At 36.0% G+C, this 60948-nt stretch overlaps 3 protein-coding genes, 4 long non-coding RNA genes and 1 pseudogene across 11 annotated transcripts; 3 read left to right on the top strand and 5 right to left on the bottom strand.

The window, feature by feature from the left end:
- Positions 1–12426: 12426 nt before the first annotated feature.
- Positions 12427–13524, bottom strand: LOC147502058 (uncharacterized). Its single transcript, XR_015219927.1, has 2 exons — positions 13251–13524; positions 12427–12549 (listed from the first exon to the last, which is right to left on the bottom strand). It is a non-coding gene; the product is annotated as an uncharacterized LOC147502058 (long non-coding RNA).
- A 1190-nt stretch (positions 13525–14714) lies between these two features.
- LOC147502057 (putative mannitol dehydrogenase) lies at positions 14715–18464 on the top strand. The gene is made up of 5 exons (XM_086607024.1): positions 14715–15610; positions 16418–16531; positions 16735–17248; positions 17331–17484; positions 18047–18464. Exons 1-5 carry the CDS (start codon positions 15513–15515, stop codon positions 18247–18249), a joined length of 1083 nt encoding a protein of 360 aa, XP_086463150.1. The 5' UTR covers positions 14715–15512; the 3' UTR covers positions 18250–18464.
- Positions 18465–23001: 4537 nt separating this feature from the next.
- On the bottom strand, positions 23002–37046 carry LOC147502054 (uncharacterized). 4 transcript variants are annotated; one of them, XM_086607020.1, is made up of 8 exons: positions 36778–37040; positions 36179–36302; positions 31228–32577; positions 30710–31028; positions 30540–30613; positions 24035–24050; positions 23713–23889; positions 23002–23435 (listed from the first exon to the last, which is right to left on the bottom strand). In XM_086607020.1, the coding sequence occupies exons 4-8, from the start codon at positions 30726–30728 to the stop codon at positions 23419–23421; spliced, it is 303 nt and encodes a 100-aa protein (XP_086463146.1). In that variant the 5' UTR covers positions 30729–31028; positions 31228–32577; positions 36179–36302; positions 36778–37040; the 3' UTR covers positions 23002–23418. The 4 variants fall into 4 exon arrangements, 3 of the variants coding, with proteins under 3 accessions (XP_086463146.1, XP_086463149.1, XP_086463147.1); XM_086607023.1 differs by having other exon boundaries at positions 30540–30625; positions 30767–31028; XM_086607021.1 differs by having other exon boundaries at positions 30767–31028.
- Positions 29464–30091, top strand: LOC147502056 (uncharacterized). Of its 2 annotated transcripts, none has more exons than XR_015219925.1 (3): positions 29464–29561; positions 29638–29736; positions 29831–30091. It is a non-coding gene; the product is annotated as an uncharacterized LOC147502056 (long non-coding RNA). The 2 variants fall into 2 exon arrangements; XR_015219926.1 differs by having other exon boundaries at positions 29510–29561; positions 29654–29736.
- Positions 32701–35832, bottom strand: LOC147502055 (uncharacterized). The gene is made up of 2 exons (XR_015219924.1): positions 35734–35832; positions 32701–32915 (listed from the first exon to the last, which is right to left on the bottom strand). It is a non-coding gene; the product is annotated as an uncharacterized LOC147502055 (long non-coding RNA).
- Positions 37047–37078: 32 nt separating the features above from the next.
- On the bottom strand, positions 37079–44379 carry LOC147502053 (uncharacterized). Its single transcript, XR_015219923.1, has 11 exons — positions 44239–44379; positions 43538–43825; positions 43377–43451; positions 41794–41898; positions 41578–41710; positions 40908–41000; positions 40326–40474; positions 39154–39211; positions 38530–38680; positions 38384–38415; positions 37079–37174 (listed from the first exon to the last, which is right to left on the bottom strand). It is a non-coding gene; the product is annotated as an uncharacterized LOC147502053 (long non-coding RNA).
- Positions 44380–44981: 602 nt separating this feature from the next.
- On the bottom strand, positions 44982–46717 carry LOC147502052 (uncharacterized; annotated as a pseudogene).
- Positions 46718–50066: 3349 nt separating this feature from the next.
- On the top strand, positions 50067–55457 carry LOC147502051 (transcription initiation factor IIA gamma chain / TFIIA-gamma (TFIIA-S)). The gene is made up of 4 exons (XM_086607019.1): positions 50067–50224; positions 50322–50475; positions 50560–50610; positions 55113–55457. The coding sequence occupies exons 2-4, from the start codon at positions 50347–50349 to the stop codon at positions 55251–55253; spliced, it is 321 nt and encodes a 106-aa protein (XP_086463145.1). The 5' UTR covers positions 50067–50224; positions 50322–50346; the 3' UTR covers positions 55254–55457.
- Positions 55458–60948: the final 5491 nt, after the last annotated feature.

Raw genomic sequence — 60948 nt, 5'->3', positions numbered from 1 at the left:
TGTTTTTGTATGGTGGGTTGGTCTATGGATGGGTGTGGATGTTGGAGTTGTGGGGGGTCAGTTTGAGGTGGTTGACGCCATCAATGGCGACGCCTTGACGCTCTCCAATGCATCGATTTTTAATGTTTTTGATTGTTTTGTTGATTGTTTTGGTTGGTTGAGTGATGATGGATTGAAGGGGGTGTGTTTGAGTGCGTGGGGGCTGTCGAGTGGAGGTGGAAGAACCATTAATGGTGGCCGAAATGATATTTAGATCTAGAATTGATGAAGTTAGGATTGTATGAATTAGAGTTTTTGGTTTTATTAAAGTGGTGGGGGTTTGTACCCTCTCCATTTTCGGTTTGTTGGAATTGGTGGTTGTGTGGAGGTGTGTGGTGGCTGGTTTTGGTGGAGGAGAGAAGGGAAGAAGATGAACAGTGATTTCGGTTTGGGCCTTGGGCCAAAACCTGTTGGTTTTGTTTGGGCCTATCTTGTTTAGTTGGTTGGGATGGGCCGGAATTTCATTTGTTTCTATGGGCCGATTTTTATTAGTTGATGGGGCCAGCTCACTTTAGTTTTGATTGGGCCGGTTTCAGTTTAATTTTCGGGCGAACTTCGGTTAATGTTTTAGGCCAGATTCGGTTTCGCTTTTGGGGCCCGTTTCTAGTCTTTGGGGCGGTCCATGGGACTTAAAATAGATCCAATTGGGTCAGGTAAAATAAATAAGTGGACTTTTAGACTTTCGGGTTCTAAGGTTTGGGCTTGGCCAGTTGGGTCCGGACTATGACCTTGGTCATGAGCCCATGAGCCATGCACCTTTGACCTTAGCCATGAACCATGGTTATGACCCCGAACCCGTCGACACCTTTGAACATTTTGACTTTGACAATGATGAATTGACTTTGACCATCGACCGTTGACTTTGACTTTGACCAGGACATGTTGACTTTGACTTTGACCATGACATGTTGAGTTTGACCTTGACCATGATGGGTTGACCTTTGACCGTTGACTTTGACTGTTGACCGTTGACTGGGAATGTTGACTTTTCCAGTTTTTCACATATTTGATTATATGGATAAATATAGTAATAAAATATTGTTGAGATTGTATAACTTGGTTGGTCATTATCTAATTTAGATTTGATGTGAGTAGTGTGTAAAGCATGTATATATTGGGCTTTGATTGTAGACTGTGGACTGTTTATTTGTACTACGTTTTATGTGTATATTATATGGACACATATAGTAATAAAATGCTGTGGAAGCTTGTATAATTTGGTGGTCATTATCTAAGAAAGATTTGACCTTGATGTTGTGTATTTTTGACACGTGACGATATTGAGATGTTAGGAGACATTATATTCCTAATATGCTATCAAAATGTATGTGATACGTTGAAGCATTGTGACATGATATAATATGTTGGGATATATATATATTAATGCAATATCTTGGAGAAATGTATATACGCTCCATTATTATATATGTAAGATGCTACTATGATGTAGCATAGTATTGGTGAATGTTTGCCCACGGGAGTGTGGTATAGTGCAATAATATATTGGCACGTGAAAGAATGAATTTTGGTTATGAGATATAATTGAGATGTTTCTAAATATTATGGCTTAAATTTAATAAGGTAATTGACCGCATCGATATAGTGGAATGTTTATGAGTCATTAACGATGACACCAATAATAAATTACGAATCGAAAATCCTAGAACCCGACTACCACAACTCATGTGATTGGCCCTCTGGCGTTTCGGGGCTAATCTGAATGGCCTTCGGCGTATATATATTTCAATGAAGTGAATGGTTTTGGCATTAATTTAATAGTGGGCTGGATTATTCCGTTAGCAAAATAGAACGATGATGCGCAATATTTTTATGCCGAATAGTGGCGATTACTACATAATTGCTTCCGTGTGAGGATTTACGGTGTCATGCATCCCGCGAGGTGGTTACGCATGAGTGGTTCATTATGTAAGGGGAGGCATGGATGTACATGTTCATGTTGTTGGGTAGCGATTGTGGTAGCCGCGAAAACTAGGTAAGACATAGATACGACGTGATTTTAGGGACACACAAAGAAAGTCTAAACTAATATAATTATAGTAATATGTTGGTAAATAATATATCTCTAGATAGATGATTGTATATGTTTGGTTTAGTAGTTTAGTTATAACCTAAAGCCTCCGGTGGAGGAACTAAATGCCTTATTTATGATCATTATAGTTTGTTGTGTGGATAATGGGAAGTTAAAAGGCTGATTGGAGGAACTACCCGCCTAGATTATTGTACTTAAGGATGTTGTATTAGTCGTTGAAAGTTAAAGCAGCTCGGTGGAGGAACTAACCTGCCATTATGGATTATGGATATATTTGTATAAGTATATGTTGTTTTAGAGCTACTCACACCAAAGATTTTTATAATCTCAATTCGATTTGCATGTTTTGTTTATCGGTGTGTTCATTCAATGAACATAGTTGATAAGTTTTGGCAGTTTAGTGTTGAAGAAGGTGGGTCAGCTTTGCTTGTGGTTTTATGTTAGCATTGCATTTCGTGATGTATTTTGTTTTCCTTAAGGTGATATAGATTTTCGGTCTAGACAATGTGTATTTGTACTTTCATTTGTAATGTTAAATAAGGAGTTATTGAAAAGAGATTTGTAACCTAATCTTATTTGTAAATTTTTGTAATGAAGAGGACATTTGTTCAAGTTAAAATTTTTATTGGTTTTAATTATCCGCATATTTAAAACCGCTGTTTATGGGTTTTGGAAGTTGAGAGTCGTCACACCTCTGAGATCGAAGAGTCGGAACAAATAATGTTTTCAGTGCCAGAAATTAAATTGAGGTGTGACAGTTTGGTATCAGAGCATTTGGTTAGCTTAGACTTAGGTGAGTCTAGGTGATTCTCGGATCGTGGTTTATGGGTAGTGTTTAGGAAGTATTATTTTTAAAACTATTTCCGCTAGTTGTTTTATTTTTACAAATAAAATAAAAGAGATATAGAAATAAAGAGAGTCAATATTTTTCTTGATTGGTTTGTACGTGTGATGTGTATATTTATATTAGTTACTTGTGGAGTGCATATGAAATGCTTTTAATTTTCCTTATCATATGATGAGTGGTTATATGTGTAATATGTTAATGATTAATGGATTTGATCAAAATGATGTGTGCTGTTATAATATTGTTTTATTGTTGATGTTCGTTTTCACCCTGTCTGTGAACTTTGTATTTGAGTGTTAGGTTATTATTCAAGAAACAATGAGATATTTTAATCTGATTGAATGAGTTGTATTATCTGATGGCTTTGTGACGTACTGAGTAAGGAACTAATTGCCTCGGTGTTGGAGGAACTATCTCGCCTCACTTTCATTACATTGTAATGGATGGATAGTATTTTTAAAGTATAAGAGATTAATCTGTTAGAGGTGATTAGTTAGAAATAGATTGAATATAATAATAAAATATACGTGTATTCTTTTTGAGATGTATATACTTGCGTATACACGTCTATTCTTTTTGAGAGGTGTATACTTGCGTATACACATTTTTATATTATTGTATATAAGTGAACTATTACCGTGCGTATATAATTGATTAATATCGTTAAATTAGTTTCACATGATTTTTGCATATTCGAGTATTTATTCTGAATTGTTTTGTTTCAGTCTATATGATTTTGATAGATGAATATGAAATTATTATTTTTTTGATAATGCTATATTTGATCCAAAAAGCATGAATTAGGATTCAAGGGTTGTTTTAAATTTAATATTTAGAGAGCATGACTAAAGTAATATAAAGTTTATTGTAGTATCAATGACATGAGTGATTTTTATTTTAAGTGTATCATGACACAAATTTTTCTTTGGTGCATGATAATGAAAGACTCCCTAATATTTTATACCGGGATGAACTTTCTCCATATTATTGATTAGTTACGTAGAATATTATTTTTTTTCGTAGAGTCTGCTACGTGTCAAGAAATTGCATGCTTATGAGTAATGATATATTTATCTTGTATTTAAGGGACAATAATAATTTGTTTTAATATAGACAGTTAAACTGTAATAGGTTTTGTAATGGCATGAGGATATATATTCGGGTATTATTTAAAATAATTAATATCAATGTTATCTTGCTTAAGTTTAATCAACGTGCATTCTTGTATAGGTTCTAAGTTAATAACCAACGTTTTTGTTCGTATAGCTTTACTTCTGAATCTCGGGACGAGATTCTTTTGAGATGTGTATAGCTGTAACGCCTGTATTTCAAAAATACGTTTTTATCTATTTAATTAATTAATTTAATTATTTTATTTTCAAAATTCGTCGGATCGGACTCGGGATACGTGGGCCTGGTTTTGGGACCGAAGTCGGTGTTGGGCTTGGGTTTTAGGACCCAAGTATATAAACACATTTTCTAGAAAATAGGGTTGAGGAGAAATAATAGAATATTAAAATGGAGGCGAGCTTAAAGTTTGGATTTCTGGGGTGGGTGGAACGGCTAAACTTCGGACTCGAGAAATTCAAGTAGCCGCTCATTCATCTGAGTAGCTATTTTGCTATTTCACCTGAATACCGAAACCGTTTTATTGTCCTATGATTTCACTAATTTTACTGTTCATTATACTGTTGTGTTGGACTTCGTGTCTTTTTGTTTTATTAAACCTTGTTATAGTTCGGATTGTAATTAAACTGTTGGAAGCTTTGAACAATGTGTTAATGGCGGCCAATACTGTTTATGTTAACTGTTGTGCGTGAGTAGTTTATTTTCCTGTTTTTCCCGTATACAAACACACAGTTAACTGTACTTCCCAAAACTAAGTTCTGTTCATCGTCCATTTTCTGTTTGTTTTCTCTTCAAATACTATCATTACTTGTGAATGTTTAAAACCTTAGTAGATTGTTAGTAATGCTTGTCTACACCGGTAGGTGGTGGTGAAGGGAGGCGCGAGCCCCTAACCTCCTCCCTTCATCAAAAATTTCGGCCATTCTTGCATTAAATTTTTGGTTATGAATGTATTTGTCTTGGGTTTGAGCTGTTTTTGTATGGTGGGTTGGTCTATGGATGGGTGTGGATGTTGGAGTTGTGGGAGGGTCAGCCGAGGTGGTTGACGCCATCAATGGCGCACACCTTGAAAAGAATCGATTTTTAATGTTTTGATTGTTTTGTTGATTGTTTTGGTTGGTTGAGTGATGATGGATTGAAGGGGTGTGTTTGAAGTGCTTGGGGGCTGTCGAGTGGAGGTGGAAGAACCATTAATGGTGGCGAAATGATATTTAGATCTAGAATTGATGAAGTTAGGATTGTATGAATTAGAGTTTTTTGTTTTATTAAAGTGGTGGGGGTTTGTACCCTCTCCATTTTCGGTTTGTTAAATTGGTGGTTGTGTGGAGGTGTGTGGTGGCTGGTTTTGGTGGAGAGGGAAGAAGATGAACACGCTGATTTCGGTTTGGGCCTTGGGCAAAACCCGCTGGTTTTGGTTTTGGGGCCTATCTTGTTTTAGTTGGTTGGGCTTTCATTTGTTTCTATGGGCGATTTTTATTAGTTGATGGGGCCAGCTACCACTTTAGTTTTGATTGGGCGGTTTAATTTTTAGGGCGAACTTCGGTTGTGTTTTGGGCGATTCGCTTTTTTTTGGGGCCGTTTCTAGTCTTGTTTGGGCGATCCATGGACTTAAAATAGATCCAATAGGTCGAATTAGAATAAATAAGTGGACTTTTAGACTTTGGGTTCTAAGGTTTGGGCTTGGCGGTTAGGTCCGGACTATGACCTTGGTCATGAGCCCACGAGCCCATGCACTGACCTAGCCATGAACCATGGCTATGACCACCTAACCCGTCGACACCTCTGAAACGAGCTTTGACTTTGACAATGATGAATTGACTTTGACCATCGACCGTTGACCTTGACGGTTGACTTTGACTTTGACCAGGACATGTTGACTTTGACTTTGACCATGACATGTTGAGTTTGACCTTGACCATGATGGGTTGACCTTTGACCGTTGACCGTTGACTTTGACTGTTGACCGTTGACTGGGAATGTTGACTTTTCCATTTTTTCACATATTTGATTATATGGATAAATATAGTAATAAAATATTGTTGAGATTGTATAACTTGGTTGGTCATTATCTAATTTAGATTTGATGTGTGTAGTGTAAAGCATGTATATATTGGGCTTTGATTGTAGATCGTGGACCTACGTTTTATGTGTATATTATATGGACACATATAGTAATAAAATCTTTGTGGAAGCTTGTATAATTTGGTGGTCATTATCTAAGAAAGATTTGACCTTGATGTTGTGTATTTTTGACACGTGACGATATTGAGATGTTAGGAGACATTATATTCCTAATATGCTATCAAAATGTATGTGATAACGTTGAAGCATTGTGACATGATATAATATGTTGGGATATATATATATTAATGCAATATCTTGGAGAAATGTATATCAAACCCATTATTATATATGTAAGATGCTACTATGATGTAGCATAGTATTGGTGAATGTTTGCCACGGGGTGTGGGTGTAGTGCAATAATATATTGGCACGTGAAAGAATGAATTTTGGTTATGAGATATAATTGAGATGTTTCTAAATATTATGGCTTAGTGCAATAAGGTAATTGACACCGCGCGTGATATAGTGGAATGTTTATGAGTCATTAACGATGACACACTGAATAAATTACGTAACGAAAATCCTAGAACCCCGACTACCACAACTCATGTGATTGGCCCTCCCGGCGTTTAGTTAATCAATGGCCTGGCGCCCGCCCTTCTTCCTCGCTTCAAGAAAATTTGAATGGCCCTCCGGGCGAAAACCCGAATAGTTGGTCGGATTATTCCGCTCGCAAAAATAGAACGATGATGCCGCTAATATTTTTATGCCGAATAGTGGCGATTACTTACATAATTGCTTCCGCGGTGAGGATTTACCCGGTCGCGGCATCCCGCCGAGTGGTGGTTACGACGGAGTGGTTCATTATGTAAGGGGGCGGATGTGGATGTACATGTTAAATAGGTTGTTGTGGTAGCCGGAAAACTAGGTAAGACATAGATCTGACGTGATTTTAGGGACACAAAAGAAAGTCTAAACTAATATAATTATGGTAATATGTTGGTAAATAATATATCTTAGATGATTGTATATGTTTGGTGGTCATAGTTTAGTTATAACCTAAAAACTCGTGGAGGAACTAAATGCCTTATTTATGATGCGATAGTTTGTTGTGTGGTTAGTGGGAAGTTAAAGCCTCGAGGGAGGAACTACCCTTTAGATTATTGTACTTAAGGATGTTGTATTAGTCGCTTAAAGTTAAAACCTCGGTGGAGGAACTAACCTACGATGGATTATGGATATATTTGTATAAGTATATTTTGTTTTAGAGCTACTCACACCAAATTTTTATAATCTTGACCGATTTGCATGTTTGCTTATCGGGTGTGTTCATTCAATGAACATAGTTGATAAGTTTTGACAGGTTTAGTGTTGAAGAAGGTGGGGGTTTCATAAGTAGCATTTGTATTTTGTTTTCCCTTAAGGTGATATAGATTTTCACCTGAGACAATGTATTTGTACTTTCATTTGTAATGTTAAATAAGGAGTTATTGAAAAGAGATTTGTAACCTAATCTTATTTGTAAATTTTGTAATGAAGAGGACATTTGTTTAAGTTAAAATTTTTATTGGTTTTAATTATCCGCATATTTAAAACTTTTTATGGGTTTTGGAAGTTGAGAGTCGTCACACCTCCTGAGATCGAAGAATCGGGGAACAAATAATGTTTTTCCCGATGCAGCCGAAATTGAGGTGACAAACAAACTACCTTAAGGATTGTGTATGTATATGTATAATTATATATTGTATTTTAGAGCTACTCACACCAGCATTTTTATAATGCTGACCCGATTTGCATGTTTGTTTATCGGGTGTGTTCATTAAATGAACATATATAGTTGATAAGTATTGACAGGTTTAGTGTTGAAGAAGATTGGTTGCTGCTCGTGGTTTGCGTTAGCGTCACATTTCAAGATATGCTTTGTTTTCCTTTGAGGTGATATAGATTTTCAGTTGAGATAAAGTTATTTGCATTTTCATTTGTAAATTTTTATAATGAAGATGACTTTTGTTTAAGTTTGAAATTTTTATTGGTTTTTAAATTATCCGCATATTTAAACTATTTATGGGTTTTTAGGAGTTGAGAGTGCGTCACACCTCGAAGATCGAAGAGTCGGGAACAAATATTGTTTTTTCCGAATTCTGTCGAAATTCGGGGTGTGACACCATTGGTACTTGATGTTCCCCATTCATCTCTTCTGAAATTCCTGACTCATTTGCTGTTGTATCCATCGTCTCCTCCGATACAGTTAGGGTAGGATTTGTAGTAGAAACAATATCAATATACTTCTCTGAGGAGTTAGATATGGCTGAATCACTCGATACTTGCATTATATGATCATTTTCGGGAATCAGAAGGTGCCCTTTCCCCTGATTTCTCATCTCAGCTGCCTCTTGCTTAGCTTTCTTTGACCTTTGTTCTACTACCCTTTTGCTTCTCCTAACCCATCCAACTCCCCCATTCATCACCATATCCCATTCCTTGAGACAACTCAGATCTAATTTTCTCTTTTCTTTTCTTTTAAAAATCTCTCCTTGCTCCCTTTCGTCTCTTTCCAGCCTTGCTTTAAGCTCAGCTCTGGAGCCCTTTTCTCTTCCACCTCGGGAAACCATGAGTTTAAAGCCTCTACCACATGTTGGTCTATTGTGGTTGGTTGCTTGCTTGCCAGCTTGGTCCTCTTGCATATGCAGCTTCTGGCTTGGTTGGCCTGATACAGAACTTTTGAGGCTCGAGGAACCATTTTTGAAAATAAGCGTAGGTTTTTTGGGAGATGGATAATCACTTTGTTCACCTAATATATCTTCCTCTGTCCTACTCCTATTGCACTTATCAACCATTCCTTCCACCTAATCTTCTTTATTAGAGGTATCCAAATCCCAAACCACTTCTACGTGAGAGGCCTCCATCTTATCATCCCAAATCTTTCCAGAGTGGACTAAGCCCAAAGTCGCTCGAGCATCCATCATCACAAGATCTAGACCCAGCTGGTTAACCTGTGGGCTTAGGTGTTTCCCCCTTTCAGTTAGGTCTTTTAGCCCACTCCCCTGTTTCTTTACTCCTAACCTTTGGGCATGAGGCCCATGTCCTTGTTCCCCATTTGAATTGGTCTCAGCTCCCATGGCGACCATTGGCTTACTAGGGGTATCCGTTGGGGTATCCGTTGGGGTAGCCGTTGAGACTGTAGTTCTGAATCCTGTTCCTGACTCCACTGCTCCTTCCTTGTTTTTGTCTTTTTCTTCCCCTGTGTCAGCTGCCATAGGCCCTACCCAGCTGTCCTGTTTATTCCTTACCATATTTTTCCGGCCACCATATTCCCAGAACATTCTTTCCGATGTCGGAGTTTCTTCAAAACGTAGCTTAGATGGGATCCCAACTATAATGAGAGATTGTTTCCCTGTAAAAGCAACCCCATTATAAAACTTAATAGCTTTAATTTGGCTGTTAAAATTTTGTTTGACATCCTTCAGAGACCTTCCACATTTCATCAGATCATATCGGTGTTGATTGCACAGTCTACATGCTAGCTGGTCGTGCCCAATAACGCCGCAGAAATAGCAAAACATCTCCAACTTCTCATACTTAAATCTAACCACTATCTCTTCTCCTATTTCCAACTTGATCTATTGGTCCTTCTGCAGTCTTTCTTTAACATCCATCTCTATTCGGATCCGAGCCACCTGTTGGTTGAACTCAAGTGGACAAGATATGTCCACTTCCAAGACCTTCCCCAGCCCAGCCCCAATCTTCCAGACATTAACCTTGTTTATTCTTTCCTTTGGAAGATCCCAAACTTGTACCCAGAAATTGACTAGATCAAACTGGTAGTCATCTAAACTCCATCCTCTTCACCATGCCTTTACAGAGAATACCTGACCTTCCAGCATCCACGGGCCATTGTGTAGCACATGTTGCCATTCCTTATCAGATTCAAAAACCATCTTTACATGTTCCCTATCCAGGCGCTCAAGAGTTATTCTGCCTTTTGTTTGCCAGATTCTATAGATATCTTTTCCGACCTCCTCCAGCTTTATTGGGTATCTACCAAGAAACTTTCCAATCAGAGTAAGCTCCTCAATGACGATTTCCTCTATATTAATGCAGTTAATCTCTATAACTTTAGTCCTTTTCTTTCCAAAGAATAGGTTTTTCATGTTCTGTTGAAGGGCCTCAATCTGATTGGTGTTGCAATTGTCTTCTTTCTGGACTATTTCTATCTCAGTTAAGATGCTCATGGTTCCCCTATTCAGCTGCCAGCCCAAAACACCTAACAACCAGAGATAGATACCCCACTATCCTCAGGCCAGGCCTTGGCTCCAAGCCATAAAAGGAATCAGCGTTGTGGAAGAACCAAAAGAAGACAAGAAACGCGGGGTGGGGGGGGGGGGGGGGGGGGGGGGGGTTGGGTTAGGGGGAGGGATGGGGGAAAAGGAGAAGGGGTTTGGGGGGAAGAGAGAGGGAGGAGGAGGGTTAGTTGAAGTTATGGCCAGCGAGGTAGCCCCAAAGGAAGAGGAAAAGCGCTGTTATCTCCCACATGTTGCCACTTGTTTCACATGTTACACCTACTACACAAGTGGTAACATACTATTTGCATAAGTCAACACTTGTTCGCTCCATCAATCACAGCTACATAAATGACATATCTCCACACTCTCAAAGGGCGGGGGCTTCCTCTGTATCTTTTCATTCACTTTTTAATGGTTTCCAATGCCTTAACACATGTACATAGAATGGGGTAAATTATGAACTCATTCTATACACACTCAAATCATTGTAATCACCGCAACTGTAACCTCCATTAATAAACTATCCAAACTTTGTGGACGTAAACGACTATGCCGAACTAATTAAATTATTGTGTCTATTTATCTTTATTATGTGTAATCTTTACTGATCAAATACGTTTCCAATGGATCTCTACCAAGCTAAGATCATATATGGTGTAATGCCCAAATTACGGATTGGTTAAATTTGTGCATTAACAGCTCCCATATCATTTTTAAAATAGTGATAATTTCTTCCAATTTACAAAAGAAGAAAAACCTAGACCTACCATTTGTCGTTGGTAACAACAAAACTACCAAATGCTCATGATCGAGTGCACAACTAACCTACAGTTACAAACTTTTGTCAGCTAGTGTGAAAAACTAATTGTGACTAAAAAAAATTGGAAAGAAATCATTAAGGTAGCTTTTCATTATGAAAAAAATTCCTTTTAAGAGTCCTAATGGAGCTCACATACATATTACTTCTAGAATTTTTCATTATACGGTCAATAAGTTTTCTATTATAGGTTTTGTGAGACATCTAACCATCTGAAGTTTGTTTACTATAATCTATTCAAGTTCTTCTTTATATCTCGATCTTTTCAATATATTATATTCCATTACCGCCTTATGAAGCCCTCGTGGATGTCACCTTTCTGTGTGTTAGATCCAAGGACGTAGAGAGGCTGGGAGGGGAATCCCTTTTCAGTTGTTCGGAGGGAGGGATCAGACCCCTTTTGGGTTGTTGGAAGCGATGGAGGGATGTGTTTCCTTTTGAGTTGTTGGAAGGGAGGGGATCCTTTTGAGTTATTCACTTCTCTTGGGATTTTGTGTTATCCGCAATGCTGTCCAAGGGGCTGCCGAGGCGCCAATTCTGTTGAGGCACTCAAGGCGTCAATTTTAGTTAAAATTGTTGTGGGCATGGCGTCAAAGGCTTAGTCCGGCGCCGCCAAGGCGTTTGTAGGAAATATAGTGCCTTGCCTCGTCACTGACAACAGAGGTTATCTAAGGCTGAATTTTATTGAACTTTGTTGCTTCTTTCCTGTGTTGTTTTTTGTTGGTTATCTATATCTTATGCTAGTATACTAGTGATCTTTTATACCTTCAAGAAAAGGAAAAAAGTAAATCAGTTCCCCTAAAAACAAGTGCCACCTGTGTCCGGATTGACGTCGTAATAGATTTTGAGTTCCTCGGCTAATTAACTCCCAACTTTTCTTTTTTGAAGGGCTAGCTTCATGTCCATCTCTAAGGCTGAGTCCAATGGCTCTCTATCCCTTTAAAAGTAGTGTTAAAGTCAATAAAGTAGAGCTAAAGTCAACAAAATAGAGCTAAAATCAACATATTTTACTCTCTATCATTATTTTTCTATGTATATATACAAATGATTTTACTTCTATCTATTTTATAGTATAGAGAGTAAAATAGAGATAGAGAGTAAAATCATTTGTATATATAAAGAGGAAATTAATGATAGAGAGTAAAATCTATTGACTTTAGCTCTACTTTTAAAGGGATAGGGAGTCATTGGACTCAGCCTAAAGGAACTATATCTTGCTGGTAACAAATTTAGTGAGGTGGAAGGGCTTCATCGACTCTTAAAACTTAACATCGTAGATTTGCTCTTCAACAAAATCTCAACAAAGAAAATGTTCGGGCGGCTAAGCTTGCAAAAAACTTAGGGTCTCTTTTTCCTTTTTTCCTAACCCCAATTTTTTCCGAATTTGGTAATGATATTTGTGTTCCGATATCCGATTTTTCTGAAAAATAATTGGATCGAAATTGGATGTGTTTTCAAAATTCGATCCGATCCGATTTCCGATTAATTTCTGAATTTTTAACATATAGTGGTCTATTTCATATAGTTACTAAATTAAAACTATATATAGTTTACAAACTAAATAAAAACCTTAGAGAAATAGAACATTGTCTCTCTCACAACTTCAAGAAATCAATATTGTCATTGTAATACATGTCTCAATTTGTCCCATATTCCTATTTACTGAATTAATACATTAACCCGAAGAATTTTTTTGCTAAATGAACGTATTAAAAGGTCTAAGTTGTTTACTGAATTAATACATTTCAAAATGATTGATAAATGAATGTATTAACCGGATAAAAAATGGTTATTCTAAAAAAGAATCTGATTATATAATTCAAATTTCCGATTTACTTTCATATTTTGCGGATTTCGAAATTTTCAAAAAAATTCCGATTTTCCGAACTTTCCGAATTCGAAAAAAAAATTGTCATCCGAAAAAAATTGGATCAGATTTGGAAAAGATATTGTCATCCGAAAAAATTGGAAATTTTTCCGAAAGCCCTTTATCCAATCCGATCCGATCCGATCCGAAATCACCCCTAAGCAAACTACAATTCCTTGTAAGCAATCAACTTGGAAGGCAACCCAGCTCAGCGGAATGTTGGAGACGAACAACTGAAAAAATATCTACAAAGTAGATGTACTTCAACAGGCAAACCATCAGAGCTAGCTCCTCAAAGGAGGTTACAGATCGCTCAGCTAGATCAACCATTGTTTCCCATCAGTTAGATCGTGGCGCACGTGAGGTCAGAAAATAAGCTCATTCGGAAAGGAAGTCATACTCTATCCACTGGCAAGGCGTCATCTTCTTTTACAAGTGAATCACGTAGGATACTAGGTTAAACACGTCATCTTCGTCTACATATTCAATAAATATCTTGGATACGTCTAATAAAAAAAAGGGTAATTTAGGAAGCTAAATGTGTCTAAAATCATTTTATTTATTTATTTTAAAATTGGGGTTTGAGAATGTTTTTATGGATGTGTCCAAAATTACCCGGATACAAATCCAAATTCAATGGTCTTAAAAAACGTATTACTAAATTTGTACATTTTGGTTTTGGAAGTTTCCATTTTCCATTTATATTAATTAGTGAACTTGTGGTTTTATCAAAAAAAATAAGTGAAAAATAATTTGGGCCGGGGCAATTTTCTTTTTTTTCTTGTGTGGGGGGACTGGGGGTGGGGGAGGGGAGGAACAACTACTTTCCTTCCATAATAATTTTTTACATCAAAACAATTAAACAATTGTTTTATGGTGGCCCTAGTGGTATGTAGTTGACCTGACTACTGTACAGACTACAGACTAACAAAGTTATTATTGGGTCACTATCGTGAGGAACAGAGTAAAACTCTTAGTTTCGTTATCAATGACCACAATCACCACATGACAATTTTTATTTGGCCAGAAACAAACTAAGCATTAGATAATTGCAGCAAAAATGAGCTCGTCTTTATACCTGCTCATTAGATCATGGAAGTCTTGATGACTGATTGCAAATGCAGCAAAAATGGGCTCGTCTTTAAAAAAATTATTTGGCCAGAAACAAACTAAGCATTAGACAATTGTAGCAAAAATGGGCTCATTTTTATACCTGCTCATTAGATTATGAAAGTCCTGATGACTGATTGCAACTGTACACACCAAAGTTGAAATTTTCACCGCGCTCTGTCCCTTCCATTTTACTTAAATATGTCAAGTGCCAATTGTTTTCATTAATATGTGGGTCATCCTTTTATACTTTTATAGAGCTAAAGTCATAACATTTGATATTACAATTGGGTCAATGGAGCTCACATCAGTCCATTTTCATTATAGCAGTTGCAATCAGTCATCAAGACTTTCATGATCTAATGAGCAGGTATAAAGACGAGCCCATTTTTTCTGAATGTCAATATTAAGTCCTAATGGAGCTCACATACATAATACTTCTATAATTTTTCATTATACGTGATCATATTCTACATTCTATGTATTGTTGTATTTCTATTCAAAATTTTGCCTCAATAAGTTTTCTATTGTAGGTTTTGTGTAAGGGTGGAATTCGAGGCGAGCGGTTCGGAGTTCGGCTCGAGCTCGCTCGTTTAACTATATGAGCAGAGCTCGAGCTCAAATTAAAACTCGTGTAATAAATGAGCTTGACAAAGCTCAGCGTGTTTATATCAAATAGTATATTTGTAGTGTAAAATAACCGAGCCACTCGGGCTCAGCTCGTTTAAACTCGGCTTGAGTTCGCTCGTTTAACGATATGAGCCGAGCTCGAGCTCAATTTAAATCTCATATAATTAATGAGCCAAACTTAAATGTAGTAAAGCTCGGCTCGTTTAGCTTGAATTCCGACCTTAGTTTTGTGAGACACCTACCTAATTTTTTTGTATTAGAAATTTAGAATAAAAAATCAAGAAAATTTTGTAACCCGAGGACCGACTAGAAGCTCGAGTCAATCGCTCGCATGGGTACTTTTAAAGGGTCAAGAGTTCACATAGGTAATCAAAAGGCAGAGATTTTATCTAGAAAAGCATGTGGAATCTGGATCCAAAAATTTCGTGACCATCAAGCCAAAAAGTGTCCAACTTCAGAGTTCAGAGTTCAGACCACCTCAAATTTTATTGGAACATCATCACTGATCACGTCACTATTATTTATCAAAGCCTTCCAGAAACTCCTTCTCTAGCTCTATTTAAACGTAAACAAACCCTAGTTCACATACACTTCCGCGTTCTCAATCTTGCTCTGTAACTCTCTAGCTTCTCTCTAATTCTTGTAAAATAAAACAGGAAGAAACAAAAAGAAGAATAATGTCGAAATCTCCAGAAACACAACACCCAAAAGCAGCTTTTGGATGGGCAGCAAGAGATAACACTGGTGTTCTCTCTCCCTTCCACTTCTCCAGAAGGTATATCTAAACTACTTTAAAATCCGCGACCCTCCTCTACAGTCCCGCAACAGTGATAATTTTTTTTTTTTTTTTTTTTTTATCTTGGTTTTACTTTGACTATTTTACCCCTATATTTTTTTAGTAGAGATTGATGATATTATATCCTTTTATGTCATCAATCCAGTTTTTATTTATTTATCTCTTTGCTTTTTGAATTTCTGTCCTCTTTTTTGTTTGTTATTGATAACTTTATCTTCACTAAAAAAAATTTACAAAAGAAAACAAAATTTTAGTAACGGAAAAGATTTTTTTTTTTGGTTATCTGTTCGTTCGTGACGATATTTTGTACTATGATTCTAACCGAATACTTGCTTGGGATACATAATGTTGAAACATACTTGAATCTGAATATGGGCGATGTGATTATAAATTATGTAAATTGTTTTTACTCGAGCACCCTGAAATCGACTCCCTATTTGGACTCATTAGATACAAAACATTGACTTGCGTTGAGATACAAGTGATTGTGTATCTCAGTACGAATTAATAGTCGTCAATTAGGAGTTTTTTTCTTTTTTTTCTTCGTAGTCAGCATATCATAGCCTTCAGGATTGTGTTTTAACATTTCTGCTATAATTATATTGTGGTTTAGAGCGGCAGTAATTGACCATGTTGTTCATTTAAGCACAATCCCGGCAATGGCTTTTATGCTATAGGGCTGCCAACAGTCATGTTATGTGATAATGTGATTATCTTTTTTATTAATCAAACTGAAGTAAAATGATAGCCACTGTTCATTTGATGGTCGAATTGTTTGTTATATAGGAATACTGGAGAAGATGATGTAGCCTTCAAAGTGTTGTTCTGTGGGATCTGTCATTCCGATCTTCACAGCATTAAGAACGAATGGGGCATGTCTCGGTACCCTATGGTCCCTGGGTAAGTTATTTTCCTTTCTTTCATGCTTTTGTCATTCTCAGCTCTCACTCTTATTAAGAACACATATGGCACAATATATTTTTAGCGTTGTCTGTTAAACAAACACTATATGACATCAACTAAATATGATATTTACTTGTCAAAGTAATTAAGTAGTGAAAATAGTAAGATGGTGTTTGAATCCTTTATGGTCTATTGTGCAGGCATGAGATTGTAGGCATTGTGACAGAGGTGGGGAACAAGGTAACCAAATTCAAAGTTGGAGACAAGGTTGGTGTAGGATGCTTGGTTGGGGCTTGCCATTCCTGTGATAACTGCAATAAAAGTCTTGAAAATTACTGTCCCAAGATGATTTTCACCTATGGTGGGAAATACTATGATGGAACCATGACATATGGTGGATATTCTGATTCCATGGTTGCCAATGAGCACTATGTGGTGCGGATCCCAGACAACCTGCCACTTGATGCAAGTGCTCCTCTATTATGCGCTGGAATTACAGTATACAGCCCACTGAAATATTACGGACTTAGTGAACCTGGGATGCATGTGGGTGTTGTCGGACTAGGTGGTCTCGGGCATGTGGCTGTGAAGTTTGCAAAGGCTTTTGGTGCTAAGGTTACTGTAATCAGCACCTCCCCTGCTAAGAAGAAGGAAGCAACTGAGCATCTTGGTGCAGACTCATTTTTGGTCAGTCGAGATCAGGAGCAAATGCAGGTAACGAATATTTGTCTTGTTCACAGCAGAAGTGTGTTTTGTGGTGGTAGTCATGCCTCATGTTAATGTTTGTATCTTTTAGGCATTCATGGGAACAATGGATGGTATCATTGACACCGTCTCAGCACAACATTCTCTACTGCCATTGATTGGTCTATTGAAGTCTCATGGAAAGATTATAATGGTCGGTGCACCAGACAAACCGCTCGAGCTACCTGTTTTCCCGTTGCTCATGGGTAAGGTTTACTGTACCATTACTTTATTATTAATATAGGGATGATATAAAAGCATTCCAAATGTGTTTACAATTATCTATTCTACACTGTAATGAGGCGTGGCCGTGGCAAATTCCGTTCGCACCAATTCAGACGATTTTACCCTCAATTTCTATTTTAAAATATAAAAAAGTCAGCTAAATATAAATGTAATAGTTGTTTTATTTAGGGGCTAAAAGGTAAAAAATGAAACTTACTTTATTGATGGCGTGGCCAACTTTTTGATTGAGATGTCTCTATCAATACAAACTATTGGACGATTCTGTCCCTATTTTACATCTTCAATTACAAAATATAATTGTTTTTATATTATTTTAATATTTGTTATGTTTTAGGGGCAAAAATGTATTGAGAATTTTTTTGAAAAATTGGTCAATGCAAATTGTGGCAGAGTGGCGTAGCCACGTGCTCAAAACTAGTGAGCATAATGATTCTGCAATATTAGGACATGGACTAAAAGTCAGTGCAATCATTTATTCTGTTAAACTTACTTGGGTCGTTGTACTATGTTTTGAACATGCAGGGAGAAAGCTAATTGCTGGAAGTTGCATTGGAGGAATGAAAGAGACACAAGAGATGATTGATTTTGCAGGAAAGCACAATATAAGAGCAGATGTGGAGGTCATTCCGATGGGCTATGTGAACACCGCCATGGAGCGTCTTGCCAAGGCTGACGTGAGATATCGCTTTGTCATTGATGTCGAGAACACTTTAAAGAAAGAGTAGTTAATCGGTTCAAATTTTTTTTTGGCCCAACGTTATATTAGTGTTGAGTGTTTTGATAGGCTATATATAGTATTTGGTAGTGATATTCCACATTATTGGATTTAATGTGGTTGCTGTAGTGTTATTGTTGTTTGTTTACTAATAGCAAATATCACTGTTTTGTTAAACTGGATTGTAAACAATTTTTTCTATTAAGCTCTGTTTAAGCACACAAATCCTTTGGTATTTCCTATGTCATATTAATCAAACTTTGTGTTCAAGCATTTGAGACTGTTTTTCAAAAGCTGCTAAGTGAGCCACTCTTCTTGCAGAAGGTAAAATGTTATTCTTTTAGGGTATGGCCAATGCAGGTGGATTATGGGTTTGTGAAAATAGTCATCTCTTTTTTGTTCAAAACCTTCCGAGATAGTGGTTGACTTGTGAATTTCGGACGGGATGTTGGATTTCGTCTTGTGTGTTTTTTTTTTAAAATGGAATGTTCCAATGTTCCATTCCGGCGGACCGTTTTTTTTTTTTATTTTGTTTCATTCGTCAATTTTTTACGTCAACATCCCGTCCGAAATTAATATTCACCTTTGCATTCGGCGGCTTCACCTTGTTTTTCATGCCTACGTATAGATGAAAAGAGGGAAAAAATATCCACCTGCATTGGAAATGCTCTAAGGGGATATCACCCGTTTGAAAGGATGTTTGCTTCCAGATAGTGGCAGAGTCAAGAATTAGTTCCAGGGTGAGCAGGTGACCACTACAAGTTTTCATCTGAATGAACTTAACTAGAGTGCACACAACTACACAAGCTTAAGTAGTTTGTTTTCTTTTTAATTAAACATTTGTTATCTTATATATAAAAGGGAGGGGTTCTAGAGACATATTTTATCTGTAAACAAACTCAAAATCATTAGGACATTTATAAGTTTTGGATTAGGCTAATTTTTTGTAGATATAATTTCCTAACTATTTTCAACATTGTCACAAATAATCAAAAAAATCAAAAATTTCTAAACTTGCCAAATATAGTATCAAAAATGGTGAAAATGAACGGTCTACAATTAGCCAAATTTTGTAAATTGTTAACTACATTTGGCAAGTTTGATTTTTTTTTTTATTTTTTAGATTATTTGTAACAATGTTTAGAATAGTTAGGAGATCATATCTACAAAAAATTAGCCTGATCCAAAACTTAAAACTTATAAATATCCTAACGATTTTGAGTTTGTTTGTTAAGATGAAATATGTCCATAGAACCCCTCCCAATACAAAAAATTTAAATGTTTTATGTAACCAAATATTTTGTCAATATTTAAGTATTGGATCGCAACTTACATCAACTAGTTTTAGAGTCTAGTTTATTAGTTTATTGGATTAATTGCATAGGTTTGTTCATCGTTATTTGATTTATTAATTGATATATATATATTATTTTAAATAAGATATCTACAATATATTTTTCCGAAAGTTCTTTGATAAAAGATCACTTAGTGAAATGTCATGTCCTAAATGCCATGAAGAAATATCTAAGTGGAACAACTTAATTGTTCGTTTGAGTATTTGAAAACAGCAATACTTCTTTAATAGCCTCCGCTCTCGATCTCTCTCAAGCTTGAGGGAGTAGAGATACCCTTCCTCCAGGGAACAACAGACCTTTCCACTTCTCCTTCCCCCTTCTCCTTCCCCCTTCTCCTTTAAACTCTCCTCTCCACCTAGAGCTATCCAAATTATTTAGTTTTCCACAGTCTTTACCTTACCATTCCCAGCTTCTACAACCCAAAACTTTTTTATTCCAGTAGATCTACTAATTGGAAGTGATGAAGAAGAAAAAAAAAGCTTCTTCCTTTCTGTTGGTATGTAGGAGTGTTTATATCAATCGATGTTGGTCTCCATTTTCATTGGATCTGGTGGTGGGTTTTGGGGTTGTCTCCTTTGGTGCAACCACCTTCCCACATTTTGCAGATCTTACACTATCTCAAGACCTTAAATAAGTTGGGTTTAGTTGGTTTTTGGTATGCAGCTGGTTGTGTTAGTTTCACTTTGGCTTTACTTGGTTGAACATCTCTATATCGACGTCAAAGCCATGGGTTCAGCCATTTATGTCCGGATTTCTGGTTTTGCTCTATGATTTGTTTGTTCAAAGCCATGGCTCTCTCCCATTTTCTACCCCCTCTCCGGATTGCTGGTCTGGGGTTCTTGGTCAGGCCACCGCTCACTAGTTGGGCCTTTGGTGGGGCATTCAAGTTTGGAATTGCTAATCTGACTTTGTTGTTGTGGAGTTTTATGATGTACGACCTGATGACTCGTGAGTCGTCACTTTGGGAGATCCAACATGGTGGAAGAATGAGCAACTATGAAGCCGACCCAGAGAAAAGGATGGGGTTTCCAATGTGGTCGAGGTGCCGCTGGTGGTTCCTTAGAGCTAGTGGAGTCTATGTTGAGACTACCATCATATATTTACATTTTTTGTTGGTTTCAACTATTCTAATTTCAGTTTTCATTTCTTGTTTTCAAGTTGATGTTAATTGTTATGATTGTAAGAATTTACGTACAAATTAATACAATCAGGGCTAGTTTATCGGAAAAAAAAAATGTCCTAAATGCCATGGGTTTTAACAATGAAAGAAGAATAAAGCATAAACTACAATGGGTTAGGATTACAATCTAATTATCCTTATGTGAATAAATAGTATTGCTTCTACTTTCAGTGCCAATTGACCTATGTTGTCCCACTAAATTCACATAGTCCAAATCAAATAACATTATAATTACCCAATCAATCTTTATAGTTATCTTTTTGACATCAATAAAAGCCCTTACTCAATAGACTAGAAAGAGATAATTCATGGCATATTAGAGGCAAAGTTTCCAGTTAACAAACTCAAAAAATGAGTGGACATTTTCACTTGGTAGGAATTGAATCCGAGACCTCTTAGAAATCAAAGACTCTGATATCATGTTAAATTGTCAATCTCTCCATAAGAGCAAGTCCAATAGAGAGTGCTAAATTGGGCTGCTAAAAGGTGCCACATAGACTTTTTAGCTTGCCCAGCCAAATTTGGCACCCCAAAATCAAAAAACCAATCCAATCGTGTTTTATGTTTTGAAGTGCTAAATGATACGGACGGCATAGTTTCTGCCGTCCGTCCATTATTTTGTAACTTAGGTTGAATTTTTTTTGGACTGACGGCACAGTTTTTGCTGTCTGTCGAAATTTAACACACAGACGACAGAAACTATGTTGTCCGTCTTCCAAACTTATTATAAGGTAGCTGCTAGCGAAGGTCTTAACTTTGGCTGGGTTTTTTACTCTTTTCAAATTTAAGACCCTTTTAGCAGCCCCATTGGAATGACATTTTTGTGGTTGGGGGTACTATATTTGCCTTTAGCAGCCCATATAGCCCTTCCATTGGACTTGTTCTAAGCTCGAACTTATGTGAAGGGTCAGTTCTATTAATATACTAGCCAATAAAAGCCAGTGGCCGGCTTACTACATTAATAGTTGATTTACTCTGAGCTATTATAATTATATATTGTGTTATTATTTTGATGATGAACTAATTAACTACTCAATGTTTTAAAAGAAAAAGTTCAAGCCTTTATAATTGTTTGGGGAAAGAATAAGACGTCTGAGACATAATTATTTTTGGGCAAACACAAATGCTTTTAGAAAGAAGACATGTATTGCCCATGGGAATGACTGGAAGACAATTTGGCTTCAAAGTTAAATGGTGATCAATGCAAACACAAATGAGAATTAATGTTCAGTACTACTCTAACGTAATGGAATGCAAGTACTTTATATACCTTTACTTTTTCTTTCATTAAAAAAAAAAAAAAAAAAAACAACAACAACAACAACAACAACAGATAACAGTGACAGTTTAGGTAAATAATAATACCCTCTTGCAAGCATCACAAAGTAACCACAAATTTCATACTAGTAATATTCTCAACAGCGAGACTATTAAAGAATTCAACCAAATAAGACACAATGTCCATTTTGGGATTCACTTCTCTAATATCTACTCCCTGGTCACAAATTCTGGAAAAGTGTGACATTCAAAACGATCAACCCACAGAACAACCCACATAATGAGGGCCACTAAATCTGTATGTTGTTCTCCATCCATTGAATTCTTACATTATCAGTAGATTCAAGATCAAGCTTAGTAGGTTGCAACTTGCATGCACAAAGTGGTGTGTTTTCTGATTCAATAATCCACAAATACTAAGCCAGACCTACTTAACATTAATACTTATTTTCTGCTCTCTCCGTTCACACTTGCTGTTTAACAGAACTCTTAAAGTAATCTTACAAAAATATTACAACAATACTTTCCCTGTTTGTAGATGAATGGAACATACATTAGCACCTTGAGTATTATTTATTTTTCCACCCATATGCCGACCGAAAAGACTAACAGAAATGCAATCTCAGGATAATCATATTATAACGGTATAACAAACACAAAAATAGATCAATTTGTCTATCATTCCATTCATTGACTGCTGGGGTGCTTGTCAATATGACATGCAAAATAATAGTAAAAAGAGAAAAATCATTTGAGGCACCCATCTCATTATTTAGTGGGGCAGATATAACTAACAACAAAGGTAAGTTTACCTCCTCAAAAGCACTGCAAAATTCTAAAAACTACAAGGCAGGTCCAACATCCTCGATGGTAACTAAATCTCGATTCACGGTTGCTAAATTGATGCCCCCGAGGCAAGGGGATATCGATGTCTGGTTCACTTGTATGTTTGCAATCAATTTGTGGCCTTTGGCATGTCTTTAAGATTATCTTTTTCATTCTCGGTGGATTTCAAAGAGGTCACACTTGAATTGGGAGGTTCCTCTGTATTCTTCTCTGACTTGGCACCACGGCCTTTGGTCTGTCCCGACTTCTTCAACTTGTTTTGTCGTTTCTTATGTGTATTCTCATCAACCCTTTCATCTATCTCTTCTTCTTCGTGCGGTATGGTGTTCAAATTGATTCCACTGCTCAAACGAGCTTTCTTACTCCTTGTCTTTTTTTTTTGCCATCACCTTTGCTTCCATCAACCACGTCGGCATCCACATTGCTATGCTTCAATTTTTTTGGCTTGTTTTCTTTTAGCTTCCTACCTTCCCTTGCCGATGTTAAAGATTTCAATTGGGGAACCAAATCATCTTTCCCATCAAAACTGTTTCCCTGCTAAAAGAAAGGCAATATTGGCAACTCGAGCAAAGAAAAAAGGACAAAAAAATGAAAAAACCCAATAAATCCATCAACCAGTTAAAGGGAAACAACAAAGAAAGGAGTATCATTAAACCTTCTCGGGTGGGACATTTTTAATGTTTCAATAAATCGTTATCCACAATTTCGTAATCTAACTCTCAATTCAACATAATTAATTTAGCCCATACATTTGCTATCCTACTTGTGAAGTGTTGTTCGGTGTGGATCTTTGTAGATATAAAAATTTGTATACCTGAAGCACTAATATCAATTCTGATCTCAGAAGCATAAATTGGAGTCGTCTCATAAACAACAGAATTCGCATTAGATGTGTTTGACTCAATGCTTCCACCCCTATTCTCAACTGAATCAGCTGGTTTCGAAAACAGATGAAAGGCATTCAATAGGCCATCTAACTTCAACTTGAAACCTGAAAATCCCCAACAACAATCAAACAAATCCCAATGCCTAGGACTAAATATATAAACACACATTGCACCTTTTCATATGAATAAATGATATAAAATGTTCCATGAAGATTAGCTTTAAATTGACAATGTGGCAAGATTTAGTACCTTTTCTTGCAAATGACACTACTACAGAAAGACACATATACCACGGTATGTATGAATTTATATACCACTGTTTTTGTAATAACAGTGGCTAATATTTGTATACCACGGTAGAAATTGATCCGATTTTTGGGATCTTAGTTTATACCACTAATTTACAAAAATCGTGGCATCTTGATAGTTTATACCACGGCACATTCATTTTCCACTAATCAGTTAAGGAGTATCCCACGGTTTTACTCGTGAACGATGGTTTATATTTCGCAAATTATAATTACGGGGGATAGAAGTTATATCAAACCAAAAAAAAAAAAAAAGTTCCACTTGCTCTAAACCGTCGGTGCTCAAGCTGCAATTTTCTTCCTGCGATTTACTTCTGTAGCTTTCGTTAACTCTAGGGCATAATTCTCAAACTCGAACTTCACAAGATTGTGCTGCTTCTTTTTTTTTTTAAAAAAAATTTCATTCTCATTTGGTAAGAATTTCTCGATTAGACTTCGAAATTGAAAGTGTGTTTCCTTTAATTACGTATGTAAAATCTATTAGTTAGAATTTATAATTTCCACTTTAAAATTTCCAATATTTAAGCTCTGTTTGTCGTCAATTTAATCAGTTTCTTCAAACTTTTCCAGTAATGGATATTTGACAATGGTGTTTTATTTGATTTTGGGAAGTTTGGTTTTCTTATTTCGAGAGAAGTGTGAAATGGATATTTGACAATGCTTCATATCCACTCTACAATGAATCGGATTGCCCATATATTTTTGTTCGAGTTAGCATCTTTGGAAGCATGGGAGGACAGATTTAAAGTCTTGGAATTGGAGATGGGAACCTCATGACTACAATCTCAAGAGGTATTAGTTACATTTGTTTAGCGGTCTTGTGCTAAATACCAGAAAATTGCTTTCTAAACTTTTTGCTTGTGTTCTTTGGCCGCATGTAATATTGCCTACCGGATACCTAATAGGTGCTATAAAATGAGATTGAAGTTCAGTATTTCTTGTGTCATTTAGGTGGAATGCAACCGAGATGTTAGGAGAAATTGAGAGGCAAGAGTCTTATGTTTTGTGGGGGATTCACTTAACGGAGGTCGAGTGGATATCAATGGTCCGTTTGTTCTGACCAATAATTCCGGTGACTAGATATCCATGTAAGCCTAATTACCCACTAACCATTTTCAAGGAAGAGGTAAGCCAAACTTTTCTTTTTAAGTTTTTGTGGTAAATTTCATGTAGTTGGAGCCACGATACTAACAATTAGTAGTCTTACTTGGCATTAAAAACTTTTCTGAATTAAATTCAAGAGGGTTTTTTTTTTTTTGGGTTGGATATTTGGCAATTTAGGTTCTCTTTGTGTTGTTTCTTTGTGATGATTCACTGTAGTTGGTTGGTTGTTCTCTAAATAGCCGCTTGTCTTGCTCTTAATGCGTTCGATAGAATGAATGTATAGGTTGGCTGGTGTGGTCTTGAAGCAGGAAACAATGACCAAGTAGCACCCTCTAGATTCAAGACTTGGAGGTTCTTGGATATAGACATCTCTACGTCGTTCTTGGAAGTATCAAGAATAACTACGTCTGAAGAAGTGGTCAGTGATACTGGATCTAATCTGGTCACTGGAAGAGTCAGGAAGCTTTCTAGTCTCTCTCATTAACCATTTACCACCGGGGCGTGGCTTGGTTTAACTATAAGTACAACACAAATGCCTCTTCTTTGGAATTCTGCATTTGGGATTCAAGCTCCCGTATTTGGAATAGAATGGTGGCGGTGAGGCGGTGTGAATTGGTTTCACTTATCTTTGGAATGGATCCAGCCCTCTGTCTCTCTTGCATGGTGTCCTTACATGTCCCTCCCTTTTCACGAGAGGAGTTCACGCCCGCCCTAAACAAATATGGACTGGGGAGGATAACCGTCAAGCCCGAACCGAGACGCTACCTCAAATGAAATGAAGCGAGGGACACCAGCGGCAGGACCTTCTCCCCACAAGTATGAGTTTCCTTCCTTTCTCAAATTCCACTAGCGTGAATTCAAAGCAGTCTTTCACTTTTGAGTGATAGAATGAACTCTCCTTTCAAGCATTAGCTCTCCAAAAGAAAGAAACTAAAGTCGGTCGATAATAGATATCATTGAGCTCCTCAATTGTCTCACTAAGTAAATTGAATCTTGAATAGTCAGGCCGAAGCTAATCTTGTTTCTCTGGGTCATTCCTATCAGTGGTTTTTATTGATCTCTTGCCGCTGCTAGAACGACTGGGCTCTTCTAATGTTTTGGTTTCTTCTTAGAAAGTCAATTTGCGGTTAAAGTATGACTTGGTTATAGCATTTCTTGCTCCCATCTTTCCTGTCCATCCAAAAGTGAAAAAACCTCCTGTTCCCGACTTCACTTCCTCCTTCGATGCCGGTAGATCAACAGATTCTTCAACCGACATCGATCAAATCTTGGATTTTGTTCATTTTTTTACCCCCATTTTAATCGGTGGTGCTACTGAAACCACCGGCCGATCATGAGCCCTTTAATATAATAAAGGGTTCTTCAACAGCAGGAAAGAATAGGCCAACTCGTTCGTACTTATTTATAAAATGCTTACATCGATAGAGTGTTTTACAACAACTCACACTAATGTGGAACAAACTAATGGTTTTCTTATCCATTTTTGTTATGTCCCCTCTTTGATGTAGCATTTTAAGTTGTCTTTCTTTTCTTTTCTTTTTTCGCTTTCTTTTAGTTTTCCTTTAGCTTATGGTTTGCCTTTGTAAGCATTGAAATTAGCACTTTTTCTGTTTTAGGGTAATAGAACCCAGGCAAAAGGGAGTGAGCAATGCAAGCACAATTCTTGAGTAGGCTGAAGGTATGTAAGTCTCTCAGGATCCGATAAACTGGAACAATGTGAGTGTCATATTGAGGCAGCTTATTGCTGTGTAAGGAAAACAACACTTTACTCCACCGGATATGTCAAATAATATGTTGGTGACACTCCTGCATATTAGATTTCCAGTGTTTCCAATGTTTACTTTAATTTCTGAATTTAATATGTTTTCGTTTAAAATGTGAATTTGTATGTGAAGAATTGATTCATTTTGTCGTGCCATGTCCCTACATCTCTTATAGACGCCGCCACTTTCTCCCATATATTTATTTGATAGTATCTACATTTTTGCAAAACTTTGAGAACACCATTCCCTGATAGTATAGTTTTAATCGAGTTCTTATTGATCCGGATTTCTGCGGGGAACGACTTTGCACGCGATTCGCGAAGGTCTATGCTCCACATCTTAACACTCTTTCCATTGATGATCTCAATCACTTAATAGATGTAATAATTTACGAGAAGAAATGGGTAGAAGAAAACATCTCGGAACTTTCCCTTTTGCACTAATTCATCCTTTGTCTACATCAACCTCTGCATCTAAGCCTCACATTTCAAATGGATTGAGTTCTTTGTTTTCATCAGATTTGTCAAACTCTAACTTGCGAGATCCCAGTTAATCATGGGAGTGGAAATGGAAACAAAAGCGTGTTGGATTGGAAAGCAGGTTCTAATGAAAGGAACAAAGTTGCTTGTGGGAAGTCCAAAAGTGAGATATTAGCGGTTATCGAAACTTGTCTTTGGAAACTTTAAAGAACCAACCAGCCCGGGGTTGGTATGAGTCGCTTCAAAACTATGTTTCTTGAAAAATATGGGTGCGCTTTGGATTATCGAAGCTTGGTTACCCAAATTGTCGGGGCTTATTGGAAACAATCCCCGGGATAGCCGTAGAGTTCAATTTTGTTTTATCTTGACAAAATCATCAAAAGCTGTTATCCCCAAGAGTGTATGGGAGAATGATGGTGCCAAAAAGGCAAGTGACTTCGGATTCCGATAGTCGTGGAAGAACAATGATCCCGATAGTTGTGGAAGGAACTTGGGCCTATCTCTAAGCCCAATAACTACATGAGGTTAGAGAATAATGCACGAAAACAAAGGAAGGAAAGGAAAATTTAGATTTTGATGACAATTTTTATTTGTCGGATGAGTTTTCAGATTCGATGGAGAGTCTCCCATCGAGAGATGGATTGGATGGAAAAAGGGTGACCCGGGAAGAGTGAGGAAGACAGCTTCGCTCCTACAACCTCTTGATTCATGGCACAAGGATGACAATGGAAAAAAGTAGGTTAGATGACGGTGGCGATCTTGTGGATTCTTGTAGGAACAAGTCTAAGCTTTAAATCGAGGTTTGGGTGGATAAAACCCGAGAGATTCTCATTGGCGGACGGCGGAAGAAGCCTTCTAAGACCTTCTCCTTCATTCGGATGAAGTCGGACCAGTTGTGGATGATAAGGGGAAGCTTCTAAATAACATCTTGGGAAGTTTGAACAATTCATCCGACTCGAAAATCCAGGACTTGAAGACTGTTGAAAGCCCTCTTAGGTTGAGTTTAATATGAACATCATGAAGAAAGATTCGCATTACACATCATGATTAGGATTATTTGCTTTATGTACTTCATAGGGCCCTTTTGATACTTTGAGTTAAAGATTACCACTGGAAGGTGAGTCTCGATTTGCTTCCATTGTCTCATTAACTGGATTGGATTGTATTTTTAACTTTGAGGCTCCTTCATCCTCTTCTTCTTTTGAAATTGTTGGCATTGATATTCCTGCAAGCTATGAACTTTTGGATAACTTTTGGATAATTAAAACCCTTATGGTGCAGACCTATTATCTTAACAATAAGATATTGTAGTTTTTTGCATTGTTCAATAGAGATTGTAAGTGATAGAGAGATGGAACAAGAGTTTCGGTTGCTTATTAAAAAGTGCTAAAATTGAATCTATTATTTGTTGTTTCTCATTATATTCTTTTGTTTTGGGTTAAAAGGCCAATCAAGGGATCCTCAATCAGGTTTGTTTCATTTTATATTTCTACAATCTTTTGTATACTTAGTTAATTTCTATCGAGAACATAAATTTTTTGTTAGCACTCAAATCTAAAACACCTATGACCAGGATCTTTGAAGGTAATTGGTGAAGAGTGTTAATTGTGTTGAAGATAATTAGTAAAGAGTGTTAATTGTGAGCCACATACACTTGAAAAATGTTCATATACACTTGAATTGTGCGCTCTAGGATTCGGAAAAGGATTAATTTCTTGAAATTTGCATTTTGGCATCGTCTTGCCCAAGGTGATGTAAATAGCTCCAATCCATCAAAAGATTTGTTTGAGGCAGTAGAGAGGCTCTTTAATGCACTTTTTATAACATACATGGCATTTTTTGTGGATGGGTTGGCCTAGCTTGTTTATGCATGTACCTAAGTTCTGGTTCTTTGTATGTCATCTAAGCACCATCCTTGGAGCATGTGATTCTTTGTATGTCATCTAAGCACCATCCTTGGAGCATGTGACTGTTTCATGTAGGTTTGGAGTTTATCCTCGTGCCAATATTGATACCATATATGTGAATTAAATGTTTTGCATTTATCTTATTGTGAAGTGCGGTCCTCAAATTGCAAAGGGTTGATGGGAAACGAGTTCCGCTGAAGTGGGACAAGATCAAGGTAAACAAATCCTACACATTATTGTCTTTTTCTTTGAAAAGTATATGTTTACATATGTTGTGAGTCTATATGTTAGGGCTCATATCAACCAGGTGGCACAGAGTGTGGGTATTATACAATGAAGTTTATGAGGGAAATAGTAGAAGCTTGTTCAACTGGATCATTTGAAAATAAGGTATTCGAAAGTTTTGACAAACACTTTATTTGGCTCAACGACTTTGCCTTATTCTTATATAGTAACTCTACATGTTGTGCTTTGACTCATCCAGATAACAAATTTAGAACTGAAGGAGACATACACGCAAGATGAACTTGACGGTGTTCGACTCGATATTATTCAGTTCATCCAGGAAAATGGGGTGTTTTAGTCGGAAGCGAATGAGGATGAGTTTTAGCTATGTTCGGACCCCTCCAGTTTAATTTATGAGTCTTACCTTTATAATTTATGAAAAGGAATTTGAAGTTTGTTTTCTTAGTGCACTCAAAAAATTAATGGAAGTTTTTTTTTTTTTTTATTATTATTATCTTTTTTTGCAATGTTTGATAGTTATTGTACATTTTGGAATTTGTTGGGAAGATGGAAATGTTGTATGTAGGCAAGCTGTGTAAATTTTGTTATGCAGGTTCGGTTTTTAAGTGGAAGACTGTTACTAGCATTATTATTAAAAATATAAATATACTACGGTTTGGCATAAACCGTAGTGTTTAGTATAACTATATACTACGGTATTATAACACATACACTAATATAAACCACGGTTTCAATAGCTTATATGCAACGGTTCTGTTGACAACCGTGGTATATAATGGGCATACAAACCACGGTTCTTTGAAAAACCGTGGTATCCGTTAAACATATATACCACAGTTTTGCTATTATTATATACCACACCACCTATTGTCACGATTGTATAACAGTGGTAAATATATTTATACCACACTTAAAAACAGTGGTATAAGTGTCATTCTGTAGTAGTGTGAACTATAAGCAATGGCACCAATAAGAATCACAGCTGAAACTCCAGCTCCCATTAGCAAAAAGTTCAAAAAACCTACAAAACAAACTACTTACCAAAATTAAAAAAAACTCATTCTCCAAAACAAAAAACAAACTTAAACCCATTCCTCAAAAACCCAAAAAAATGCACCTTTCTTCTTCTCATCCATCAGAGCTTAGTACCAGTACAACGACAATTACCACTCACCTCAATCAAGCTCAAAATCCTAAACCCAAACCGAAGATAGCTTGACAATTGGTAAGTCGTGCAGTAGGTTAAAACACCCCTCTGCTCATAGCAACTACCAACTCATATTAAAGCACATAAGAATTATAAGCAATCACTGCATTATAAGCTTAGTCATAGGAATTTTCATCTCCAAAAATCTATAAATGCCTTCGAAATCATTCTTATGAACAATGAGTAAACCAATTTCATAGTTTTGGCAATTTGTATCCACTGCCAAAATCTGCAAAAAAAGAAAAATTTCAAAAACAGAATAAATATCAAATCATTATTTGAAATTAGACGCACCATTTTGTAATTTTGAATATATAATTAGCTCAAGAATTGTGCTTCTTGGGCAGAAATAGCGATAACATTCAAACTCTTAAAACTTTCAATTTAAGCAAAACATTAAAGTTTTACAAATAGAGACGATGGCTGACTTTTTTTTTTTGTTGATTTACTTGATAAATCGGCTTGAAGAGATGACCTAAGTTCAATTTTGGAAGAAAAATAAGTGAGAGGGTTTGAAGAGATAGATGGTGTGCTGGTCTGTGGGAACAAACATACATATACATCAATATTGATATTATAATTGTTGGCAATGCAATGAGTAGAAATGAGAAATACTCATAACAATAAAAAAAAGTATCTGGCAACTATAAACAATTGAGAAGACTTTTCGACTCGATAAATTTGATTTTCTATTCAAATACTCATGCCTCATTAACTTGGCATCTCTGGTCAACAGAACTCTCTTCTCTTTGTATGCTTAATCCATTAACTACTTACAAAACATTAAAACATAATAAGACAAACATTGAGAGTTCTATATATATATTAGACACTTAGAATACCCATTCTACGCGTGAGGCGGGTTTTAACATATGAATTTCATGTCAATACTAATTTATCTCGGATCAAAAGTAACTCGGTCATCTAAAAATGCAACAATCATTTCACAGTTTCTGTGCTGCAAGCCTTCTTTCTTTTGTTTGTCTGGAGAATAAATTTACTAACATGGCAGCATACGCGCTTCCTTGGATTATGTCATTGATTCACTATAATATAACATCTAATTTGTGATTGGAGGGAAACATACCTTAGAAAGGTGAAAAAGATAAGAAAATCAATTTAGAACTTCCACGTTCAGAACACGATACTCCGCACGCCACGATTTACAAATTGCATGTAGATGAGCATGATCCGTGTAATATAGACGTGTGCATATATTTTCCATTACATCAAGAGGAAGATTGGACCATTGTCTTTCACTCTTCTCTTTTTTAATGCTCCTCCTATCTCTACGGGGTCTCTTGTGCGATGTCTCCATCGTATTTAGTTACCAACAAAAAAGAAGAAGAAGCAATACTTACTTGAAGCAAGCAGAGTTTGTTTCACCCCTTCATAGCCATACTTAGATGTTATAGACAGGAAAGTGGAAATATAGTGTAGTAACTTATACACTCACTTATTACGCAATGAATGACTAAGAAATTGATTAAGAATTAAGGCACCACAAAAGATCTATCAATCGATTGACAATAATATGCAATCACTAAATAATAATTACTTAAACACTGAGGATGGTGATATAAAATGATAAAATAACTACGTCTCAAAGAAATAACTGAGTGAAGAGATAATGTAACCTTAAGGGACTGGATCCATGGGCAGTATAGATTGCTTTTGACTCGATCATTCCCATAGTCGGTAGAGCTATTCACTCGAGTGGAAAAGAAAGGAGAGGATATCGGGTACACGGTGATAACTTTCTAAGTGAAGATAATTACCTGTCCAAAGGTGTCACACCCCGAATTTCGACAGAATTCGGAAAAACATTATTTGTTCCCGACTCTTCGATCTCCGAGGTGTGACACACTCTCCACTCCCAAAAACCCATAAACAATTTAAAATTTGCGGATAATTAAAACCAATAAAAATTTTAACTTAAACAACAGTCATCTTCATTACAAAAACAATTTACAAATGAAAATGCAAATAACCTTATCTCAACTGAAAATCTATATCATCTCAAAGGAAAACAAGGCCTATCTTGAAATGCGACGCTAACGCAAACCACAAGCAGCAACCAATCTTCTTCAACACTAAACCTGTCAAAACTTATCAACTATGTTCATTGAATGAACACACCCGATAAGCAAACATGCAAATCGGTCAACATTATAAAAATCTTTGGTGTGAGTAGCTCTAAAAACAACATATACTTATACAAATATATACATAATCCATACGGCAGTTAGTTCCTCCATCGAGGCGCCTTAACTTTCAACGACTAATATAACATACTTAAGTACAATAATCTAGGCAAGTAGTTCCTCCACTGAGGCGCCTTAACTTCCAACAACTAATACAATATACCATACGCATAATAAAAAGGTATTTAGTTCCTCCACGAGGCGCCTTAGGTTCTAACTAAAATACTAACCAGCCAAACACATACACATCTATCTAGAGATATATCATTTACCAACAATATTACCATAATTATATTAGTTTAGACTTTCTTTGTGTGTCCCTAAAATCACGTCGTATCTATGTCTTACCTAGTTTCCCTGGCTACCACAATCGCTACCCAACGCCGAACATGTATATCCACATGCCTCCCCTTACATAATGAACCACTCCGTGCGTAACCACCACGGCGGGATGCGCGACACCGTAAATCCTCACCGCGGAAGCAATTATGTAAGTAATGCCACTATTCGGCAAAAAATATTATGCATCATCGTTCTATTTTGCGAACGGAATAATCAAGCCACTATTCGGCTACGCCCGGAGGGCCATTCAAATTTTTGAAGCGCCCGGAAGGGCGTCCGAAGGCCATTCGTTATTAAGCGCCCGGAAGGGCCAATCACATGAGTTGTGGTAGCTAGGTTCTAGGATTTTCGTTACGTAATTTATTCAAGTGTCATACATTAATGACTCATAATAAATCCACTATATCACGTGCAGGTCAATTGCCTTATTGCACTAAGCCACAATATATAGAAATATCTCAATATATCTCATAACTATTTTCATACTTTCACGTGCCAATATATTATTGCACTACACCACACTCCCGTGGACAAATATTCACCAATACTATGCTACCTCATAGTAGCATCTCACATATATAATAATGGAGTGTTTATACATTTATGTCTCCAAAACTATTCCATTTAATATATATATCCCAACATATATATGTTTTACACACTACTCACGTCAAATCTTAATTAGATAATGACAACTAAATTTATATCAGCTTCCACAGCATTTCCACATTTAATTTGTCCATACAATTTACAACATAAAATGTAGCACAATTATCTGATCTACAATCCACAATCAAAGCCCAATATATATATGCTTTACACACTACTCACGTCAAATCATAATTAGATAATGACAAACAACGTTATATAATGTTCGACAATATTTTATTACTATATTAGTCCATATAATCAAATATGTGAAAAACTGGAAAACAATCAACATTCCACGGTCAACGGTCAAAGTCAATGGTCAATCACAAAGTCAACACGTCATGGTCAAAGTCAAACTGGCATGGTCAAAGTCAACATGTCATGGTCAAAGTCAAACTGTCGTTTCCATGTTCGACAGGTTCAGGGTCATAGCCATGATTCATGGCTAAGGGCAAAGGTGCATGGCTCATGGCTAAGGTAATGGTTCTGGACCACCGCCAAACCCAAAACCTTAGAACCCGAAAGTCTAAACATAGAAAGACCCAAAAAGATCTATTTTAAGTCCTATGGACTGGCCCCAAGCAATATTAGAAACGGGCCCAAAAACTTATACTGAACTGGCCCAAAACACAACTGAGTTCGGCCCGAAAACAAACAAAGAAAACTGTCCCAAAAATTAACTTAAACTGGGCCCAAACTAAACTTAATATGAAACTGGTCCGAAACAAAAGATTAATCCGGCCCAATAACTAACTAGTGTTTAGGCCCAAAAACTGAAACTGAACTGGCCCACAACAACTAATTAGTTTGGCTCAAATCCGGAATAGAACTCGGCCCACAACTAACACTAAACTGGTCCCAAAACTTAATTAAATTGGGCCCAACAAAACAGCTAAGGCCCAAGCCCAAAATCGGTCAACAGTTCACCTTCTTCCCCAAACTTCTCTCCTCCACCACCACCAAAACCGACCACCACAAATTCTAATCGCCTACCCATTCCAACCTAGCGGTTTGACTCCAAATGAAAAACCCCACCTCTTTAATGAAAACGAAAACCCCCAATGTTAGTAAATCCAAACTCTTCTCAACCTAGATCTAAAATTTTCAGCTGCCATTAATGGCTCTTCCACCTCCACTCGACAGCCCCAACCATCCCCACTACCACCAAACATCAAACTCCCAACCCACCATACCAAAACAATCAACAAAACAATCAAAAACATTTAAAAAAACGAATTACTGGAGGACGTCTGGGCGTGCCGCCATTGATGGCGTCAACCACCTCCGACAGCCCTCACACAACTCCAACATCCACAACCAACAATCAAGTTCCAACCAAAACCCAAACAACAAGTTTAATTTAAACTGGCGATTTCTGGCCGCCATTAACAGTACGGTTTCAAAACAAAGATCAAGCTTCCTCGCTGACGCCATTAAGCGCTGTTCAGAGCGTGAAACGAGCTACAAATGGCGGTTCAAAACAACAACTACAATAGTATTTAAGTTCAAAGCCCACGCCGCCATTAACGCTGCTGAAATAGCCGAGCTTCGGCCAGTTTAAGTTCAGAGTATCACAGTTCAACAGTTTAATTACAAATCCGAAAATTAACAAAATTTAATAAAACAAATGGCACGAAATCTAATACAACAGGATAATGAACAGTATAAAAAACCGAAATAGTATACGCCGATATATGTAAACTACAAATCCGGTGAAATAGCAAAATAGCTACTCACCTGTATTAACAGCTCGACGAATCCTCCTAGCCCGATTCGTCGCGCTCCAACCTCCAGAAATCCAGCTTTCATCTCTGCCTCCATTTTTAATATTTTATTATTCTCTTAACCCTATTTTCCAGAACAATGTGTTTATATACTTGGGTCCGAAACCCAAGCCCAACACAGACTCGGCCCAAAAACCAGGCCCACGTATCTCAAATCCGGTCCAGCGAATTTTGAAAATAAATAATTAAATTAATTAATTAAATAGATAAAAATGTATTTTTAAAATACGGGCGTTACAAAAGGCATAGAGTTGTCAAATACATTTGAAGAGAGCTTTCTCTATAAAAGACTGTTCTTTTGACTCCCATAACTGGTTGCACAAATGAAACATTTATAAGCTATGGTTTTGTTAGATTGTAAACTAACTAAAATCATTAAAAATCGACTGGGAGTTTACCTCCGCAAAGAGAAAATATTGTGCGGGTCCTCTCGCCTTCTCGAGCATTTGGTTGATGATGGACGTGAATTAGCAAAATAATCCATGTCCTAGCTTGAGTACACATCCTTTAACGTATGTCAACCTAGTTCAAAGAATAAAAATAGATCAACACATGAATCTAAGTTATTCCCCTACTTGGTCTTAATTCTAAAAAGTTGTCTAACCAAAATCAGAGCAACACACTACAAAATTTTATCAAACTTCATAACAATCACATAAAATTTCAAAGGATTTCCACCTTCACTGCACGTGTACAAAATACTGAAATCTATTAAAACATAACCTAAACCATATAAAGCTACTATATCCAATGTTCTAATATAATTATCCTAGACAAAGCCACTTTAAACAAAAGATCAAATCATCAAATCTTTACATACGGTATGTGAACATTTTCATATTCTATTGTTTCGATCTGTTCCACCAAAGCATAGTCGTATCACATTATAGAATTTGATATTAGATGATCTGATTGGTTGGAAAGTGCACTGTGGATTGCTACTAAAAAAGAAAAACAGATGCTCACGACAGAAAATACATTGTTTCACTGTACTTACATTTCTCATTAGTAGGGAAGCTTCCATATGATGCCTTAGAGTACTCTGATGAAGAAGCCAATGATTCTCTATTACGCAGTTTTTCTTAATTTTGAACCTCATTCACTCACTCTGTCCCTCTTTGACTAAAGCCTAAACTCCTCTTAATCTTAAGCTAATGCTTACCTTTAAAGGACCGGAATCACCCACCATCTCTGTTGGCTGACCTCAAGATGAATATCGATCTTATTCACTGCAAGCTGATAATGATCTAGAAATTGTCTTCTTGGGACAAAGACTTGTCGGATCAGATCACCAACCTTTTATGGATTTGGCCTTTTTCTGTGTTAGATAGACATATGTTGTAGTAGCCACCATTGTACTTTGGCTGACAGATCAGTTACAACATCAGCTTCTCCTTGTAGTATTAACAATGGCAGAGATACTTGTATTATATACTCTTATTAACATTATTAACCCACAACATCAAGCAAAACTGAAACTGATAATTGAAAAACAGAGTTCATCTTTTAATAATACCAAACTACAACAAAAAAAATACTTGGGCAAATGAAAAGTGAATTTACGCAAATGAAAACTGAAGTAGGATTTTTGTACTTCTCTTGATCATTTGTCTATTTCTTGAGTTGTGTTGAGTAACTCTATGGCTACTTATGTTGAGCTAAGTTGGACGACTTTGATGAGCTGGAACTGAGTGTCTCTACATTTAAGATTCAATTCTTAATATCAAATTATGATAATTTTGTTTCTTAATACCAGGAAGCAGCTACGGAGAAAAGTGTTATAGCTATTTCATAATACTATGGTACTGCTCTTATTGAACTATTTAGGAATATATATCCAAGATTAAACAGAAGAATAGCAACACCGATCTTCCAAATGAATCTCTAGAAGCCAAAAACTGTGAAATTAAATAAGTAATACATATATATTGCTAAAGCCAAATAGATATCGTCATTTTCCAAATTCCAATCACAATTTCAATTTGTCAGAAATTACCCATTTTGTTTGCTTTATAAACACCCAAAAAGGCAGAGTTGCAAAAAAAAAGAGGAAAATTTAATACCTGATAATTAAGTTTAGTGTACTTTCATAGCACAATAAGACAAAACAACAGATGGCCCCAAAACCATTTTTTCAGATCCACTTCTTCAAAGAGATTTGAGAGGTGTTGCCGCCATCGTTTTTTTTTGTGTGAGAGACTTTGGAGTGTTTGACGAAGGTTGGGTTTTGTTTTATTGTTGATTGCTCTTCTTGCTTTGTTGTTCTTATAATTTGAAATCAAGGGTTTCTTGAGTTACTACTTTAAAGAAAAGAGAAATAAGGATGATAGACATTATTGAGTTTTTTGTTTTTTTTTTTTTCGTTTTTATGCGTACAAAAGGGCGTGGACTCATTGGCAAAATCGAGGATTGTCCTTCCCTTGAAGGGCATGGGTGGCTTGATTGAATTTATTTATTTAAAACATGTGAGTGTTTGTATAGACTAAACCAAGTTATCACGACTTAATGCCAAAAAGACATTTTGAACCTAACAATTCAAATTCCAATCCACTACAATATCAAATTATAAGGAATTGACAATGAGGAGTTGATATTGTGCATACCTTAGCTCAAAGATGTCATGCATTCCCTGTCACTGCAAGGGGAGAGAAAAACAAAACTCGAAATATTTAAATAGAGTTTTTGACCATCCGGGGTAGAGTACGCAGTCATGAGAAAAAAAACAATAAATATATCAGGAGTCACATACGCATATAGAAGGATGAGGTTCAGCGTCACCACTCGTGAGTCAGAGGCACGCTAACTTCAAATTCATCTTTCCCAGCTTTTGATGCATATTCTGCAAGATTTAATAGTGCTATTCCAAAAATTGGTGCCTTAATTTTTGTCCGTGGCTCTACCTGAATAATAACGAAAAATGGATAGAGAAGCTGAATAACTTTAAAAAAAAAAAAAAAACACACCATAATGATATAAGAACCAAATTGATAGTAACCTGAGATATACACATAAAACACAATTATTAATTAAAATAGAAAGGAACACCTAATATAAACATAAAACACAATATTTCAAACAGAAACCCATGAATTACATATCAATGTTTAAAATAGCTATGACTTTGGATATAAAGTTTATGTTGGTAGAGCTCTAAAATTTCAACACATCACTCATCCCAATTTCTCAACCATTCCCTATTAGAATAAATCCTAATGGTAAAAGCTTAATCAATCTAGTAGACAGTTATTTAATTGAAATCACAATCATGGATGGTCAAACTCACACTCCAGCACATGTGTTATATCAGTGCCAAGAAGGTAAAAGCTAAAAGAAAAGGGGGTTGAGTGCATTCAAAATAATGAACATACAATACCTGAGTAAGTTGACGGCTTTCATGATTGCCACGCAAAAGAGTTATATTCGCAAAATATCTGTTAACAGTTAAAACATCGTGGATCAACATCTTACAATGATTCAGTAGAAGAAAGAAATAAAAGAAGAGGATTACTATAAATACCTTGCTTTAAGAAGTAAAAGAATTGTAAAAACTTCAAGACAATTGTATCCACGATCGACAGGGTGATATATTGAGGAAGAATTATTAATTTAAGGAATGAAAGAAACACGTAGAGATATACTATAAAAATGTAATTTGTCTCTGGTACATGTCAGTCGGTTCTGTTTTGTTGTTGAGAGAGGCGAGAGAATGAATTGACATAAGGGTTCACATATGGCTAAAACAATATCTAGCAAGAAAGAGTGGGCAACGTGGTTTCACTTTTAGAGCATCACTATTAGCTACAACAATTGTTTCGATTATTGTGAACTGATCACCAATTACTCATGTAATTTCACAGACTTTTCAACCATCCTCTTGCCATGAATAGCTATTAAATTCATAGCTAACATAAATCAAACAGAAGAGGAAGTCTTAACTCCTAACTAATTCACAACATATACTATTAATCTATGGAAGTCTGTTTGCCGTATGTATGTGAACAATAGAAATTGTGTCTTTTGTTCTTTCTTTCTGTTTTTTCAAAAGGTTTTTTTTTAAAGGTTTACGTCTCCTCATTGTGGAGAAGGTAATGAACTATTTTTTACTCTAACATCTAAAAATCTAGGTAACTAAGACACTTCAAAATTCAACTGTTATGATCGAGTGGCAATTCATATACAAATTTAGTATTCTATGCTGCTAACCCAATAGATATAGAGAGAAGTGGATAAACCAAGTGAGCCTAGAGTTTTTGGTTTTTTTGGATGAAGATAACTCTGGACTTGTGCATGCAAAGAATTATATTGACCACCCATTAGCGTAAGACCTAACAAACCAATGGCCTCTCCTTTAATCAGAAATGTACACAAAGTCTATTTGTAAAATAATTCGCTAATATTTTGAGGTCTATGAATACAACACCCAAAAAAAATTGTAAATATGTAAACATTTCTTTGGTAGGTAATACTTACCCTAACAGATGCAAGAACAATGAATTGATCCCTCTCTGTTAGTAGCCTATAAGAAAATTCAAGTATAGAGATCACCTTGTAATCCTTCAAACAAAAATCTCCAAAGGCCCTTCTTGTTGCTAATCTAGGGGCATAATCAAATGGCAACCAAACCCGAGGCACTTATGGTTCATTTTGCAAGGCAAAAAGCCTTCCTCTACACCTTTTGATTCGTACAGCTTCCCCTACACAATTAGAGAGGAGGAATTAAAGTCAACACTATACTATCACACTGTTAAGACTGGTATATAGAAATTCATATTGGGTAAGTCGGGCTTTAGAACAACGGTTAACTGGACTGCCACTATCGCATTGCGGTTGTCTTTAGATCCCATTATCGCCCTAGAATCCCCTTTAAGTTAATTATTTGAAAGAAGTCACCCCCTTTAGTCTAACTTTAGGTCGGTTAGAACAGAGGAAAGGTAAAGGTCATCTAAGATATCGATCGCCATACCGGCATAAAGTAGTTCAGCAGTTATAACTCAATATAGGTCCTCAATATGCATGATGTCGAACCGGCACAAAACATGTATATTCTATTCCAATGTAAAGATTAAAGAAAAAAAATAACTGGAAAATCTAGAAATGGCATGCATACTTCGAGGTTTATTGTCTCACTTGAAATTAGTTGTGGATACATCTAGGTGAACTGCGGCTCGCTGGAAATGGAACGCAGAGTTAAGTAGGACACATCACGTCTTCGCATGAAATCTATGACAAAAGAGACATGTTGATAACCAAACGATAATTTATACAAGCTATAACATGAAAGGTTGACAACAAACTAAACCTCGAATATTATATCACGTAGAGGAATCATAACAAACTCAAACTCAGGTTCTAGCAATTGGCAATTTATGATTGTACATCAGTGAATCATATGAGAGATGTGAATATGAAACTAAAGCATATGCAAATGAGAGTGATGTACCAAATCAAAGAATTGGTGGTCATATCAACGAATGACAATGTTCACCTAAAAGCATATAGCAACAAATTCAAAGTTCACAATTTTCAGCTAGAGAGGCAATCAAAGATCCAAATAAAAGAAGAATTATGACACTGTTAGATATGCATGTTGCGGTCTCAGTTATTGACATCATAAAGAAAATATATGACCCACACAGGTCTTGCAACATTCAAACATTCTTGATACCCCGCAAGTTAGCTAAATACATATATAAACAGGTGCAAATAAAAAGAAAATGAAGTGAAATATGCACTGAGAAGGAAACCAAGTAACCATATAAACAAAGTAAGCGCAATCAATTGATAGGGATTACCTAACCTGTAAAATTTGTGATGCTTACAAAGGTTACCCTCATATGGATATTATTCTCAACTAGTGTGACATGTATCAAGTTAACCAATAATTTCCGGGGTATTTCATTCTGTTACCAAATTCACATTTGTAAGGTAACCTGTCAGGAATGGGAAACTAAGTTAACCAACAAATACGACTATGAAGAAGCAAAGGGTCATGCACTTTAGAAAGGAGGGTTACTTGAACAAAATGGTTCTAATGAAAGTGACCCAAAGAGTAGCATCCCAAATGGTGGAGAAATGAGAGCTTTTAAGAATACACACGGTGGTAATCTAAGTTGGCCATCTGCAATTAATATTCTAAAACTGTTACGTTACGGGAAAAAAAAATAATACTAAAAATAATAATAATAATGTAGGTAGTCACAACCTAAATACATTTGCAATTCACTCACAAAATTTATATACAAAACTCAATAATAAAATGATAATAAAATGGAAATTGTAAATGGAGTGATTCCGAGTGATTTATATTCTTCACAAATGATTTAATGATGTTGCCACGAAAAAAAACAATGGGCTAAATTAAAAATTCTTTGTGATGGGATGGATAAGCATGTTGAAAAAATTTACTTGGGCCCAACCCGAATTTCAATGGGCTAATTTGTTTTGCCGATGCTTCACATTGCATTGGTCTGCTAGTACGTGTATTAACATTTTTTAGATTATGTTAATCTCCTGTCGTTCGTACCTTCTAATACCATTGTCTCCCTCCAATCAAAACTCTTTGCAACTTCTAGAGTGTGGTATCATCCTTTTTCTATTAGTTTTAGTCTCTAGACCAATCATGAATACAACACACTTACAAATAAGTATTACATGAGCAAAATTTAGGCATAGTGCAAATAACTTCACAAAAACTATAAATTACTACTACTTAAAAGTTAAGAATGACTAAATTCTTGGAAATAAAGATGCTTATTTAAAATGTATATGAATGAAATTCTTTATTTGTGATTCACACAAAACTTGGAGATACCTTTGCCACACTAAAACCCCTGAAGTCTTCATTGGTCAAGTTGACTTCTTGATATATGCGGATAAGTTTCCTAATAGGTTATGTGATTGTAAATGCGGATATCAATCTTAGAACTATATCGAACCCACTACTTGTGTCTAAAATTGACCTAAGAAAAAACTACATATTACATTAACAAATGTGCAAAACAAACAAAAAAAATTTAGAAAAAAAAAATCAAAGAAAGAGATGGCACAATTCTGTAGTGATGCAAGTTCAAAGCTGTCAACAGATGCAATCGTGTTAAACTACAAAAAAAGAACCTCTAGCAAAGAAAAGAAAACCCACAACCAAAAATCCAAGTAGGAATAAAAAATAATAATAAAAATAAAAATAAAATAAAAATAAAAATAAAAAAAATAAAAATAAAAACTTGATTTTACCTCGTGATTCATGGAAGTTGTGTATTTATGCCCACCATTATGAAGTTAATTCCCAGTAGATTAATCTTTATGGGATGAGAGAGGAAGAAAGATGATGAGTTTTGGGAAGAGGTACGGTGGGTTATAGAATAGTGTTTGTTTTGGTTTTCTACCTGAAGAAGAAAGTCGGGTTTTGTGGAGTCGAGTTAAACTTCATTTTTTTTCTCCACTTTTTTCGTAATCCCCCAGTGACGCAGAGAATAAAAAATATTAATGCTAAATATATGGAGATTAGATGTGTTGGAAATAAGGGGGAGGGGGATGAATCATAACACCAAAACATAAAGATGTAAGATATTGGAATTTAAGCAAATGAAATGTTACCATCATTGTAAAGGCATGTTCACCAATTGGCTTCCAGACTATTTTGGTCATTAATCAGTGGTTTTACGCGTTGCACTGTTCAAATAAAGTGTTACTGAAAGCTTAAGAAATCCTCAACATCCAAATAATGTGAAAACAACTTACGAAAAAAAATATCTTACTGAAGTGTTGTAAGAGGCGAAAAAATATTTATCTCCATTATAAGGCCATGCATACAATCCGATCCCTTACATACTTAGCATTAGCTTGTAATGCTCTTGATCCAGTGGTAGCAACTAATGTCTCTCCTTGATAAACCATATGTTAAAGCTAGCGTTGTTTGTAACAACACTGACCCTATTAAAACCCGACAAACAACATAAACAACAGGTCCATCACTTCGCTTTCTCAACCTTCCGCAAGTCACCATACCTATATAAGAACTTGAAAGATCGCAATTTTGTTTTAACCTGCAATTAGGGGTAAATTTATATATTTGAATTTAGTGAGGTCATGTAAAACATATATATTTACACGAAAATGCTAGCAAGAAGCGGCGTCATCATTCAATGTTGTTGGCTAGCATACACACCCCATCATCTTGAAATAAAAGCATGCCAATCGGCCTAATGTTATTGAATGAAATATACAACTCTGCAAGTCTGGCCAGGTTGGCCATTCAACTTTGATCGACAGTCGCCACCATGGCCCCAGAATTTAGAATATAGAGAATGTGAGTTGTAACCGGAGTTGCTCAAAGAGCTTGCTCCATAGGAGCAGTGTCACCTAAACTAAACCATTAACTGTTTTGTAATTGGCGTCAAAAGCATCTACAGTTGAAATGGGCATAAACTCAAATGAAGCGAGAGGGCGAAATAAAAACCTTTTGGACCTTTCTTCTTGAAAAACCTTAAAGGCATGAACTGATGCAGGGATGAAAGCTTGCTAGAAAAGGGCCACTGCATCCCAGCAACTCTCATGAATTATGCAAAGATCAAAACATAGAGCAGCCATTTTATGCAGAAACCTGGTACCTTCTCCCTGTGTTTTTTATTGTAGAAAAATAAATAAATAGAAACAAAATTTCATTGATGTGGAAAATAATATACACTATTATTTTTTGTCAATATATCTAAAAGAATTCAAAGTCGAGGTATGGACCTGATGAACAGTCTGAATCACTTGCTCCCTTCTCACTTTGTGGCACATAACATTTAACACTTTGGTCAACACAATTTAAATCAACTGGTTTTGGAATATCTGGAGGCTGAGTTCCATGAATAAGAGCCCAATTAAGATTTTCAAAGAATGGATGCTGCTTGATTTCTATAGCTCCCCTTTTGTATCCTAATCTTTGTTTTTGGGTCCTTTGCAAGCAAACCCCTAATCAAATCTTTGGCAGCAAAACTGAAAGTGGATCCATCTGAGAACTTGAGCGGTCGTCCAACAACATTGAACAATGTCTCACGATTACCATTGCCTCTGAATGGCGTCTTCCCGTGAATCAATTCGTATAGAAAAATGCCGAATGTCGTGAATCATGATCTTATGATTAAATACATTGTATAATATATGGTGATCTAAGCCTAGCCAACTCACTCAAATTTGCTAGAAATTCAATCATGAGACGCACCAAATCGAAACTACAATTAACATATTCAAATGCTACAACCACATACACGAATATAAGAAGGAAACAATATTTTCCATAATGCACACCATTGAGTAATATCACATTTTTAAAACCCACAACACATATATTTGCCCTTCCAAGACTTTTGAGCAAATTTGGGAATATATAAGATGTATACATGAGTTGCCATCCTCCATTGATGTACAGGAAATTAAAAAGTTCTTTTTCTCAGCCTTGTGTATAATATGATGCCTTGCATCTATCAGTTATAGCCAGCTTCTAGTTCCTTCCGTTATAATTCTAATACCATAAGCTCATTTTCAAGCTTCATCCGCTCATTTTCAATCCTCAGTTTATCCAGCTCTCGATCTTTTTTCCTGCTAAACCGTTGCCACTTGAACCGCTGCTTCTCTAGCTCCAACATTTGTGCCTGAATCTGCAACTTATGTTCTTCCAACTGAAGTGGCGAGACTTTATCCATCGCTTCGCAACCAAAGCTGTTTTACAACCTTCTCCGAGCATCCGATTCATGTCGACATGGGTGTTCCGTGGGTGAGGATAAGATCTTTTGTCACAATCCTGAGTTAAGGGGTTTCCAAAACTCACATCTTCATGGTCATGCGCTTTGCAAAACCGCCTTGAAACCCAAACATGGCCCCATTATCATGATTCTCCTCAGGCTCGTCATCATGGTCGCCACCGCCGGGGCGTCTTGATGGCGCCGCCAACATCACCTTGTTGGTTCTTTCTTGTATCAAGAATTTCATCATCCTTTCTGCTTCTGAGGGCGAGTTGCAAGGACCGCTGCAATGATGGATCAGGAAGGAGATGCAATCTGTTTCCATTGTGGTATGAGCACATCTCTTCCTAACAGTCTCCTTAGCTTTCTCTGAAAGGTGGTCCATTATATCTAAAAGTTCAGGATTTTCAACAACCTTACATGAAGTGCCCCTTCGAAGGATGTATGTGAGTCGCTTGTATCTCTTGTTGAGGTCATTGAACTTGTCTTCACACTGCTGAGGTGATACACAATATCCCCTTTCAGCCATGACTTTCGAGACTAACTTCCACTTCCCCTTCTTTTGCATAATTGCATATTTTCTTCCCCCATTGCTACATTCAACAGCAACATCCTCACCCATGTAAGAAACTATAGTGATCAGAAGTATCACCATTGTATCATTCCACTTCATCCTCTGCCATGGTGACCCCCCCTTTCTTCCCTCTACCTGGTTCACCATGCCCATCTACACCACCTTTAGTAAAATTGGGTTCATCCTCATCACTTGTCGTTGCCTTTACCCTCTCCCCTTTATTATATTCCACTATGGCCATCGTCTGTTCACACTCGTGCATCCTCCCAACTGTGAGGGGAAAAACATCGTGCATTGGTGGGTGAACCATTGATCCCTCGCGAATGCAGTCTGTGTTGTTGTTGATGAAAAGCATGTGGGTGTTGTTGATGATGAACGTGCATCGGCCCTTGCAAGTCTACAACTCCATAAAAAGAACCCAAAATCAAACTCCCTGTCAATAACTCAATAAACTTTATCACAACACATCTTCCACAATACCCTTTGGCATAAATCTAAAGATTCTATGTCATTAAACACTTGGATAGTTAAATCTCTAAAATTTCAACTCAACAATAAAAAAGGGCATGCCAAGTCAGTTAATAGACCTCACATATGTTGGCAGATTGCATACACAACTCAATGGTACTGGCCATCTCACTAATAAGATCACTATTAGTTATTTAAAACAGTAATCAAACATCTAGTGCCGAATTAAGTTTTAGAAAAAATTCACTCACAGGCATGGCGGCTAGTACATGTGGGTGTGGAATTTGGTCGTCTGCTTTCAACAAAGAACATTTGCTCCAGTGAATAGGATTATCACTACATCCTTGCAACCTGATTAATGCAAAATGAATAACAAACTTAGCATACTAATACGTGCATAAACATTTATCCCCACTATAAAATTTGGCGGTCCATTATATACCTTGATTAGCCGAGGATGTTATAGTCAAACAAATCTTTTTGCTCTTAAATAAGCCGGGTTTGGTGACATGACTCAGTATTTAACGATGTTTTTGCCTTGTTTTGACTATTTTACTTTTTCAGGGAGCCGGACAACAACGATACAAGCAATGGTGTTCGTGAGCAATGGTACTGAAGTCTAATGAGAAAGCAAGTTTATCCATTGTTGAGATGGAAGATCGGATAGAACAATTCACTCACGCCATGCAACAAAAGTTTTTGTAAGGAAAAGATTCTCAAGACTTAGATTACTCCATAATTGACAATGATGAGACGCCGGATGATCATCGGCTTTAGGGAAGCCAATCATGATGTGAAGAGAAGTACTTTTTGCGGATGATTAAGAAAAGGAGTAGCAATTGACCCTTCAGATTTTAGTTATTGCTTGGGATCTTCCACCATCAATATTGGATGTGATGCGCTTTGTACACGCAAAATATACTTGCAAATCTCATAATCTCATAACTCTGTTCATACTATATATGGTAATAACCTAACGTTGCAATAATTTTTTTTTAAAATTATTTTTTTGCAAGTGCAATGTATATTTTTTCCTTTCTATTCCTGAAAGCGTCATGAGTGCAATGTATAAGTTTGAAGGGTAGATGATTTTGTGACCTTCCCAACATCATGTTTGTTGAAGAATAAGTTCGAAGGGTAGATGATTTTGTAATTAGATGGTTTTTTTTCCCAAAGTTTTAATTTACTGACGAAAAAAATACATTGGGTTATAAAGTGAATAAGAGTGTATACATACCGGAAATCCATAGGTAAATACATAAAATCATATTCTGAGAAACAGTTTGATGAGTGCTCATTCTCTAGCTTCTTAATCTTTTCATTCTCTTGAAAACAGTGTTTATCAAGAATTTCTAGCAACACATTCTTTCTGTAACCAAAATCGAAAAAACAAATAATGAGCGATCGCGGCTATAAGTTGTTTGTTCATCATCTTGAAATTGCAGTATAGAATTGTTCATCATCTTGAACAATTTCTTCTAAAGAACACAATATCTTCTGTAATTTTGACATCACTCTATCATCCTTTTTGACCTCGTCCATAGACTTAACTTCGTCATCTTGAACAATTTCTTAGTTTAATTTTGGAAGAAGAGAAGAATAAGAAAGAGGGTTTGAAGAGATGATTTTTTTTTTTTTTTTTTTTTTTTTTGTTTTGGAGAATTGAAAAAAGAGTATGGAAGAGGTTTTTATTTATTTTGGGTTACGAACAATTGAAATCGGCAAAAAAGGGCGTATAATTCATTTTTTTATGTAAAATCTTATGTATCAGTCTTAGAGAAAAAAAAGGGGCTGAAGTGGGTCACTGGGAGCATTCTCAACTACTCAGTATTAATGGTCCTTGATTAGAAACTCATATATGTCAAAACTCGGTACCCATAAGACTTTGAACAACACTTCATCAATCACTGCTAACTGTGTGCATCTTAACTACAAATTCCCATGCTTTGATTACCCTAGTGGATATCGTTTTTTCGTGTTAGCATGGAGATAATATATTTTGATATATTGGAAAAATTATATATATATATATATATATATATATGTGTGTGTGTGTGTGTGTGTGTGTGTGTGTGTGTGTGTGTGTGTGTGTGTGTGTCCAACAAACTATGAAGATCACCTCTATAAAATTTCATCTCATTTGATGATGTTTAACAATGTCAAAATATGATTGTAAAATCGAAGAATCTGGACCATTAAAAAAAATTCAAAATTGACAATATTTTTTAACTAGGTTAGGGATTTCCAATTGAGCCGAATTTTGGTGGAGTAGTTATCCATAGTTAATATATCATATCCACAAAATATTAGTTCTTAACTCGTCTTGTAAAGGAGCATCTTATAAACCATGGTAAATGATCGAAAAATCAAATAACTCAAATTAGACATGGCCATACAGTGTTCGGGATGAGCTTAGAGGCTTAAAAGAGCTAAATACGAACTCGAGCGTTTCGGACTTCGTACTCATACAAGTATGCAAACCATGCTGCGCATTGGTTTTTTTTTTTTTTTTTTTTTTTTTCTAAAGTCTTAAAGTTTTAAAACCCGTCCCTCGAGTTCGATAGTTAACATGATTTTTTTGGATTCTAATTATAATTATATAGAAAAGGCTCATCTATTTTTTTAATAGGAAATAATTATGTTATTTAAGTGACATTTGAAAGATTTTTCTAAATTATTAATAAAAGAGAGTTTGTTCTGAGGGAAATTGGGAATAATTATATAATTTAAGTGATATTAGGGAGGCTTTTCTAAATTATTAATAAATAGGGGTTTGTTCTAAATTTTTGTAAGGGAGGTGTTTCGAAATTGAGCAACTATAGAAATTACAAATTGCCTACTCGAGAGTAGAGAGGGACTCCTAAATACCCGGCTAGGCGGCTATCATATAGTGTAGAGATACCAGACTTCTACATAACCAAAAAATATCAACACCCACAATCTTGTTTCAAGTCGTTTGACACTTTGACAGAGTCACTTTTTATTCGAAAGAAAGCTTCCTGAATCCCGAGTGATTGAGAGAGATTTGGACAGACCCAAAAAAGAAGTTGGACCCCTAGGCCCAAAATCGTTGGCTCGCTCTCACGATGTTCGGAAAATGAATGGACCAAAGACAAGACATGCTAGCGGAAATTAATTAAGCAATTGGAGAACAAGTATAGAGCCGGTGCTACACAGTACAGCTATTTTTGTTGAAAAATCAAAACCAGAAAGATTCAAAATGATTCAAAATAAAACAAAACGCAGCATAAAAAGTTGTCTAGTTCTAAATTTCGGGGAGATAGTTTTAAATTATTGGGGAGGTAGGGAGGTGGTTCTAAATTAGTAAACAATGGAAATCAAAACGTTCTCCAAGTATCGACCAAAATAAAATATCGAAATCAAAAAAATCAAAACGCTTGAACATCAGTGGTGAGATTGGGCTAGACCACATGGGCCTTCAAAAGTTAAGCATTGGACCTAAAGTTTGGCCCATCGCTTGCCTTTCTAAACCTACTCCCAAAACCACTAGATCATAGTCTATCATCAATCAAAGCTACCGCCTTCCTGAAAGTCCTAGGGTATAAAAACCCCCAAATTTTTTTCGAACACAAATTTTCCACTCACTCATATAAAAACCAAACACCACCTGAAAATTTCCCACTCTTTTCAAAAAAACTTCAAATTTTCCACTGGTAAATCAATTTTCTCTCTCCCTTCATTCGCACTATTATTCTAATCTAAATTTATAGGTTTTCATAAATAACAATTTTTTTTTTTTTTTTTTTGTAGATTTATTTATTTATTATTATTATTGATGGCGACATTTGAGCTGTATCGAAGATCTACAATTGGAATGTGTTTGACAGAAACATTAGATGAGATGGTTTCTAGTGGTACTCTTAGTCCTGAACTTGCTATTCAAGTTCTTGTTCAGTTTGATAAGGTGACTTTGCAATTTTTTAGACTTTGAAGCTGTACTTTACTCGTATTTGTGTGTTTTTTTTTAATTGTATTTGATTTTTCGCAGTCTATGACAGAAGCTCTTGAAACTCAAGTTAAGAGCAAAGTTACAGTCAAGGTATGCTATCTTTTCGATATTTATTCTTTATTGCATGTTTTTTTTTTTATAATTATTTTTCTCAAGTTTAATTTTCTGTCAAGTAGAATTTTAACTTGAGAAAATTGGTTAAAAGATTGGGTTTAGTGGAATTAAGGAATGGTATTCTGGTATTGACAGGTTACGTCACTATATTCGTGTGCCAGTTTACTATTTTGTTATTGAAATATACTAGCAGGATTAAGAACCATTGTTTTGGTTGATATCTGCTGATAAATTTTGCTCTACTACCTTTTAAGTTTTAACCCTATATATTTATTTGGTTTATAGTTGCTTTTCCGAAAAGTCTGTTTCTTTTTGTACGTTAGTAACAACAAATCACAATGGCCCCCGAATGACCTTTTTCCTTTAAGGATTTTGGGGTTTGAAGGACAAGAGAGGTTGTAACAAAGAACCACTTAAATAGTAGTAGGAAACATGAACATCGACTAGGCTGATTAGTCCCGATTCCTCATTTACTATGAAGTGGATATAGTTAAGATCTACTCGTTTTGAGTTATAGTTGGTCTCTTTAGTTGTTTCTGAGAGTTGAAAGTATTATTTCATTACACAATAATTACTTCCTTGAACGTTAAAATACCGTTATTTCATATTGAGTTGATACAAAACTTATCAGGAAGACACTGGTTGCTCAGATGGCTGGGATTTTTCTGTTGACGTGTAATTGGTTTAGGAGAGCTGAATATGATTGGAATCGTATAGTAATAGAAGGAAAGAATAATGTAGTGATCCACCCCATCCTAACACGTCGATATTGTCCCCACTTAGCCACTGCAGACCTCCGACAGTGTAGGGTTTTGTCCAGACGAGACTTCTCATGAGGTCATCTATCCTAAAATTACTCCCACCCGAGCACGCTTAATTGTGGAGTTCTCACCAACCCCACAGCCAATTGTGCTTGAAAAGGCCTCGTCGTTAGGATTTGGATGATCAATTATTTATAGCCAGGATCTTTGGACAGCCGCCTAAGCGCAGTGAGATCACACCATGGCGCAACCGTCACCCATACTTGGGCTAGGCGCCTTTCCATCATACCCCTCCTCGGGCTGCGCCCAAGGGTATCACAAATAAAAAGTTTTGACTTGACTTCAAAACCAATAATTGTGAGATCACCCCATACAGAATCAATGATTGTTATTACTTTGGTGTTTCCATTTTCTTTGTTTTCTTACATAAGTATTACAATCTCTTTCCCTCACTCAAAAGTGCTAGCTGAAGCTACTCTTGCGATCCTTGGGCCATACTTACTTACTCATGATCTGTCCATTACGCTACCAATGTGAGATTGTCATGACAAGTACCCACTCTCGCTCTTAGTATCCCGCATTCACACTAGAGTAGGGATCAGAGTCTCTTATACAATGCTCCAGTTTCCTACTCCCCATTATTCTATAATCAGAAACAGGGAGTATTTGTTACAGCTGGTCCCTTGTTAAAAAATTCTACTGAAGTTACTCTGAGTTCCTTTGGGCTTACTTATGTACCCAAGATCTCCTTATTACACCACCAATGTGGAACTATGTATCATGGCAATGATACCACAGAAGTACAGAGGGAGCATTAGGAGCCGGAGAGTTGCGTTAATACAGAGGGGCAACACTATCAATCTGTAGCAAGCATTTACCTTACCTGTTATATTCTTTTCAGTATATGGCGTAATTAATATGAGTAACGTCTAGCTAATAGAAACTGAAGTTGTGAGGCACTTTGTACTTCTTCACATTTTCTTTTTTGGTTTACAATTTTTTTAAAAGGTTGTAACAATGTTACAATATGTTATCCGGAATAAGGGGTGCGACCACGTGCCCTTTGAAAGTCAAAAGACCAAATGCAGAAAGTACTCCTGCTTTGTTTACAATTTCCTTCTCCTATGATTATTTTATAAATGATCAAAACTACATACTAAGAATTATATTTTCAAACTAATACGTAGAAAAAAGAAAAAGCATTTTGTCCACTCTTTGTTCAACGACTCAATTGTGAGTTTATCTTTTGGGAAGTGGATTTCCATTCTCTGTCAATTGAATTAAATGTAATCTCATACACGTATTCTTCAGAGTGATTTACTTTCCTCTTTTCCTCATTTGGTTTATAGAAGTTTTCCTTATTTTATCACTAAGACACAGGAAAAAAAAAAGCATTTTGTCCACTCTTTTTTCAATGACTTAATTGAGAGTTTGTTCTTTGGGCAGTGGATTTCCATTCTCTGTCAATAGAATTAAATGTATTCTCATACACGTGTTCTTCAGAGTGATGTTCTTTCCTCTTTTGCTCTTTCGGTTTCTAGAAGTTTTCCTTATATTAGCTCTACTACTTAGAATAAAGTAAAAATATTATCTCCACTCTTTGTTCAATGACATAATTGAGAGTTTGTACTTTGGGAAGTGGATTTTTATTCTCTGCCAATTGAATTAAATGTATTGTCGTACACGTGGTCTTCAGAGATGTTCTTTCCTCTTTTGCTCTTTCAGTTTCTAAACGCTTTCCTTATATTTGAATATTCGGTGAATATGGTTGATATTGAAAAGCACCATCACCTTTGTGGTATTTTGGGAAGTATTTGGTAAATGAGATTTAACCATAAATATTTCAATAAATGAATTTTTTATCCTGCAATGCATGTAGGCTTATATATACCCATGAAGGATTGTGTGAGTTTATCCTTGAGGGGAGGAAGATGGTGAGTGATGTGGAGAGTGTCGATTCCAATAGAAGTAGCGTTACGCGTCAAAGGCATGAGGAGGGAATTACTGGTTGCTGGGGTGCCTTTGTTCGAATGGGGTATTTTTCTGAAGCCAACCTGCGAGGTTGGTCATGGTTGACGCCTGGGCAAAGGTATAGGCGAGTACTGCACGACTTCTTGTTGGCATTTCCGCAAAACCCAGACGTGAGCTGGTGTTGGAGGGCTAACGTCGATGTTGGGATTGCCGAAGAGCTGATGTGGGGCTGTTTTGTTGAAACAGTGGTATTGGCTGAGAGTATTGAAACAACCGAAGGAAGCATTTTGAGTGGGCATATGCGGGAGCTCATCAATCGAATGAAGGATTTGGAAGGGTGGCAATTTGATGTTAATTTTCTGAAGCCCCACCTGTATGATCTGTATGTCAAGCTTATGTTGGACCGGAACAAGGAAAACATAGCATTTGTGACATTCAGGCATGCCCAGTATCGTGTTGGTAGTGGTGCTGACATCTGCCTTGATGCTGCAGTGAGGCGCTCGGAAGAGCGGCTTTGGCACCTAAGTAATATTTCTGAGGAGTTCCGTACTCTTCTTGATATATTGAGGAACTAAAATATTTGAGCCCCATGTTTCTCATATCATTGAAATGATTAGTGGAAATAATTTAAATTTATCTTATAATTATCCTATGTATTAGAAGGACACTGATTCTTAAGTTGGCTTGCTTTCTTGCTTTAATCTATCATTTCTAGAGTACTGACAGAATTTTATATTTTTTGTGCTAAAGGTAAAGAAATTCTATCATTTCTACAGGTAGGTAGTATGTTATATTAGTTGTGAAATTCAATGTGATAGGGTGTAGATTTTCTTGTTTGTCATCAATAACAAATATAAATCAAATATATATATTTATATAAAATAGGGTTGATCCGGATAGTCTATGCGTTGGGCTTGGGCTTTTGGGTACCTAAGTGGGGACTCAAACACTCTCCTCACATATTTGGCCAGCTGCCAGCTTATCTATCTTTGTCCTAGGTAGACAACACTCATTTCCTTTTTGCATACTCCACTCCTCCATCATCTCTTTTTTCTGTTTTTCGCTTCTGATTTAACTGCCTGTATATTTTTTTGTTTTGGGCTACACTGAAGGTGTAATGCAAAAATATGGAGATGAGTGTGTCCTCTTTTCCCCATTAAATAGACGGAATATTTAAGACTATTGGAGATGCTATAGCGTGAAATTAAGCTTTCAGGCGTTTAGCATCTGTATGCAATGCTCTTTGCTAGTGGACTCTTCCTGTTGAAACACCACTGGTTTTCAATTGTCGAATTGTTTATACTACCTTGATAAATGTATCTTTTGTACAGTCCTAGTTTTTCCTGAAAAAATGAAGTTCGGAGTGTGTCTTTTTCTTACCTTGTAAGGTGATGGTTAAGGATTGCAGGGCAAATCTCTATTTATATTGAAGGAGTTATGGTTTATCTTTCACTTTTAAAGTCATGCCTTGACTCCAAATCGAATCAAATTTTTGTTGTTTGGAAGTTTTCTCGATATTATTGATGGAATTTTAATCTTTCTTTGGTGATGAATGTGGAAGTGGGACCACGTACTAAGCCAAACAAAGCCTTCAAAACAGTTTTTCTATTATGCTTAATTTTCTTCCTGATCAAGACGAGCTAAGTTTTTATTTGCATTGCGTTTTTTATTTTTCTTTTGATATTTCCTGTTGTATTATTGGCCATTTAGAAATGAATTCCCTTTGTCTGTTGGTGGGTTGTGCAGGGACATTTGCACACGTATCGGTTCTGTGACAATGTTTGGACTTTCATCCTACAAGATGCCGTGTTCAAAAATGAGGAATGTCAGGAAAATGTTGGCAAAGTAAAAATAGTGGCATGTGATTCAAAGCTTCTTACACAATGAGGTGCCAGTTTTGTGTTAAGGAGGTTGTGATTGATGAGGAAAGGGACTGAGAGGAAGCTCACTCATTTACGAGAATAGTAGTCAGAGAAAGGATGGGAAATGTGTAAGGAGAATCAAATTCCCTATTCTTGAACAATAATACGTTACATTTGACTTGATCAGTCTTTAGAATTTGTGTCCTATTTATATATTCCTTTAATGGCATGATGTAGCACGTAAATGAAAATCAACTAACACAGGGACAAGAACAGTCTGGTACGTGTCTGGAAATCTATCATCTTAATGGCTTAGGAGAAAAGCATGATCTGCATTATGTAGATCAAAGTTTAATCGTAACCATGACCCATTTATTTGGATTAAGAAATTTGACAAAATGAGAATTGACAATTTTCTTTTACTGCTTTCTAGTTTTTGATAGGCTTACATCTTTTAGATCTGTCCTTCTTCAGTTTCGTAATTGTTTATTGTAAAGAAAAATTGAAGAACCGTGCATATATGCGAGAGTATATGGTCAGTGGAGAGGAAGACAATAATGCAGTCAGTTTTGATTTTTACGAGCTGGCATTGGACGAGTTCCAGGTAGTATTGTGATCGTTTGATTCTCTTTCATCAAAATACTGAAAATTTTGCCTGTGCATGCTGTTTTTTGGTCATTTCGATACAGATCTACAATTCAGTTCGTCGTGACTTTCAACAGTTTTACCGATTTTACAAATATTTTGAAAACATATTATTAATTGGAAGAAAACCCACACTTAGAGTTAGTGCCCTTGTGAAGAGCCGAAGAGGTAACTTTTATTGAAATTAGTGCTGTTCCTTCGATTATCAGGGATGAGTTCTGCATGCTTTTGTTTCATGACAGACCAACGGTTCAGTTGGACCTGGGAGATTAGTTGCAGTGATTCGCCCTGTGTATTTCAATACCTTTAAGTGTGATGATATCTGTAGACATAACTGTATCTCATAAACAAGTTATGTTATGCACTAGAAGTACTTGAGTTGGGACTGAACTTCCAGGTGTGCGTCATATCATCTTTTATGTTGTCCATCGTTGGGAATACTCCTACCGTCCGTCCTGTGTTACTGTCTTACTTCCTTATTTTCACTTTCAGCTTGTCTTATTCAGCTTACCATTTTGTCAATGACAAATCGAACGAAAAAGTCACTCTCTACACTACTATTTTTTTTAATCACTCAAGGACCGGATAGACGAAAGATCAAATACACTCTTGACGCAAAATAAAAAACGGCTCGGATAGATGAAAAATAAATTATATCCCTGACTCGAAATAATAAATGCTCTGCCCAACCGAAATGATCCGGTATATATAGTATGAACAATCAGTGTTCATACTTTAACCTAATGTATGACGATCACTGAGAACACATATTTGGGTATGAACATTCATTATTTATACCTATTTGACTTCAACATAATGTATGATCAGTGAGTAAAAAAAATGACTTTGAAGCTGTTGATGCCACTTTCAGAGACAATGTCAGAGACTAAGGACAAACCATTTGGAGGCAAAGCAATGGTTTTTGGAGGTGACTTCAGACAAATATTACTTGTAGAGAAAGGATCAAGAGAAACAATTGTGTCTATTTCAATTAACAGATCATATTTATGGCGCCACTTCAAGATTTTTTGACTTACCATAAATATGTGTTTGCGTAACAAATAACAAAGACTCTAGCAAATTAGATGCTGAATTCAACAAATGGATACTAGATGTTGGTGATGGAAAACTTCCAAGTCAATCATTATGTAAAGGTGAAGAACCTAGCTGGGTGAAAATCTCAAAAGACCTTATAATTCATTCAGCATGAGACGGTATAAATGAAATTGTGGAAACTATCTACACAAATTTTTCCAAAAAATATTCTGAAACTTGCTACCTGGTGCATTCTAACTCCTACAAATGAATCAGCTGACGAAATAAATTCATATGTTCTCTCTTCTGTTCCCGGCAAAATACATGAGTTCTTAAGTGCAGACACGTTATGTGTAGCAGATGCTGGGATTGGAAATCAACACATTTTGTATCCGACTAAATTCCTAAACACTTTACAGCTGGCAGGTATGGCCAATCATTCTTTATAACTAAAAGAAGGTGCTCCTATAATGCTTCTCATAAACATAAACCAAAGCAAGAAACTATGCAACAAAACAAGACTTATTATCACTACATTGTCAGATATTGTGCTTGAAGCTATGATCATTATTGGAAGTAATATAGGAGATTAACAAACCATCCCTCGAATTGTGATGAAGTTTGATTTTAAAAAATGGCATTTTGTATTGCGGCATGTACAGTAACAAAAGCCAAGGACAGACGCTGACAAGTGTTAGAGTTTACCTAAAAAATCAAGTATTCTCACACGGACAACTATATGTGGCTGTTTCACGTGTAACTTCACGTGGAGGACTGAAGATTTTATTAGATAATAGAGACGGTGATTTGTACGAACATACAAAAAACATAGTCTATCCAGAAGTATTCAACAATCTCCCATGACAAAGAGAAACAGGTAAACAGTACAAACATAAAAGTTTCTTAGCATATATTTAGTTATTTACACTACGTACATGGTTATAAATGACATAAAACTTCTACATGCAGGTGCCTTCATGGATACAAGACAGAAGACGAAGAATTGGAACAAAAAAATAAATAGACAAAAAAAATAAGAAGAAGAAAAAAAATAATAATAATAATAATAAGAAGAAAAAGAATAAGTAGTGATAGCAGACTTACCTCTAAAACTCTTTATGAACTGATTAATTCACGGACTTTTGTTTCTCCTGTTTCTTCACATTCCATTCTTTTCTTATTTACATGTGTTGAATTTTATTTGATCCATCCAGACAGTTACTTCAATAAGCAGCCATTGAATTCTGTTGATGAGCTATAGCCAACAGCATTAAATTCAACTTCAAAATGTACAATATTCGATTGAAAGGCACTTGTGATACCTTGACGGTATTTAGAAAATAAAAGTTAGTTGTGGAAGGGTAAAATTGTATAGCAGATGCTAACAAAATCCGATAACTTCAAACAAAAACATTTATAGTATACTATGATAGTCAACATTCACAAATATTTCAAATAGATTGATAAACCCCCTTATTAACATTTAAGTTTATTTTGTAACTTATCAACCAAGAGGAATTAATTTTATTCACAAATATATTTATGGTGTGTGTGTTTTTTTGAAAGTTTTTGAAATGTCTTTTGGAAACATTTTAACTGAAATTGCGCCAAATAAATGTAACAACAATAACTATCAAATGGACTTTAGCAAATAACAAATATTGAGCCCATTTATCAAAAACAGTCCACGTTTCAATAGTCTATTCATTTGTGGGACCAATAATCACAAGTGTACACGTCCACTTCTTAAAGAGTTTTACTTAACTTCTAAGTCTATACATGTACCATAATCAATAGAATCCTAAAATAAACCTGAACAAAGAGTTTACCTAAGCTTCTAATTGTATATGTATTCCATAGTTATAAATATATCTATCAATCTCATAATCGAGCAAAGAAAACAAAAATCTCAACTCAATACAACATCTTGGCCTCCATCAAGGTAATATTCAATTCATATATTTTATTTATTTTTTAGACAAAAAAGCTTATTGATTCAACGACATATGCAATGGTTATGTAAATCTATAGAGAATAAATTATTTATACCTTCACTACAATATTCTAATCTTTTATACAATTTGTGACAAGGTTACAAACATGGCAATTAAGTATCATATGTTGAACACCATCAACCGTTCAAAAACTGCTTGGAAATTAAAAGTTAGGGTCGTGCGAAAGTGGGATGATCTTTATTCTAAAAACCTAGCTATCGAACACAGATAAGTACTGTGTTTAATTAGTACTAGATTGAATGTTTATTATTAATTGTTGTTCATAAAAAAATTGATATTGTATGTATTATACAGAGGCAACAAAATTCAAGCTAAATATGGGGTGAAATTAACAAAGATGTTTGAAAAACATATGCAACCAAATACAATATTACATATTGAGAATTTTGACATTGGTGACAATTCACCTAAATACCGTATTGCACCGCACAATTACAAACTCAAGTTGAATGACACTACTATAATCAAAGTTGTCACCAATCACGATGTGCAGATTCCTCAAAACCTATTTTCATTCACTTCTTTATATGATATTGACTCAAACAAGGAAAACATAGTCCTTACAAGTAATACATTACATTAATCCTATAGATTTTTTTCAACCAAAACAACTACAAAAATAACTCTGTATACACTACAGATGTCGTAAGACTACTACTGAAGGTCAAAGCAGTTGAAACATCAACCATAAGAGGAGATAATACAAGGAAAAGACGAGATATAATCATGGTAGACACAACGTATAACAAATATATATATATATATATATATATATATATATATATATATATATATATATATATATATATATATATATATATATATATTACATTTCAGAAGTTCAATTTTATTTTTATTTACACATATTCTTACTCTTCATACTATTCAATGCAGAAACACTATACTTAGAATCACATTTTGGGGTAGTACAATGGATCAGATTCCAACTTACTTCATTCATTCACCAAACAAAAAGTATGTGCTAATAGTAACAACAACTTCAGTACAAAACTGGAAAGGTAATCATCTTTTTATTTGTTTTCAAAATACTATTTCCTTGCATTCATGATGGTTAACTTTACCAAAATCGCAGGATATTTTTTCCAATCAACATTTGGAACAAATATATATATAAACTTGCAAATACCTGAAGTTGAATTAGGAGTGTAAAAAAAACCGTTGACCCATCATCCGGCAGGGTACCCGGTCTTCACCTGCCACCCAAATCCGCCCCGACCCGAAAACAGACCTGCCCCGCCCCGCCACCGTTTTTACACGGTCGGGCTATGGGGTGTAGGTTCTATGCTCAAACCCGACCCGTCAAGCCGCCCGACCCGCACCGTGTCAAAAGTCGTTGACCCGCACAATTTTAAGACTCTAACTCTAATATTTTTGTATTTTGTTTATATTTTCTTTTAACTTTTGTATGAATTTGGGAGATATGAACACAAACTTATTATTTCAACATCAGTTTCAAATATTTAAGTTTGAACATTGGGCAAATATCAAAAGTTCAAATTCAACTTTCGAATTTGGAGAAGATGAATCATTCATCCTTGTATTAATTTCAAATTATTTTAGTTTGGATTTTGTACCATAGATCCTCGCTCTCATCTTCATTTTATCATGTTATGGAAAATAATCAATTTACAAATGGTAAATCACGATAAATAAGTTTCAAATTTACAGATATGGTTTTGGGTTCAAGTTCAAGTTTTTTTTTTTTTGTTTATTTTTTATTGATTGATTCAATTTTTTTTCTCTATATTGTGAATTGGAAATATATTACTTGCAGAATTAGAAAGTTTTTGTTTGGGCGAAATTGGTTTAAAATAATAATTTCCACCCGATCCGATGACCCACCCGCCCAAAACCCGCCCCATAAGTTGACCCAACAGGCCGGGTGATGGTACTAAGACATGACACTTCAACCCACTCCAACTGGCCGGGGACCTGGATTTGTATCTCCTCGACCCCTTGACCAGCCCCATTACTATTTGACCCGTGGTTGATCCGGCCCGCCCC

The sequence above is a fragment of the Coptis chinensis genome, chromosome 4 (assembly GCF_015680905.1).
Source record: "Coptis chinensis isolate HL-2020 chromosome 4, ASM1568090v1, whole genome shotgun sequence".
Classification (NCBI taxonomy): Eukaryota; Viridiplantae; Streptophyta; class Magnoliopsida; order Ranunculales; family Ranunculaceae; genus Coptis; species Coptis chinensis.
Note: the sequence above shows the minus strand (reverse complement) of the source record. Positions and strands in the feature narration are given on the sequence as shown.

Coding starts and splice junctions, on each gene's coding strand:
- LOC147502051 (XM_086607019.1), top strand. CDS start 50,347: ATGGCGACATTTGAGCTGTATCGAAGATCTACAATTGGAATGTGTTTG. Junction 50,476..50,559: donor TTCTTGTTCAGTTTGATAAG/GTGACTTTGCAA, acceptor GATTTTTCGCAG/TCTATGACAGAAGCTCTTGA. Junction 50,611..55,112: donor AGAGCAAAGTTACAGTCAAG/GTATGCTATCTT, acceptor TGGGTTGTGCAG/GGACATTTGCACACGTATCG.
- LOC147502057 (XM_086607024.1), top strand. CDS start 15,513: ATGTCGAAATCTCCAGAAACACAACACCCAAAAGCAGCTTTTGGATGG. Junction 17,249..17,330: donor GAGATCAGGAGCAAATGCAG/GTAACGAATATT, acceptor TGTATCTTTTAG/GCATTCATGGGAACAATGGA. Junction 17,485..18,046: donor TGTTTTCCCGTTGCTCATGG/GTAAGGTTTACT, acceptor TTGAACATGCAG/GGAGAAAGCTAATTGCTGGA.